The following is a 72,089-nucleotide window of genomic DNA, read 5'->3' on the forward strand; positions in this document are numbered from 1 at the left end:
ACCAGATTAATGCTGCAGTGCATTGCCATTTCATCTCTGAATCACAATGAAAATGCGCTCTTTGGAGTTTCTGTGACAATCACAGAGATTTTTACTTCGCAGCTGTGAGATAAAATGTGGCTCTCACAGGTAAAACATCTCACTTGACTAGTATATAACCTGATGTACCAGTCTAACCCAGTCCCATGCTCAAACATGGACGGACAGAAACATTGAGAATCCATGTGGGAGATAAAATAAAGCCCCTCTCCCCACATTCAGCACATTCAGGGGGTTTTTCAGAGTGATTTTTTGGCCTCAGCAGAGTATCCAACTCCTCTTGGAGAGGAAGCGCAGGAGGTCGTCAAGACCTCTTGCTTCCTTAACCCTTTCCTTTATCACTGAGCACCCGTACCCCCACCACTACACCAGTCCAGAAGAGTGTGTGGCCAACAAGATTGGACCCTCTGCTCTGCGGCTGATATATAGTTTCATTCAGACTGACAGTAATTCTGTCAGCTCCGTGTCAGATGAATGTGTCTCTGGGCCTATTAGCAGCTGCGGCTGCAGAATTACTGACTGTCGTGTCCTTCGGTTTACAGACAATATTGCAGTTGCAAGGGGGGGGGGGGCTCAATCTGCACACACACACCCATCCTCCAGAGCAGAGCAGATGTGACTGGAAGAGGTGCGGGGGGGGGGGGGTCCGCAGGTTGCAGAGGTCTGAGACATAGCACACACACACACACACACACACACACACACACAGAATATCAGCAAGAATCGCTTCATTTCTCTTCACTCCTTGTTTTTTGTTATTTTTCATTTTGTCTGTTTTTGTCACATATCTCAGAGGGACTTGGCTCAGGATTAATAGCATGACAGCAGGGTGGAGAGTGTTTTTTATTCAATTAAACCGGAAACAAATTTAATGACCAAGTGAGTTTACAGTGAAGGAGTTCAGCCATGTGAGATGTTTCCATTGACCACAATAAATACAACATCACAAAGTATGCAATTGAAAAATACGTTTAAAATGAGGATATTGATTTCTTCCATACAATATGAACATAGAGGCTGTGGGAGACAGCAACAGAAGGATCATTGGGACTATCTGCAAGTATCAAAGAATATTGATTTTCACTAAACAACAAAGAAAAAAAGAAATATATATATGTGTGTGTGTGTGTGTGTGTGTGTGTGTTGAGTATGTTTGACTTCACAAAAGAGTGAACCTCAGACTGTTGACTTGCTTTAAGATAATATCTTTTTGTCTCTTTCTTAACCCTCCTCTCTCTCTGTCTGTGTGTGTGTGTTTCCTGAAGGTGGGAGATCAAATGAAGCTGCTCCATAACTGCTGGTCTGAACTTCTGGTCCTGGATCACATTTTCAGACAAGTGCAACATAGACAGGAAGACAGTATCCTGCTGGTGACCGGCCAGGAGGTAACAACTCCCTCACACAGCTTCCCATCAGCCCAGTGCACAGCCCGCTTCGTTTACTTGCACCAGGCTGCATTCAAAGTGCGGTTAAAGAGAGGCTCTTTTTGAAATCTTTCGACTGTTGTTCCAGAACAGAGTGCCCTGTTTGTTGTGTTTGCTTGATCTAACAAATGGACCAAAATGAAGTAAATGAATGAAAAAGTTGAGAATCTTTTTTAAATCAGTGTACAGTCATTTGTAAGGCTCAGGGGTTGTTAGCAATGCTTCTGTGTTTAGACTGAAGCCTCTGATCGTCCATGTTTTGCAGCAAAACTCAAAATATCTCAAAGGTGGCTATTTTCATTCTAAAACTGCATGTTCAGTATATATAATGTTTCCCCCAGAGCTGTGGATTTTTTCAGCCTTTGAAACAGATGAAAGTAAAATTCTTTTACAGTTAGTATCTCTGCAAGGCATGGTGACCCACCACACCTATTCTGTGGAAGGATCTCTGGAATGAAGAACTGTTCAATCAAATGTTCATGAGGAGACTCTATTATGTGAGAGGTGGACTGACAGTGAAAGACATGTCATATGCTGACCTACATACTGTATCAGCATATCAGTTTTAAATTGGAGAAGCCTTCCTGGAGCTGAATGAGGTAAACTGATTCCTGAAGACAATTATTTAAAAAACATAATGTCAGTTTTAAATAGGTTAAACATGTTAAATAGGTTAATAAAAAGGGGATTTTGCTGAAGTCCTCATGAATATAATTAGGAAAACATTATGTGTGCCAATGTGGATGACAGGCACCAACAAATCTCTGTGTCCACTGATTGGTGCTCATGGAATTTGACATTTGGTTGGGAAAATGTAACACTAAAGCACATCATTATTAAGAACCTTACAGTGAGTCCACCATACAGCAGACCTGGGGGTCACGTGGTATTCCACCACTGAAAAACTGCACAGAGAGCGGAGGAACGGGAACACTAGAAAAGTGCTGTTACTACCTCGCCATACACACAGCTTACATATGACCTCACTCTGAGCTGCTTGTGTGAACTGTTCACGTACTGTAAAATACTTATAATCATCATGTAATACATTTCAGTTAACATCATATAAAATACATTTTTATAAAACAATTATTCATTTATACAAATCAGTTGTATAGAACTGATCAGTTGTATACAATGAGGGACAATGTACCTCATTGTATAGAGGATAGACAGTATTGAGGTACAGAAATGTTCTGTTGTTTTCTGTTTAGAAGACTATATTTATATGTATATTTAAATTTTAAAGTGCTTCATTTGAGAGTCTCATGAATTTAAGAGAAGACAGTTAGAAAACTAACCAGTAGCCTATGTTTTCAGGTCGAGCTGTCCTTCATCCTGTCCCAAGCTGAGACGACTCTGTCCAGTCTGGTGCAGAGGGGTCAGGAGCTGGTGGCGAGGCTGCGGGCCCTGCAGGTGGACCGCAGAGAGATTGCCTGTCTGAAATTCCTCCTGCTGTTTAATCCCAGTGAGTCAGCCTCATGTTTGTGCTTCATCACTGTGATGTATGTGCAGATGGTGCAACAATGACTTAGTCAGTGATCGTCATCTGGCAAAAATGAAATGTTATGAAAGATGCTATCAGTATAGTGGACATCTATTGAGGTTTTTCAGGCTAAAACAGCTCAAACTGGAAAAACAGTATGAATATTTCATATAGGCACACAGTACAGAGTCGCTTCCTTTCAAACATTCGTATTTTAAGTAAGAGTGAATCATCTTTGATTGACCTATCTTCAAAAAAATGTTTCTAAAGGCTTGAGCTTACATTTGCAGCCTGTAGATTGTGTGTTTTCAGAAGAATAGCAGGTTTGGATGTAAAATTCAATCAACTTCTTGGGGCTGCAGGGCCATACTGATGCTGAGCTTTGGCGGAATTTGAATAGCAACACTGACATTTTAATGAAAAAAAATGTCACAATTGCAAATTATCTGCAGTACCTATTTATCTGTAAGGTTACAAGCGTCTTCCAAACCGGCCTTTTTCCTCCAATAAATTCACTTAATTAAATTTCTAGGGTTGACAAAAGCCAATATTAACAAAGACATCCTCCTCCATTGTCCACTAATGGCATTCAAAGGAAGCGTAATGGATGGGTCTGTCATTCGATGGCAGGGCCAACATTCATGTAGTGGCTTGTGCAGATGGAGAGAGCATAGATGTGGCTTGCCCAGATTCCCAGAAGTGTTTGCTGTTTAGCGCTAGCAAAGCGGGGAACAAAGAGCTTTTCAATGGTGAGAGCACTTGTCATAGGTAGAAAATATTTGCTGTCTTTGCCTGTGGCTTCTTCGCTCGCGCGCTCCCTCATCTTCAGAGTCAGGTTTGTCGGGGGTCATTTAATTGCCCTAAAGCAGTTTGAAAAGATGATTCAGAACATTGATTCAAAACATTTAATTACTGTGTGAATGGATTTTCTAAGATGGGCTCAGCTGATGCTGAATGCCGGTCTACCAGAGAGCTTGGCTATTGTTTCACACACGCACACTCATATGTACACACACACACACACACACACGCACACACACACACACACACACACACACAGACACACACACACACATACACACAGACAGACACATACACAAACACACATACACAGAGGTACGCCCTGCATGCACTCACAACATATATATAAAATCGAGTAGCCAGGATTTATGCCATAAATGAAAGCAGCTTTATTCTCTGACATAGAGCTTAAATATTCACTTATATAATGTTAAAATACCAACATACTGAAACAAATCAAAAGAATTTCTCTGAATGAAAATGGTCAAATGTTATATTGAATATTGGCTTTGAGCAGCTTGAGTGCAAATACATTATCTGCAAAAGCCTTCAAAAACCAAAACCTTCCAAAAGGCCAAAGGTTTCCAACCAAATGCGCACTTTTAATGAAAATCTGCAAATAAAACAGGAACCCTCTTGAAAATGATCCGAAATCAAGGTCCACTTTCCAGCCTTTTTCCTTTCAGCAGCACCTCACAGTCCACACCACAGTATGGAGTTTGCTGAGTTGTCTTGGAGATGGCTCAGTTGTTAAAGCTGGACTTGGTAAAGTTGGAGAAAGCAGCAAGAGTTATCTAGATTTTAAAGTGGGCAACCAAGTCAACGGGAGATCTGCGGGAGGAGCAGTGACACATGAATTTCTGTATCCAACAACTACTAAAATAAACTACTGGTTTAGATTCCACAATCATATAAAATGGCTAAATAGCTGTCATGAACGTGCCTTTCAGCCTGAATCGGGCGCCTGGCCTGGCAGCTCCTGCTCGCTGCTGTGGGCGTGTGCTTTGTGTTACTGCTTTAGCTGCTGACAGCCTATTGGCTCAGGCGCTGTGCGCTGGAACAAAGCGCATCACTGTCATCACTAACAGAAGCCGACTACCTCATGCCTCATTCTCATGTCAGAAAACACCTAACATTATCATAATGAATGAGCATGGCTGTCGGTGCTAGCATGTTAGCATTGAGAAAGTCTGGCTGCACTTTCTTAACAGCTGCACTTAACTTTTCTGTTTCTTTGTCATACCAATTTATTAAAACGGTTGTTGTGGAAATGAGTATCTGCACAACCCTGAAAGGCATCTAAACCTAAATCTTCTCTTTGTTAAAATGCCATACTTACTGTGAAATACACAGAACTCCACTCGTTCAAGGAATTTCATAATATGCATTAAAGCAGCTTGATGGAAAGCACAATTTAGATCTATGAAACAGGACATATCTGTGATAAAGTGACACCACATCTTGTGTCCTGCTCCTTAATCTTTTCAACGATGCAGATCTTTAGCCTCTTTAAATCCAGTTTTACCCTTTTCCCCTCCAAATAAGATTTAAGTTTGGAAAAATGATCTCAAATTCTGGCATGATCACTGGAGTCCAAAATAAACTTCTGTGGGACTGAACAGTGTTAGGATGCACAGCATGAGTTTTAAGGGTTGTGATGTTTAAGGGATTTATATACTGCTACATCAACAGCCTGACGCTGCCACGTCAGCAGGTTCATATTTCCACTCACTGAGTGCATGTTTATTCTGTGTTTGTGTGTGCGTGCAGATGTGAAGCTGCTGGAGGACCAGGCTTTTGTGGAGGGCGTCCAGGAGCAGGTGAATGGGGCTCTGCTGGAGTACACCCTGTCCACCTACCCACAGTTCCAGGAGAAGTTCAGCCAGCTGGTGGTGCGGCTGCCGGAGCTGCGTTCCCTCAGCACGCAGGCAGAGGACTACCTGTGCTACAAGCATCTGAGCGGAGAGGTGCCCTGCAACAACCTGCTCATCGAGATGCTGCACGCCAAGCGAGCGTGCGTGTGAGGGACGCACGCGGGGTGCGCCGCCGTCGTGTGTTATTTCTCTCGGTGAGACTGAGTGTGTGTGTGGGAGGGCAAGTGTGAGCGAGATGAAAAAAATCCAATGGAGATAGACAGGTTCATATTGTGATCTTCATGAGGGCTTTGTTTGAGGTAGAGAGGAGAGAATGCTCGTTGAGTTTGGAATTATAAAGCTCCATCTGTATTCAGGCTAAATTTAAGATTTTGAATGCTCATGTTTCGTAACCTGCAGAGCGACATTAATGTGACCTTTATAAACTGGATTTTCTACCCTGCTTTCAAAAATCTAAAGTTAGATCTGCCTGTAGGGTTACATGATGTCCTCTCTGAATAAATATTACAAGAATCCAACATCGCTGAAAAGATTTTCTACATCTGACAGAGCTGCCCAGCAAACATTTAGACTCAGAGGAAGAGGCTCCGGCCTGCACCAGTACCGAGCAGTTACTACCTGCGTCATTTTGAAACATCCACACCTGAACATCTTTTGGATGTCACTGTAAACACTTTCCAACGTCACTTCGACAGGAATTTTATTGTGAGATGTAGTGCTGGATAGCCTGATGTTTCACTGTCACTGAGTGCTTGCTGGGTTAGCTGATGTGCACTTTTTATGGCAGATTTTGTAGCCTCGTTTCAGAAATTGAATTTTAGTACTAAAAATGAGCTATTTTTAATCCAGAGGTCAGATGCAACTTTATGATTCCAAGGTCACCAACACTGTTCCGACAGTAGATTATTATTATTATTGTTTTTTAGATGAAGACAGACTTCAGGATAACATGTCACACTGTGGTCTCGTCAGCCTAGAATAGTACTACTCGTATCTCTGCACTCATTCTTTTCTTCACCAACCTTACAAAAAACCCAAATATGAAAGCTCTATGGGGTTCAATATAGTTTTGCTTTAATCTTTTTAGATGTTGATATTTTGATATATCAAAGCCAGACTTGTTAAGAATAATGTTATTATTATACTTATTCCATAATTCATCAAACCCCCTACCATGAAAACAGAAAACGAAAGGCAGACAGACACATAAGAGAATGAGAGAATGAGAAAGAGAGAAGAAACGTACACAGCGATGCTTCGTCGGTGACAATGAGATGAGGAAGGCAGAAAGAGGAGGGGAAAAGACACATGAATGTGCAAATGAATGACAAAGACAGCATTTATAGTAGATCATGAAGCAAAAGGACGCATCTGTGAATGTTGAGGAGCCGGGGCCAACACAGAGAGGATTTATTTATGGGTCAAAGGCTAAGAAACAGTGGACCCTAAAAATGAAATTGTCATGTTCACACTTGTGTCACTTTTCAACACACTGTACTGTATGAGGACGAAGGACTGACTGATCTGAGTGTGTGAAGGCTGATACTGCAGCTGCTGTACACAGAATGACAATGCTCACATTCTCCAAAGGCATACTTTGTAACTCATGTTAATGCTCATTTTTGTCTTACTGTCAACAAATCCCATGAAAAGACCAAAACCAAATGTCTGTCAGTACTTTCTGATTTCTTTACCCATGTGGCTCTCATCCTCAAACCAAATGCTCCCTACAGAATACACCAATCTTTCAAAAAGACGAAGATTGTAAAACAGACTTTACTAAAACAGCTGGTCACTGTAGTTTTTAGCAGACATCACTGAAAAGGAGGAAACAGTGAATTTGTTGGGGACCAGTGACGGGCAGCAGGAGTGTTACTTCTTTACCCACATTTCTCTGCAGTGTTTTCTGAACCTAATAGCTTTTCAGTAGCTCAGCTCTTTTATTAATGTAGAGTAGAGCGGTAGTGTCCACACAAGCTACATTTCTCCAAGCATTTGTCAAGCTCAAACCCAGCAGAGCTTTCTGCTGCAGTCTGAAATAAAGCTGCAGAGGATCAGTGAGCGACGCCACCGCCGTGCACGGCCGTGTACGTGGAGCTGACAGAAGCACTTCTGTATGCAACAATCATACCTGGCTCATAGCTGCAGCGTCTCTGCTGCAGAGAGGCTGCAGCTTGATGGGAATATGGCAGAGGGCGATGATGGAGAGGAGCTCATCCAGAGGGAGTCTGGATTTTGATTCTTTTGCTACAGTGGTTTGAGTTGAGTAATTAAATGTTGAGTTAACTTACAGTTTGTCCTGCGAATGTGCCCAAGTCTTAACTGAGCATACCCATGCAAGCACAAGTGTGTGCACACACACACACACACACACACACACACACACACATAGATGAGCATACACACACTCTGGACATCTGCTTTTTGTTATTATGTGCAGCACATATTTTGTTTGTGTGTTTGTTTTTGTTGCCATGTTGGTTTTGGTGCAGTAAGAGCAAAGAGCACAGCTTATTGTTTGCCTGCCTGTCTGTTTGACTGACAGTTTTATTGACCACTGAGATTGCACTGACTTGGAATGAAGGTGTTTGAATGTGAACAAATAGTCGCTTGTGGATTGATTGTGCTCTGTTGCTGTAGCTTGCTACATTTCTCTGGGGTAGCTTTGGTGCAGAGAAGCTTCATTTAATGCAGAGTGACTGGTAGCTTAGCTCACTACACTTTCCAAGTAGCTTGTCCAAAACGTCTACATGCAAAATAGTTTTATTAAAAAATGGTTTATGTTGAAAACATAATAAGACAGGGTCATTTCATCCATTCAGTCTGAAATCATGTTAATATTAGTCAATTTCTGTTTGGAGTAGGGAACTTTGTTTTCTGTTTTGCCCTAGCCAATCAGTTGCAAGTGACATGTATGTCAACATAGAAGCTTCAGGAACGTTTTGTAGGAGCAGAACAATTACGAAGAAATGTGCTGATTTAAGTTTCCGTACACTGGCTTACTTCAACAACCTGTTCAGCTGCCTCAATCTCATCCACACCTGTCACCAGTTTTATGGGCTGTTTTCTGATGCGCTTGGATTGGGCTAGGAAGCTAGCTACCTGAAGGAAGATGACATCTTAAATCTTAAACCCGCCCGCAGAGCTCTGATTTGTCAATTGCTATTTGTTAATTGCTAATTGGAGAGAGAGAGAGAGAGAGAGAGAGAAGAGAGAGAGAGAGAAAAGAGAGAGAGAGAAGAGAGATTATTAAATAAATCAACATGCTAGAAGTTAAATCCACTGATCAGAATGGTAATTAAAATATTGCCACACATTAAACAAACTGGGCAACCATCTACAGCCTTATCAGCCCCATACACAGTGTCAGAAACCTGAACTATGGCTCTGAAACACTGCACTGTGTATTTGTTGTAGTAAACATGTTTTATCTGTGGCTCCACTGTGTTGAAAAGTAACACTAATGTATCTTGTCCCAAACTGGACAGATTTGTGTGACCCACCCTTTTTAAAAGCACATGACTCTCAGCGACGATGACAATGAAACTGATATTCACCGCCCCCGTCACCGGGGTGGACCGACAAACAAAGACGCAGCCAAAACCGTGTTTGTAATATCGTGCAGCTCAACTTTCTCACTGTGGACATTTCAAATCGTTCCTTGTTTGTCCATTGATGTGGCAGCGTCCGCCATTTCAAGGTGTCGTAGACAATCACTCCGCCTGCCTTAACTTAATGTCTGCCTGAAAACACACACACACACACACACACACACAAACACGCAAGCATACCTTGGTCTTCCCGTTGAGACCGCTGTGTGTTATCATTCTGTACAGTATATTTATGTTGTGAAGTGAATATCTACTGCAAGATGAAGACACATTTCAACACAAAAAAAGTTCTCCGCTTTATGTTGAGGTCAAATCGCTACTGTTGTGGAGTTGATTCTCTTGATATTGCCTTTGTTTTTGCTCTTAGTTCACTTCTTATTTTCTTGTGAGATGACAGTCTGTCCCGTCTTAAACTAAAGTGTTTTTCTCCCAAAAGTGAAAGTGACCAACACCTTTTGTTTTCTTTAAATATATTTTATTGTAATAGCATCAAACCAATAAAATTCAGTGAAGCAAAGCTCCTTTTGTGTTTCGACTATTATTGCATAGCATTTCTCAGTTGTGCACAAATGATACAGAGCTTGTATATACAAGATTCAGTCCGGCAGTCCTAGTGTGGCTGTTTTCTGTTAGCCTTGTCTAACTTATAACAATCTAGAAAAAATACTCACATCACTTATATTCCAAAACATTAGACATGGGTTTTAGAAAGTCACCAGTCCATGTCTCAAAAACAGACAGAAATCTTACTGCAATGTTTGTAATTTTATTCTCACATTTTGAGAAATAAACAGTCATGTCAAAAAAAAGTAAGTACACCCCAGGATAGTTTCTATGAAGACCACATCTACCACGTGTTATTATAATGAAACTTGCGTTATTATGGATGCATCAATATGCATTTCACTGTACTGAACACATACAATGATAGCTTACTAAACTGCACAGACTATTAAAGCATACTGTGAGTCCTTGCTGCAGCTGAGACGAGGTGTGGGGTGCTGAGATGTGTGTTAGTCATAATGGGTAAGCCCCATCAGTCAACCTCTAGTTTCTAACTTCTCAAGAGCAATCTATATGGAAGTTACAATACATTCAAAGTCACATCTTTAACGGTTCATAACTATAGATACCATGCATCAGACATCATTATGTGTGTTTATGTGTGTAATTAAATTTATGATTTATGAATGCCCCCATAACACACTACGGATGTGGTCTTCATAGAAAGTGTTGACTTCAACAATCAACAAATGTAGACATCGAGATATTTCGTCTTAAACAACGTTGATAGATAAAGGTAATATATGTAAAAGTGACCTTTTATCACCCTGTTTACAATTTGAATAAACAGAATTGCTACTTTCCTTTGTGGAAAAAGTAAGTACACCCACACATGTCATTCCTTCAGATGGAAGGATTTAAAATCAGGTGCACCAGATCATCAGGGTCAACTGTGGCTCAAGAGGTAGAGCGGTCGTCCACTTATCAAAAGGTCGGTGGTTCAATCCCCTAGCCTTGGCAGTCGACATGTCGATGGCTTGGGCAATCCCACACACAAGTGCGAGTGTGTGAATGGGTGAATGCAGGCCTGTGTTGTAAAGCGCTTTGAGTGGTTGGCAGACTAGAGAAGCACTATATAAATACAGTCTATTTACCATCAGGTGCAAATGCTTTGTTATAGATCATCGTTATAGTAAACTGGAAGATTCTGTCCTATTTAAATCTCAGACATCTAGGCTGGTTAGCTCTTTGTTTTTGATGCTAGTGCTATGAAATGTTGGAATCCAAAAAGCCCTCTGAGGACCTATAAGAAAAAGGTTGTAGAGAAGTAAAAGTCTGGGAAGGGCTTTACGAAAAAGTCTACTTTATTGGAACTACATCATTCCGATCATATACAAATGGAGAAGATTTCAAACTACTGCCAACTTGTCCAGGCCAGGCTGCCCCGGTAAATTTAGCACAAGATCTGACTGTAGGATACTCGCTGTAGTCTCTGAGAAGCCCAAAGTGTCATGGCACGAGCTACAGGGAGCCGTTGCTACTGTTGTTGTTTAAGAGTCTGCTATAAGAAAGAGACTGCACAAATTTGACCTGTATGGCAGGTGTGCATGGAGAAAACCTTTGCTGTCTGCAAAGAATTTCAAGGCGAGACTAAAGTTTGCCAATGATTATAAATGACGACGATTTCTGGAACAACGCTCTCTGGACAGATGAGTCAAAGATAGTTTGAGTTGTTTGGCCAAAACACCAATGTTTACATGAAGTTGTCTCTGCCACAGGGGGCGCTACTCCTTACTGAAGCCAGTGGTATGCTTGCTGGTATGTAAGATGAAAGTATCTCTGCTTCTGTTAAATAATGATTGCATAATCAAATTATCATTGTTTTTTGTCCAATTTCAAACCTTTATCACCTTTATCTATAGATAAAGAAGATCTAACATTAAAAGGTCAGCATACTGTAATATGTCAAGAAGAAACACGACTGTACATGCTCATATTTTAAGGAGAGATTACATGTCATGGTCGAACAAAGTCTTCAGAGGCAAACTGATTTCTTTCCCCAACATCCATGTACAAAAACATCTAAATGTAGCTCATGCTGGAGAACAAACCAAAACCACACAGACTGGACACATTTTAGACCGGAGCAGACCACTGGAATTCAGCCGCTAACAGGATTGTGATTCTTATTTGAAGATATAGAGCTACTACAAGGTGATTCCTGGCAGGTCAGGCAACCGACAGACACAGACCTCTGCACACATTCAGCATGTTCTAGCAGTTTGAGCCGTTAGCTTACAGTGCACCGTGCTGTAGGAAAGATAGGAGAAGTTAAATGGCCTCTTGCATCAATACAGAAGAGGGAGAAACCAGACATCTCTGCAGTTTCTGAAGCCAACGGTAGTTTGAGAGTAGAGTCACGAGTTACCGAACAAAAGGCAAAAGAACATGTGCCTCCTGTTTCTCTGGGATGCTAATGTTTCACACTCGCGGCATCGGACTGCTGTCTGCTGGTGTTTTCCAGCTGCTGTTGAGCTGCAGTGGTCCAGTCTTAATTAACGCTTTATGCATCAAACTTGGTGGTCCATGCTGAAAATGTTTGGTAAAAATAAGACAACATGTCCTGAACCCCAATATAGTCCCATTTTGGGGGCCACAGGCCTTTGTTCTTGTTCTTGATGCATGAGGACAGATGAATGAGAATGAAGCCCAGAATCCATATCAGTCACACATATGGGCTGACGAGCTCATTCTTAGTATGTGTAATTTTACAGAAATTAAAGGGATGGAAACTGTTGCTTTCCAAATTTCATAGCAACCACAAGTAAGAGAACTGTGTTTCTCTAAATGTGGGAAAGACAGTTAGACAAACACAGCTGATAGCTGTGCACGCATTGGTTAGTCAGAAATATTTTAAGTAAAAGAAAAAGAATAAAATCACTGAGTGATTTTAAAAGTGTTGCAAAAAAAAAAAAAAATTAAGCTAACCATGCAAATGCAGTTCTTTAGTTTTATTCACTGTTTTCGGTAGTTTAGATACCTGCTGTTGTGGTTTCTGCCCCCCCCCCCCCCCATAATGGGGGTGAACAGAATTTCATTTGTGCTGAAAACAACAGCAATCTGTCCCTCCAAATACAAGGTCCTGACTATGCAGAATAATTCAGAGCAACAGCTGTCTACAGTTTTCATGGAAGTATCTCCACTTGACTGTATAAGCTCCTAATAAACACTGTTCACAGTGAGGTCTGTGGAGGAACCACGAACTGTCTTCAGCTTCCAAAGCAAAGACGGTCATCTGTGCCTTGAAGAGGTCCGGGGATAAACAGCTTTAACGGTGAACCCCACGATCCAAAATTCATTACTTCACTAATCTATTTGTTCCAAAGCGGAGGACCTCGAGTGTAGCTGTCGGAGTCAGCTACTTTGCCATAAAAAACACAAGCCATGAAGTTGAGAGAACGTTGATCTGATCTGAGAACAGAACAGTGACAGTGTGAGAGAAGAGGGAGCTCTCGTCTTCATCCTTCCTTCATGCTTATTATTTCTTTCACTCTCTCCATCTCAACAGTGTGTGTGTGTGTGCGTGTATCATGGCTGGGCACTTCTTCACATGGCATCTGTATGTGTGTTTCTTGCAGCCGAGTATCAGGATCCACTCCATTTGCAGTTCAACAACCTGCGGCGAAATGAAGTGAGAGGCATTAGCTACGACTCGCAGCTCAAGCTGATGTTTAATGTTTTTGCATTACAGCAAGTGTGTTTGTGTACAAAGGAGAAGACAAGAAAGAAGGGAAATGAAAGGCAGAGTGAGAGAGAGCAGGTGTTGGAGTGGTTAATGGCTGATAGCATGAATAGCCACCACTGTTCATTCCTGATTAAGGGAATGAACTTGTCCTTTGTCTCGGCAGTCAACAATGAAAACCCAGCAGCACTCAAACACCCTCCATCAGGCCTTCTTCACATACGGCTAAACATTTAATGAATCTATGACATACTTCCTTTCCCCTACTGCTGGGCAATTTAGAGCCATTGAGAGTGACTTAACCCTGTGGAAATATGGGGACCATCTGTTGTGTCTGCCTGCACATTCAAATCAACAAAAGACACTGGGGCAGTTTTCACACAGTCCTAATGCTGTCCACTGTGCAGGTAAATAGAGACAATCTAGGAAAAATAAAACCCCTCGCTCTGTCTCCTCCAGTCACTTCTTTGTCGCGCATGTGAATCTTCCTTACGTCTCTTGTGTTATTGGTGGCTGTGCTCTGACCCATGCACACGTCTATCCACAAGGGTTTTAGGAAGCTCATGCTGTATACAAGTCATTCATAGATGATGTTTTCTGCTAACACTTAACATAGACTGACAGAAATATTAGTCATTTCATTCAGCCAACTGAAATGAGGAATTTCAATCAGAATAAATGCAAATACATATTTTTCTTTTTGATCTCAAGGCTGCTTGAAAATACTCCATATGTAGTGTGATTTAAACCAGACAAATTGAAAGCAGGTTCAGCTCAGCGCATTCCTGACATGGGAAACCATGAAGGAACACAGGACACACGTGGATGCTGATACTCACAGGTGGCGAAAATGCCTTTTCATTTTCATTTCATTTCTTAATACGTTGGTGATGGAATTAACCGAACTTCACTTGAGAAAGTCTGAATGAATCTAATGATGGATGCATTTGCCGTCAAAGCTCTATTTCCCATGAGCAGTGAGAGATCAGTGCAGCCCTGTCAATCCATCCTCACCACAGGGTCAGACGCCTACGACAGTATGGAGCAGCCATCATATGACCCAGGCCCAGGGTTCAGGATTCATACTTGAAGAACAGTAAAAAAAAGTCTTCAAAGCACTCAAAGCATGTGACTTGCTAGGATTTAATAAGACAGAGAGGTTGATTCCTTTCATTGCAAATCCAAGTCACACCATTAATCTTAGCCCTGTGTGTTTGATTGAAAGCCTGAAAAGCGGAGCTACCGTGTAGTCGTTACGATTCAGCTACTTTCATACATCTGTCCTGCCTCCAGATGGGTTACAGGACTGCTGCCTCGACAGTTCTCACAATCTGCAGGATGACAGGAAGTGAGGGAGAGAGAGAGACGCAGCAACCCTGACCAGATTTGAGCCGGGGAGTGTGTACTTCAGGGTCCTCAGTAACACCTGAGCTTTTTGAAGTGAACCAGAAAAACAAAAACTTAGATGTGAAAGCACCCAGTGCAGGTGGTTTTCCTCAAAACTTATAGATTCTCATAGACTTTCTGGACTGTGTCATGATCTTGGCTGACTTGTGGTGAGAGCCAGCATAAGTTACCAGTATTAGTAGTACTAGTCTTGACCCAGGCTGGGACCAGGGTATGGCACCTTACTCATTATGGCATGCAGCCGCTGACATGCTGTATTTGTAATAGCTGTCCTGTTCTTCATTTCTTCAGTAGGTCTAAAGTGATGAAGATGTTTGAAAGAACACTACTGCGGGTCCGACTCAATCACCGCCAGTTTCAGTAGACCAGAATCCTGCTGGACTATGACTCAGTCACACTGCTGTACTATTAACCTTCTGTGCTACTGTGTCTGCATTATGGGCCACTCAGTTCACACGCTTTGTTTTTGCTGTTAAAAGTGTAACAACTGCATTTTGTGCTGCTAACACTGCTTTATGCGCAACCAAGACACTCTACCCAACATCCACCTCCATTTCCTCAAGAGCAGTTTGTTGTATTTAAGTACTGCATCTTCTTCTTGTCTAAATACATTTATGTTACTATTCTATACCATGTGACTTCTTTAGTTTCTCTGTGTGGCATCAAAAGTTATCTTAATTTGAACTAATACCAACTCTTAAATGAGTCAAGAACAGTATCGAGTGATGTAGAGTTATACCTGATGGCTTGAATCCAGTCAGCTGCACCACCTGTTTTTATTGAAAAGACATACACAATAACCAATCATACTATAACAGTGTGATATATGTATTTTCCATAGTGCATTGATTGAACATCATGTTACTTACTTGGTTTCCTGATGCAGGTTTTAAAGAGAAACTCACAAAGCTCTCCTTTCTGAAGCTTTCTGAAAGACAATAACACGCCCATTTGTATTTAAAGTTTGCATTTCTCTTTCAGGACCAACACATTTGTTTTTACGCAAGGCCAAAACATGTCAGACAAAGACATGCAAGCAACACAAAGCACAATACAAAAAAGCTTTATGAAACACACAGAGCAACAAAACTGCAAACAATATGACTGACAGTAGGACATTACGAGAATTCTCAGTATGAAGTCTTTTGGTTCCCTCTGTATGCAGATCCCCTTCATTTGCCCTTTTATTTCTAAACAATTAATGTCATTTAATCATGACCTTGTGTCTGCAGGACAGATTGCTGCTGCTGATGAAGTGAAAAGGTCTCATCTGCAACCTGATCCGCAGGCTGGTCTTATCCTTACACATCATTCACTTGTTTCAGGTACAGTGCAGTGAAGCTGCAGGAGTGAGTCTCATTCACAGCATGGGCTGGACACGTCACTAACTTTGACATAGAAAATAAATACAAAGTGACATCAGCAAAGACATCATTGACCCTCGGCGACCCATAATATGGAGGATAGATACTAAAATTGTACTCTTTCTAGTACCACCCTCAGCACAAACTTCTAGAAAGGGTTAGTTAGTTTAGAGCCTTAACTAACCCTAGTAAAAAAAAAAAAAGAAGCAAGAAATAAATGAATTTTGACTCTTACTGCTTTGTACATAGTTTAAATGTTATACTTTGAAGTACGACACACTGAGTACCATTAGTCATCCTATCTATGCAGCACATTGTTTGTGTTCATAGTTATTCTGTGCTGACACAAAGTGAACAGAAAGGTAATAAACATAGCCTGATCCGATGCCATGTGTTGAGCAGTAAAGCTGTTTACAATCACTCATAGCCATTCATTTCTAACATTTTTTAGGACAGTATTGACCCAGTCTCACACCAAAATGCATAATAGATATGTTGATCTAAAACTATTGGCATCACAAAACAGCTCTAAAATTGTGATTTTTTTTTCCTTCTATTCTTTTCTTTCTTTTCTCTTCTTTGTGTTACGTGATTGTCTGAGTTGTTATGTCATGTACCTGTTTGATGATGATTTCAAGAAAGAACTAGACAATTTCGGTGCCGCAGAAATTTTGACAGTGGCACGAGGGGGCTGCTGGTGTTATCTATACCACTGTTTCTCAAGCCTGGTCCTGGAGTACCACTGCCCTGCATGTTTTAGATCAGGCATCTCAAACCGGTTCCATAAAGGGCCGCGTGGCTGCAGGTTTTCATTCCAACCCAGGAGGAGCACATCAGGCCAACCAATCAACATCAAGGGATCACTTAGTTATCAGCTGAAGACTGAGATCAGCTGATTAATTGATTCCAGCCTGGTGTGCTCCTCCTTGGTTGGAATGAAAACTTGCAGCCACGCGGCCCTTTATGGAACCGGTTTGAGATGCCTGTTTTAGATGTATCCCTGCTCCAGCACACCTGATTCAAATGAATGGCTCGTTATCAGGCCTCAGCAGAGCCCAGTAACGAGCTGAGCATTTGAATCAGGTGTGCTGGAGCACACCTTACATGGAGCAGCAGAGCAGGGCAGCTGGTGCAAGATCCCTCTTTATTTAAATTTGGTGGGGCTAACCCTTTAAAATTGAAATCAGACGTGAGAAGAGACGTTTGTCTACAAAAGGATCCAAAAATTATGTGTCTCCTATTCACCGTTTGGAGTTTATGGCAATTAAAAAAAAAAAAAATCAGGCGATTTCTCACTGCCTCTCGCACTCTAGCTGATGATATTCTGAGCATTTTTTGAGAAACTTTATGGTCTTCAGATGGTCAGGGATCAAAAACCATAAGAGATATCAAAAAGCTGACAAAATTATCTACGTCTTAAAGTTTGGATGAAGTCTCTAGGAGAAAGTATGGCGAGGCAGCGGGAACTTGAAAAAGCTATGCTTGAGCCACTCCGCTCTATAGCTCAAAGAGCTATAGCTCGTGCATTGCCTCGTGCCAGTAGCTGCGTTTCCATTGCCCCTAGAAATGCACAAATCCTAAATATCGCAATAAAAAACGGTAATGGAACCCCCAAAATTTCGAAAATCCACTGAAATATCGCAAAAACATTTTCACACTCTCATGAGGTGCTTTTTCAGACGTGTCGATATTTAGGTGTATCGCAAAAGTGTAATGGAAACACTTTTTTCGCATTTACACGTCTCCAAGGTCAGCGGACTCCCCTTTATCTATAGATAAGTCCGTATTTTGTTGTATTTTGTTGTGTATTTTGTATGTTTTCTGGATCTCAATAAGTAGCAGACAAAAACACTACAGCTGTTCCAGCTGTCATGCTGGCTGATCTGTTAAAGACAATCGGACAGCTGTGATCTCATCCTGTGCGCACTTTGCAAAATCTGTTTTCATTAATAGTGAGATGAACTTATGATGAGTGTGTGCACCTCAGCTATGTGGGAGACACACGTGCACGCCGTTAAATTTAATATTTACACATAATTACTGATAGAAAATATGTTCAAAGGACAATTCAGTAATTCACAGTCCTGTATTCTGCTGCTTCTCCGCCGGCGCGAGCTGACGCTGTCAGAGCGAGCCTCACGTAATAACAAAGTGACAAAGAATAAGCCAATAAAATCAGTGATCACTCTAAGTTAACAGATCATTTCTTTATTTCATCTTCAGCATTTGTGCATTAGAGTATGCGCAATCCGACAAGGCCAGGAGCATGCATGTGCTTTTTAATTATAAGGCTTTGTGTTAAATTTTACCGACGCACAGCACGCACACACATCTCGCGGGACGTCCGAGAACTTACGAGAATTTGGGCTGGTTCGCAAAACACTGTTCAATGGAAACACCTGCAAGTCGCATTCGAACTTTCAGAAATATTGCTTTTATTTTGTGAACAACTGTAATGGAAACACAGCTACCGATGAAGATATTTGAGCAGCATCAAAGTCCGAGCAGTTGCTGGAGTGTCTCTGTGATTAAGTGCTTCCAGCAGACTAGGTGTGTTGCTGTCCAGTGTCTAATCTTGCTAATTTAACAATATGATAGGCTAATATTATGCCTGTCAGGCTTCATTATTTCTCCTTTGATTCTGAGAAATAAAGCTGTTTTTGTGAATTTTGGATATTGGAAGGCTAAATTACCCATGATTCTCAGCCACTGTTGCTATGGAGACAAATAAAGTCAACTTTGCCTTTCCTGTTACAAAACTGTCATTTATTAAGTTTAGTTTAATTAATTTATTTGATGTTGATTGATGATGGAGACATCACAGATTTTGATATGAGACTGTCTGATAAGAAGCCTGGATGACCACTGAGGACACTGATTGTGGAATCTTACAGGTACCTGGGTGTTCACCTGAATAATAAAGTGGACGGGACTGACAATACAAATGCACGATATAAGAAAGAGAGCAGACTGAGGAAACTCAGGTCTTTCGGAGTGCAGTCTGTGGGGGCACCAGCCATCCTCTGTGGAGTGGTCTGCTGGGGCAGCGGCATCTTGTCTGCTGTTAGGAAGAGACTGAACAGATGGGTTAAGAAGGTCAGCTCTGTCTCAGGATGCCCCCTTGAAATGGTGGAGGTAGTAGGAGGAAGGAGGATGATGGCTAAGCTATCATCCCTGATCCCATGCAGGACAGTCTGACAGCACTGGGCAGCTCCTTCAGTGACAGGCTGCTTCACCCGCAGTGTGTGAAGGAGAGATACTGCAGCTCCTTCAGACTTTACAATCAGCACTGCTCCCAGCAGACCACACACACACAACTGACAAATCCACTGAGCTGCAATATCACTGTATGCTAAACTGTGCAGTATTTCCTATGTGCAACAATGTGAATTCAGCCTGTTTTTATTATCTTGAGTCTTATTTTGTTTTTTACTGATGCTTCTGACTATTCCACTATCCCCTTTGCTACTCTAGTACTGCAGAATTCCTCACTGTGGGATTAAGAAAACGATTATCTTATGTTATCTGATAAATGTGCACGTGTTTGTCTGTACAAAATATCTCCCATAGCCCCATCAAATAATACTTGAATAACGACCATGTTGCACACAGCACAGCACACAGCACATATCAATCCCAGGCTATGCAGCCTACCATTCTTGATGACCAATGATGTGGAGGTGGAGCTGAGGGGTCCAGAGGTCTCACTGGTCTCAGGGCTGGAGGGGGTTGGAGGACTGCAACCCCAGGAGGTAATTGGTGTCCTCTGGGAGGGTAGGAAGCTGGTTGGCTGAGAACAGTTCTGAAAATAAATCACAACCCAATAACAAGTGCTGCAAGTGTCACAAAAAGATAAACATGTGTAAAGAAGGAATTTATTTTCTGTACCAAACCAGACCTCATCATTGCTGTGCACTTTTTACTCACTTACAGTGAAAGATAAGGCCTTCCTCTTTTCTTTGATCCTCTTTATGGCATTCCTCACCTAAATGAGAAGCAGTGTTAACACCCACTGGTTTGTCCAAAAGGCGGGCAGCCTCACATACCGTATAAAGATACATTCAGAGATTCTGCTGCGGTGCTGACAGCGGACTGAGTGCCTCCTTACCTCACTGTTGTAAACAGCATACACGAGGAAGATATACAGGCCCTGTTGAGAGGAGCAAGACACATTAGGAAAACATGTGAAAGGTGGAAAGTGGAGGAGAATAAACTGCATTCATTCAACTTTTACCGACAGTATTTTCATCAAGTCCATTTAGCACCACTCTGCCGTCTCTGTCAAACGCTGCTTTTCTCTTAACCAACAAAGAGAGCCCACATATTGCAAAATAGCTCTTCATGCTCTCGACCTGTGTGTTTTTCTACTCCCTTTTGGCACAAGCTTCAGCTGGATTCAGCAGGCTGTGACTGAACTGAATTCAAACTGGATCTCTATTGTCTTACTTTTGCAAGGAGAATCTGTGCCAGAAGTGTAATATGGAAAAGGTGTTGAGATTCTCTGAGAACCTCCCGTATGTTCTGTGATGTATTGATGAAGTGGTGATACGACAAAAGTGTGATCCCATCAGCAGGCAGAAGTGTTTGTAGGTGTTCCCACAGCCACACTCCAAGGCAGCGTGAAAAGCCTTGACATCTCAAAGAAGACATCGTGGAGAATGGGAGATGTAATAACCTTTAATACTTCATATAGTACATAACCGTGCATGTTTTCAGAAAGTCTCTCCTGGTAGCCACTCAACTTACTCTATTGTAAGCATGAAAAGTGACAGAAATAGTTGCGTAACCAATTAAAAAAGAGAGTTTTTGAGAGAAGCTGTAGCCCTGCTCACTTTCTCACTAGGCCTAATTGTCGGCTTGTCACTTTCAGAGTTACTCAGCCCCCCAGTTCTGACAAAGGAAGTGTTTGAGATAAGGCATTCAAAGGTTGTCGGACCATTGGAAGAGTACTTCTGCTAAAATATAGCAGTGACTTTAGTTGCCATATCTGTTGAGGAAAACCCTTTTGTGGTGTGGAACTGACATCAAGAGTCACTTTGACTTTGTAGTATCAAACTCAACAAGTCTTGCAAACCTTTCACAACAACCCATCTGAGCATTTTACGATCTAGCTCCATTATCTTTAGGATAACATAATTTATCAGTGCCTTCCAGAACAAAAATAGATTCATGGAGCATTTTCTGATCTGTCACCTAACTAAAAGTGCTTTGTTAAGAAGAGAGGAAGAAGTCAACTTCCTCCCTAAGACGTTTTGTGTCACTATGACATCATGCTAATTCCACCTCTGCCTCTAAGGGAGAAGAGCGGTTATTCACAACAGGAAAACACGAACACACTTTAGGTCATTGCAAGTGTTTGACCAACATCTGATGGTGTAGTTTTTCTACAGGCTTATCAAACTCATCCAAAAATGTACACACTGAATATAAAGCTACACATAGATTACAATGTATACAATGAGGATATGAAAAAATAAGAGGGGAGTTGCTGATTGGGTAAAGCAGGAGATGAGCTGATTGGTTCTCGCTGCTGTTGTCAAGAGCCCTCACCGAGTCTGCTATTTTGGAGAAGATGCATACAGTATATGCACGAGCGACTGAGTTTACATACAAACATGTGATTAAGGCATTGATGTGAGTAAGGTGGAGCCCAGGTAGGCATAGTGTTCTGATTACGTATGGGTGATCGTGTTTCTCATCAGAATAACCATAATCACAGTCAGATATGTCAGATACATTAATTTAACTATGATTGCAACTGAGTTTTCAATGTTTCATTATTGAGAAATGCTCTCTAGGCACAGACAAACATATAATCTATGTCTAAGAAATCAGAAGTACTAGCACCACAGAAATGTAGTGGAAGTTTTGGTTTAACATCAGATGGACTGGAGGGTGCAGGGAGGGAGAGCTAGCAGGGCAAAACTCCAGTTTCGCCCTGCTACTTTACTTTTATAGACTGTTGGAGCAGCCCGGTATTTATTTATTTATTTTTTGCTAAGAAGAAGAACAGGGGCTGGCCCAGCATCACCCTCCTACCTACACAAGGAAGAACTCCTACTGTACCGTTATCTTCCCTCAGCTGGACACTGGCAGTAAATCTAAATTAACTAGCAGCTCTCTGGGGGTCACCCAGGGGCTAGCTCATTTTGATTAATTAAAGACCAGGGAATAACACAGAGGGGTGAGTGGAGTAAGAGAGAACAAGGAGAGAGAGAGATGTCCAGAATGGACGGGGCAGTTTATGGAGAAAGGTTGAAGTTAGGGAGCAGTGTCTGAGAGAGGAAGTAACTGCTGTGTTATCAGGGGAAGAGAGCTGGGGGTAGATGTGGCATGACCTGTCATTCAAAAGCCTGACTGCCCTCTCCCACACACACAAACACACACGAACATGCACCCACACGCACACACAAGCACACATGAACACACACACTCATACACTTGGCATTAAATAATGAAAACTAATGTCCTTTTCCCTAAAATTGGATATTTTACCCATTGACCTTTCCTCTAACGCCAAATCATGTCACCAAAACTTCCACTTCCATTAAATAAATGAATAAAATATAAACTGCAGATTGCAATGAAATGTGAACACTCCCTTTAAGACGAAACATTATTTCCTCCTGTGCTACCCACACAGTAGGACAAGATACCTGCAGCCATGAGAGAAGCCCATGGAATTACTACATGATACTGACTCAGAAAAAAGACATTTTACCACCACAACTAGTGAGGATCTAAAAAATCATAACAATTGTTCTGTATGTCTGTTCCATCTACCACTGTATATAGAATATGTGAGGTAATACCTGGCTGTGGCTAAAAAATAAAGCTGTTTGTGTAAAGGTAACTCAAAATGTGTCATCCTGGACTGAAGGCCTGAACTGCGAACTGCAGCCCAGCTCTCTCACACTTTGGTCATTGTGAATCCCACCGTTGACCTGAGGGTGGTGCAGACATGATACATGGAGAACTTCAGAGCTTCACCCCATCGGTCTTAACACACAGAGGGGAGATTATCAAGCTCAGACTAGTCAAACTAAACGTCCAGACATACCTGTTCTCTGATCACATCTGACTGCAGCCATTATAATGTCAGGTTAAACTTTGGCTGTACTGTTTGCTTAAACTGAGCTTGAAAAAAAATTACTGAACTCCTCAGAAACCGAATGAGTACAAATTAACATTTCTCATTTATTTCTGAGATTCTAAAACATTATATTAAAGGATTTTGAATTGTACTTGAATTGTTTTGTTTAGTTGTGCCCAGGCCTTCCTTGAACGGGGTCTTGATCTCTATGAGACTATCTATATCTATCAAAAAAGGATTCAAAAAACACTAAATTAAGCAAAATGCTACATTACCTCACATACTTCGTGTGGCAGTGACATGGCAAATTTGTTAGTATACATGCAAACATTAGCTTTCATTGGGACTTGTGTTTGTGTCTTCTTGGTGAAGGCCAATATTCACTCTCAGCTCAGTACTTAGTCTTAGCTTAACTTTTGTCTTTTGTCTCCACCAACTCCTGAGGGAAATGTCTGAGTCTCCACTTCGTTCATTATCTGACCCCTAACTTTGTGTGTGCGCTGTTTGCTGCTGAGCAGGTCGTGTGCAGTGGGTCCGTAGAGCTTTTGCACTGAAAGCAGCTGCCTGCTGTGAGAGTGGTGAGGGTGAACCAAAACAGTGAATGTAGATAAACGAGCTGAAACTCGCTATGGTGCTCCCTAAAGCCCAGGGGAGCTGAAGATTGCATGACTTGCAGTTATGTACCCTGTTGACAACTTGATATTGCATGATGGTCTTTTTTTGTGTACACCTGTTTGGTCAGGTCTATTAACCCCTAACACCATTTTTCAGTGTGAGACTTGGACATGAATATGAGACAAAGTTTGCAGAGATTCCCTGTCTCTGTTTACCTGGAAGGCATTGAGAGCGATGAAGATGTAGGCAACTACTACAGAGAGATGAACCAGCAATCCACACAGCCAGGTCAGACCCAGCACCGGCAGCAGGATCAGAACTGGACGGGTCACAGCCCTGCCAACATGCACAAAATGCTCATACATGAGTATTGAATGCATATACAGGATGTGCATGAATTACATACACATACTCAGGTGCAGGAGAGTGAGGTCTAACACACTGCTGAAACAGAACTTCACAGTGTTGTGGTGCTAATTTGATTCCTCAGTACTCCGTGTACCTTGTCTTTGTCAACCATTTTAGAAAACACGAGTATAGACTGAAGGAGCCAGCAGCTTTTTTCTCCTCAAATATTTCCTCCTTGAATCCTCATCAAGCATCACTAAACAGCTATAGATTTTACCGCCTACCACAGTCATACTCCTGTTCCTTTGCAATCATCCTTTCAATGATACTGGTGCTTATGCGGCCAATAACCATTTCATGGGGCAAGGCGGAAAAGGTTGCCTTTGTTCAACCACTATTGTTGTCACACGGCTGCACCTGGGTAGAGATTGAGTTTTCAGACTACACTGTGTCTGCAAGGACAAAGCCGGCACCCACTTCCCTCGCTTCCCTTTTATTTTTGAAAGTCGTTTTCCCTCTAATTTCCTGAATTCACGTAACACTCTAGAACTGGCACAGACATCTACTTTCAGCCAGTTTGTGAGAGAATGAAGAGACCCAGGGAGAGGGGGAATGGAGCCGTAGCATTCACATCAGGCTAAGACAAATGTGCAAAATGAAAATCTGGACGAAAGAGAGCTGCTGAATGTTGGGTTGAAGGACTTTTCACCTGAATAAGAAAAAAGAACCAAGTCTCTCCTCAGCCATAAGATATTAGTAATACCTTCTAATTCTAATGTAGTGACTCATGAAAAATTGCACATTAGTACTCAAAATAATGATAATAATAATAACACCCTTGGTCTAGGTTGACTATATATGTTGTTTGCCTCACGTCTCTGTCCATTGTGACTCTAATAAAGAGACAGAGGTGTTGAAATGCTAGCCTGTTTGCACACTGTGAATTGAGTACTCTTGTCCCTTTTGTCTTCCGGGTGTTTGCTGTCCCAAGATGAGAAGCACCTTCATTCAGCAGTGGCTTAGCGAGCACCTGTGGTTATGTTGCTTGCATACATAACCATACTGTAGCAGAATTACTAGAAATGATTGTACTATCACCCTGTAACCAATAGCAACATAAACAGAGCTGACACAATGAAAAGGCAAATTGTGTTAGCTGCTCAGCCTCTGAATGGCAATCATACAGTGTGAATGCAAAGTTGAAAGTGGTTGAAAGGGATTTTGTAATAACAGAGCAAATGTGTCTCTTTTCTACAAGTTGGCTCAATTTAAAAAGGTAAGTCTGGCGATATTCTATAGTTTCCTTGATATCAAGAAATCCCATGAAAAGACCCAAACTAACAATGAATGGATCCATCAATTTTTGTCTTTTATTGTGTGTTTCCAAAGCATTTATACATCTCAATCCCACTTACACCAAATGTGGATTAATCCCTTGCTGAATATAGTACCCACCAAATGCACAATTGACAAAAAACAGCAGTGGTCAGCTGTTTGAGGTTTTAAATTACTGAGCCTTTTCTAAAGATCAGAATATATATTTATGACGCATATTCAAAGATGTGCGGCTGAAGCAGGAATGAATGGGTTTGAGGCCGAGTGCCACTGAAAGGGTAGGGTGGTCAGAAAATCAGACTAATACATGGTCCAGTGTACATGTTGCATGCAAAGTCAAGCTAATGCACTGTTAGTCATTTCACAGGATTTGTAATAATAAACAAAACATGGCCAGATTTATCCTTTAACATGATTAGAAATCATAAAAGTAGCAGCACTTCTGTAAGATTTGGTTCAATCACAGAACTAAGAATGGGATCCTTGGCCAGTCAGACTTATGTTTTCAAGGCCCAACAAAGATGAAGGACATACACGTGTTCCAGAAAGGCCTTTACCCAGCCGTGATTAGGTTTGGTCAGTGAACAGCAGAAACTTTACAGTTGCCATACTCTCACATGTCATGTTTTAAATGTGTTTTACATATATGCACACACACGTGCACAAACAAACACACACACACACAAGCAAACACATGCACACACACATGCACACACGCAGACACACACGCACGCACACACATTGAGTTTTGTTTGGACCAGGTGTTAAGCTGATAAGCCCTTACAACTCCCACAGGAGACTCCCGAGCCTAAACTCCCAATCTCTCACACTGTCTCTATTGACTATGGCTGGCTCGACCAAAAAGGAAACGTGTGAGAGAGCATGAGAGTGTGAGAGAGGGAGAGTGAGTGCACAAGAGAAGAAGACTTCTGAAAGAAAGCACGCAAAAAGCAGGGAGAGAGAGAGAGTGACAGAGAGAGATAGACATGCCATTGTATCTCACCAGGTGAGGTCAAAGGTCTGCATCTTTGATGCTGAGCTTGGACTGAGCATCTTAGCACGGCGGCGAGCGCTGGAAACTGTCACCATGACAACCCGACACAGCACAACTGCATTGACCTGCAGGCAGAGGACAACAGCATCAACACGAGACGTGCCTCTGCAGATCCACTCTGACTCGAGCTCTCATGTAGAGGGGGGAGAGTTTACCCTCCTCCTCAGGCTGCAGGAAATCACATCACAGTAAACAGGACTCAGCTGATGGATGTTATGTCATTTTTCATTACTCCTTGACAAACAGAACATAGAGAAAAAAATGCTTCATCTAGAAGCATGCTAACCATGATCTTCTATCTTATTTGGGATTGTGGGGAGTGTTTGGGCTAACTCAAGGATTATGTCACTCATCTTAGTCTCTCTACTGAAATACAATGCGTACATCCTTAAGGCCTTACAAAGAAATGTCTTTCCTTCATATAAATCCACTCTTTTGAATTATTAGGAACTTGTATTGTTTACATCTATGTTTGGCAAGCTGGCAGTTTTTTCATCACCGCATTTTGCTAGTGGGTGTGACTGCCCGATCTGGTGTGTCCTTGTCTAAATGTCAGGGGGATGTGGACAGTGGTGAGGGTGATGGGACAGTTCACTGGAAAATTTCCCTTATTTTCGAATCCCATTGTTGACAGGTATGGAATAGACACTGAGATGGTGACATCTTACATGTACCTGGGTGTTCACCTGAATAATAAAGTGGATGGGACCGACAATACAAATGCACGATATAAGAAAGGCCAGAGCAGACCGAGGAGACTCATGTCCCACGCCATGCAGGACACTCAGCACTGGGCTGCTGTAACACTGCAAACTACCCCACTGTGGGATTAATAAAAGATTATTCTTGTCTTATCTTATCTTAGACACACGCACACACAGATGCACACGCACACAAATGGAGTATGATTACGTACCGCCAAGACAAATATAACAGGTCCCACAAAGGCCCAGATCGTGTAAGTCTTCACATTGAGCCAGCAGTGATCATCTGCCTTGTACTCGTCCACTGATACTCCCAAAGTCACACCAACTATTAGAACAGGTAGTCCTGAAAAAAACAGTTTGATAAAAGAAAATGAACCGGGTTAGTGCCGTGGCAACAGAAGAAGCAGCATGTTTAAGAACATATTAGAGGAACATTGACAGCTGCAGAGACTATTTAGTCTGCTCTGTTCTCATTGGGTCTGTTTAGTCTGAAGGGGAACATTCAGCATCTGCATGAAGAGCTGAATACCGAGTGTTTGTGTGTTTATTCACACACTGCTCATTATGTGACATAACACACAGACATGGACAGTAGCAGCTGCAGGATGCTTTCTTTAAACTGGGTTAAGGTTGCAGAATAGGATGACATAACATCACATCACATCACATCACATCCAACACATCACATCCATCACATCACATCACATCACATCACATCACATCACATCACATCACATCACATCCATCACATCACATCACATCACATCACATCACATCACATCACATCACATCACATAATGTTTGTGCAAGTGTACAACACAAATTAACATCAGGAAGTCATCATCAGATTGGACGAAGTCTAAAAGACTGAACTCCCAGTAGCAGTCTCTGTGCTTACCTGTCATCCTGTGCAGTTTTTAGTTTTTCAAGTTTGAACTTTTTAAGTCTCAGCACTTACTGAAATTTTTATTTTCTAAATCAACATCTGCACTTGGACATTGGACAACATTCAACCACAGTTAGTTTTCTTAAGCACAATTTGTCTCTAACAGAGATTTGATTTTTTTTTTCCAAATTCCTGAAGTGTCCCTCACCACTGAATTGAATTTGTTATGATGTCATGCCAATGTGATGGTGATATGTTAGTCCAAAGCCAGTATTACCAGTGTTGTTCATATCTTTTCTTTACACGTTTGGTTTCACTCTGGTCTTTGCGTCACTGCCTTTCAGTCTAAACTGTGCTTACTGGCTTTGGACTAACATATCACCATCACATTGGCATGACATCATAACAAATTCAATTCAGTTTAATTCAGTTTTATTAATATGGCGCCAAATCACAACCGAAGCTGTCTCAGGACACTTTCTATATAGAGCAGGTACAGACCAACTCTTCTTTAACAAAAAACCCATTAAGTTAATTTAAACACAAGATACTTGTGCTCAAAAAGAGGATTCATTCTCAGTGAAGAACCTTGGAGCCCTAATCTGCCTCTATACCTGCCAAAGAGCAAAAAATCCCATCTATTATGACCATCTGCCACCTGGCTAACAGCACCTTAATGACAGGTTGCCATTGCAAATAAGAAATTGTTGTTGCAGTGTTGCCAAGTAAAATAACGGTTAGATAGAGATTTGGGACAGATACAGGAAATCTTTCCTGCCACATGCCATTACACTGTACAATAACTGCTGAAGATAATAATAATAATACAATACTTCTTACCACTACTGTTTGCTTTTGATATTTTATTATTCTGTATATAATTTTTTACTGCTCGCTATTTCGATATTTTATTATATATAGTTTGTTCACTTAATTTTCACTACCATTTGCATTTGATATTCCTTTTGTGCAATACTTTTTACTACTGTTTACTATTTGGCTATTTTATTATTTTGTTATGTATATAATCTTTTTACTGCTCGCTATGTTTATATTTTATTATGTATAGTTTGTTCTTTATAGTCTTATTTTCACTTATTTCACTGTGTGTAATGCTGCTGATGCTGATAAATACAGTCTATCTATCTATCTATCTATCTATCTATCTATAAAAAGAAAATCCCAGTACCAATATTTGATTTAATTCTGACCTAGTTTCAGTTTCTTGGCTTATGTACCAACATGATGGGCAGGATGTTGTGACGCCTTCACCTAATGCATCACCCATTGAAACTGTTTAGAAAGGGAAGGCACGCTAAAAAAATGGCCAGTGATTGGATGATCTGTCTCTCATGTCCTAACAACCAATCAGATGAATGGACTACATGAGTGAAACTCTTCCCAAATCTGGATGAGAGAAGAGGGAAACCACTTTTTCCACTGAGAAAAGCCTTCAGTGCTGTTCTTCACCCTTCTTTCACTGAAGAAATACTCTCCAGTTCTGACACAGCTGATGCTATAGTAGCAGAACTGTGGCGCTGTTGGACATCTAAACCGAGTCGTTTAGATGTTTAGCTGTTTCTCAGAGGGTGCTGATTGGTCCAAATGACTGCGGTCTGGCCTCAAGCACATAACTTGAAGGCAAGATGGATTCCAAAGTTGCATGATCTTGTGAGCTCACAAATCCAGCTGCCTCACAAAGAGGCCCGAAGGTAGCAACATGTAATAAAAGGTTATCAGACATGTCAAAAATATGACTAAATACTTCAAGAAGATAAATCGTGCACAGCCCGTGTTTTAAATGATTAGTAATTCATAAGTAATTATTTATATAATAGCTATATATTAAAAAAAAATTTGGTCATATTTTCCATTTTTGGAAAGACTGAGATTTACATGATGTGAACCAAATCATCTATTAGTATTATTGAGCCACAGCAGCCGCATGAGCCTGCCTGCCCGTGCCCCCCTGCACATGTGTGTCCCCACATGAACTCTCCTTATCATCTGCCCGAGGCCAGCAACATGCCCCATTCCTCCAGCAGCTGAACCTGAAAAGTAAATTCCTCTCTCAGTAGACTTTACAAGTCATCAGGGATGGCTAAACACACATTAACTGTAAACGAGAACACTTGGTGAGATTATTGCTTCGTCCTTCAAGTAAATTGTGTTGCAACAGTTTAGAGGCAGAATCATATAACACTTTTCTCCTCTTTTTGTTCTACATTCTACTCCAAAGTCCTCCTCTGTGCTTATTGTTGTTCTTAATCCTGATCTGACAAACAGCTACCTTGCGAAGATTATGACTTGCTTTTATGTTTTTATCTAAATTCTGCATAAACAGTAAGAGCAGCTAAGTTGGTGTGTTAGCGTTAGTGTATGATGTTAAACCAAACAAACAGTGTGACAGCAACATTTGTTACCCTGCATAAAGACACAGTCATAAAAATGAGATGCAGTTTTATTCCGCTGTCTATAACATGCCTCTTCAATAGATTTAATGATTTTAGCTGCTTTGATGACGTCATCATGCCTGACAATGTAAAAGCATGGCTTAAGATGGAAAATGTGCTTTTTTCCTTTGATTTCACCACTCTGTTAACTGCTATATTGTGATAATGACATACATTTTAATATACTGTAAGATGATAGGAAGAAAAAGCTATATTTCATTAAGTAAAATCTAAACCAGCAATCCTTACTACAAGCAACCAGATCAAACATCAAACTCCAACTGGAAAGGTCACTGAAGGGAGACGGGACTTTACCCCAGCCAATCATGTAGTAGAGCTTCATCCTGCGGTCCTCACTGATGTTGACGGACACAACTTTGCTCCAGAGCAGCAGGCCCTCCACCAGCATCCACGAGAAGGAGGCCATGAAGAAGAGGTGGAGTAGTGCAGTCACCACAAAGCACGCTGCCTGCAGGATTAAAAACACTGACATTGGGCTGGGCCATAGTGTTAACTGCGTTCCTTGGTTAAAAGGGATTTTCCTATTCTTTGAGTGCGTACTTCATCAGTGGAAAAAAAAGTCCTGAGAAATCTGAACCACACACACGTGAGACCAACGGTAGGTTTAATGACGATCTTGATATTTAGACTGAAATGAAAAAATCTGAGATGTGGTGTGGAACTTGCAGTAATACTGAGGACTACACTCGTTAAGACTGGTGAAGATAAGCAGTTGGTGGCACCAATTCTCCAGTCAGAAAACCATTACAGCATTGCAGAAGAAGAGGGTGCAGCAAGGCGATGTGATTAAAAGAGCACCAGACTGTGATAGCCACCGTCGGTCTAATGGTGTGGGTCAAAAAATCTCACATTCCTCCTTTTGAAACATATCCATATTATATCTACGTTTTGGAGATAACTTGGGCAAGTATTAGTTAAATGACCTGTCCTGGCCTGAAGGTGGCGCTAGAGGATATGTCATAGAGTCACCAGATTAGCATTAGACAACATGCTCAAATTAGAGTCTTCAAAGTCCTCTGGGTGGCTGTCGCCGTCTGTCCACTGGCTGGTTGGGAACTGATGCAGAGAAAATAGCGACACAGTGGGACCTTCAGAAAACCAGAAAATCTATTTTCTCAGTCAGCTTCTTACTGTGTGTGTGTGTGTGATGGATTCGCACACAAACACACCTTCCTGCAGAAGTGGAATAGTTCTGGTTATTTAACATGTATGTTTTCATGTATTTCATCTAAATGTCTCAAATGATAGCTAAGACTTTATGTGTTCAACTTTTAATAAATAAAAACTACTGTGTGGATGATTTTTTTTCCCCAACTTATTTTGATTTTTGTTTATTTAGACACTGATATTTAATGTTAAAGAAGAAAACTTCAACCTGCTGTTAAGTGCTGGGCAGGTAGTGAACAGCAGGTTGGTGGGCTGAGCAGTGAGACTGAGCTAAAACACTACAGTACAGAGTCGTGAGAATGCCTGAACCTGAATCAAAGTTGCCATTCGATATGCAATAGTGATGCTGCTGATTTGTGACACCAGTGGGTGTCGTAGTCGTGTATGAAAGTAGTGTATCATAACCCTCAAGTTATGTCTTGTGACTGTATTGTGCTGTGTCCTCTGAGGTTATGGTGGCCAGAGGAATTTAAGCATCTTTTTTATGTTGTGGAGAATGTAGAAATAAATAAATAATGTATTTGGTGAAAATTCTACCTCCTGTAACACAGTTCAGATTCCCACATATGTAATATATGAATATGTGGAGTCTCACCTCATTGGCAGAAGCCCAGTCACTGCACATCAACAGCAGCTCAGCCATGCCCAGAGCAACAATCAGGTTCTTATGGACAGTGGTACGGTCTGATTTAGGGACACTACATACATGCACAAACATACACACACACACACACACACACACACACACACACACACACATACCCGTGCATTCAAATGTACACAGCATGAAATATTTGAGTGAAGATCTCACAGTAGTTCTCAGGATTTTAAAAAATGTTTCACTATGGTGCTGTTGACATATCTACAGAGCACAATGTTCTGGGTTTTTTTTCATTTATTGATGTGAATCTGGCAGGGTTTTATGAAATGCTTTTCACCCAGTGCGCTTTACAGAGTGCACTCTGTGACGTTTGTGACTCACCCCACAGCGATGAAGAGGATGAAGGTGAAGAGGAGGCCACACAGAGACACTCCACAGCCGATGAACGTCAGCACCTGCAGAGCTTTTTCGTTCTCCGGGCTCCTCTGACACACACACACACACACACACAGAGCATAAGCTGTAAATAGCAGCACATACTGTAGATTAAAGCCTACACAAAATACACAGCGATAATTGGAGAGAGGAATGTTACCTGGGCTTCGTACACTTGGAGAAGCAACGCAAAATTGGTGGTGTGGTTACAGTAGCACTCTGTGTATCCATATTGTTTGGACACCGCCTCACAACCTTTGGTATTCCACCACCCACCAGCCTCCGGACTAGTCAGATACAAACGACACATACTTACATATCTACATACACACAGGAATGGCAGGAATGAAAATATTCTCCGCTCTAAAAGTTTTGCAGCGTTTATCACATTTTTTTTTTAATGAAACATGTAAGATAACTGTTGCGTTGCAGAGGAATGTGAGATCTCCAAATTGCCCACACTTTGAGTTCACTGGTACTTACGTGAGCTCAAAATCCCAGAAGGCACACACTGGATCATACACAGTTCCAGTGGGATTCTGTAAGAAATACAGAATATATAATGAATCATCATATTTAAACATTTAAACAGGAAAACATGGTGAAGATGTACTGTAAATGGAGTTTCAAAAAGGGCAGAGAGAGGGTAGAGAGATCGTGCTAACCTGTACTCTGTGCTGGAGCTGAAAGCGAACTGCTGTGCTCACCAGCTGGTCGTCTCCCAGCACTGTGGTGGATATGACAGAAGAGCCCAGGACGGTGCCCAAATACCTGGTCATCAACACAAATTCATACATTATGACTGAGGATGCAAAGAGCAACTGGAAATGGAAGAATATACAGAATATGTTTTCATCTTTATGTGGACACTTTATGTTTCAGTTGAAGTGGGGAGGTGGCTTTACAGGTAGCATGTTAGCTGTAACAGTTTCACAACCGAGAAGCTCGCTTTCTACAGCGCAACCTGAATTCACCACCCACCACCAGTCAGGTGCTAATAATCAGCTGCTAATAAAAAAAGCATCAACATCAATAACATTAAATATTTTAATTTGTTACTGAAATCACTTTGATTATTCAGCTTTAAGCCTGTGTTGTGGGTTGATAACTTTATTCTAAATTAAATGCCACAAAAACAGACACCATGAATGGCAGAGGATCTTTTTCCTATTGTTTGTTGTGCAGTTATTTAGAAGCTAGCTAAAAGTTAATTGAGCATTCAATCAGTAAAAATACCATCAATTTGGATTTAACAAAGGGAAAAACTGTTAGCTCATCAGCAGGACTCACTGGCACAGCTAAATGAAATGGACTCATCGGTGCCTGTAAGTTATTACAACCCATATTTATCCAATATAAATATAACCTATTAACCTATTATAACCAGAGGTGGTGACCTCTAGTGGCTGTAATAGTAATTTTGGGAGTAAATGAGGAAGTCAGGTGACCTAGTAGAAAGTGCAGGGAGGTCAACATATTGAGAAGATGGGATGAATAAATGGGCCAGGCCAAACACTTTGTCTCAGGATACCACTGCTTGAGACCTTTTCAATCCCATCCATGACCTTCCCCTAAATGGAACCAAGTGGTTTTGTTCCCTAAATATATCATAGCAGTTTTGGTGCATAAATCCAAGCAAACTGCGATTTTTCCATGTTGACCACGTGGCAATGAAGGTCTGGCACTCCCCATTTTGGGAGTCATTGGCATTCATTCATTCATTTAGGTATGAGGACATGTTGGCTTTATCTGTGATGACAATCGGTGTTAGGTGGATTAAAGTCAATGCAGTCATGTGGCATGTGCAAACCTGGGGGGACAAAAGGGTAGTAACTGTTATTTTGGATATATATATATATATATATATATATATATGGAATATTTATTCAGCTGCCTTTGAGCCAACAAGTCTTCAGCCGATTGTACCACAATATCTGGCGTAAAAACATGCTAAACTGTGGCAGGTTGATGATAAAAAAATAAAAAAAACATTCATCTCCAGCACCACTTATGCTTGTATGTTACCTCTGCCTGCCATCAGTAACGGTAGGAACCATGGTGATGTTCTCCTCAGGATTGAAAAGAGGCCGCAGAGAGCTGTACCACGTGTTGATCAACGTGAGCTTATGGAAGCCTGCACAGTCAACACAGCAGCAAGATGAGGCTTCAGCTTGCATCAGACAGCCAAATAAAACAGTTCTAAGAGAAATGTAGTTCATTTAGGATAGCGTATTGTTCAAAATGAATAGTTGTTGCAAAACCCAACAATGCGCCTCCATCTGCACTTCACTGCAAGACCTTGGGAGTATAAGTAGGTGAATACATGCTACACATTCTCAAGTCCGTCGTTACTGCACTGCAGGACTTAGGTTAATAAAATGCGTCGTCTCTCTTAGCAAACACTCAGAATTGTGATAAATGAGTCTGAATAAGTGATTTCTGTAAATTCAAGTGGAGGAGGAGGATTTATTCTTGCAGCATTTTCCTACCGTTGTTATGGAGATCCTGTATCCTCTGATGTGGGACTGAAATACAGTCTAGTGTGTTGTGTTTCTCTGTCTCAGGCCCACAGAAGCTCGATCCTTTGGATCCTTCCTGCAGCTTCTGCTGCTGCACCTCCAGTTCTGAAAAAGACAGATCAACAAAGGGAATCTGAAGAAAGTGTATATTTTCTTAGCTTTTCTTAGCTTAGTCTTCTCCTGTTATATGCATGTGACACCCCTGGTTGTCTGGCTACTCACCAGACATTTTTAATCAAATCAAAAGTAATGGTTTGATTTTCTATCAAGATTGATTAACTTCTGCTGGAACTGTGTTACCATGGCAACTTTGGCATATTTTTGCTGGATTGCAAGAATGCTGTACCTTATTTTACCGAGAATCTACTTGAGATTTTTCTTGCAGCATATTCAAGTACAATTGACAGTACAGTTGCGGCGTCAGAAGTTCCATGAACAAATCTTCACAATGGAAGTGGTGAGTGCTGCGTGGGCTTCATTATTAAGTTTTTCTCGGATTCTGCCCCCCCACTGAAATCACTAGTACCCGGTGACTTTGCTAAAAATAGGTCCAACGGGGCAACAAGCACAAGCAATCAGACAATTACAAAGTTGAAAACACATCAACAATTTTGCCATATTAGGGTCCACTTTATGTGGAGGTCAGGTTGACAGAGAGCACACCTGCAATGTACGCTGCAATGGATGTTTACAGCAGACAGTCTTAATTTTACCATTCTCCTTCATTTTCTCTTCCAAATAAGTTTCTCTTACCTGTGGGTGCCCCACCGGACATTAATTTGTTCAGAGATCTGCAATTGTTGAGTGTTGGCCAGAGCTACATAAATGAAAGCCATGGTGTACTAAACCAACCTCCTCACAAAACTCTGGGTAAACAAGTTTTGTATGTTTTAATTTGTCAATTTTGTGTGTGTGTGTGTGTGTGTGTGTGTGTGTGTGTGTGTTTGTGTGTGTGTGTGAGAGAAAGAGAGAGAGACTCACTGATGTTGGGGCTGTGAATGGTCAGGTGACCGGTTTCTGCCATCAAGTGTGGGCTCAGGTTGGTCACCATGCGATCAATACTCTTGACTACATCCATTGGGCCGTTCACCACCTAAAACACATGGAGCACTGGCATCTCAGCAGCAGCAACACTCATCCGCTCTGCCATGCTGAGTGCAGTCGTCAAAGCTAAAGAGGTACATTTCAAAATGACCATTCAGATGCCACACAATAAGAAAATGCTTTCAGCGCTGTTAACTGTTTGCTGGAGTCTACTCAGTTTGGCTGAAGAGGGCACACACAGTTCAATAGACTGGCCTATAACGCAGGCCACAATCATGGATTTTGCCATTGTCTGTTTTGAAATCCCTCATTCTGAATTCAATACGCCCATCTAAGAGCTGAGCCTTGGAGACAGAGCTTTGAGCAGAGCGAGGGAGGTTTGTGGATGAGTACAGCCACAGTTTTTCAGAGTGCTGCTCAGCCATTGAGTCTGGGCTGAGGTGGCCTTGGAGCGCTGAGAGGACTGGGGGGAAGGGAGGCAAGCGCTGAGAGAAACACAACACTTGTCATAAAGCAACCTCATCAAGTTGCACATCAATAGTGTAGAGGCAGAAGTGACAAAAAAGGAGGCTTGGTAATAGAGTTTGGAGAGAACGCAATGTACTAACTGTGAACCGGGCTAGAGCACTATTCCCTCACTGAAATCTGTTTTTCAAGACATATGGAGGCTGCTACAGCATTTGTCAGCTCTGTTCAACTCTTCTTGAGGTAACTTCATCATTCCGGTGCTGGTGATGAGCTCTTATGATGGTATATCTATAGAAACATACTGCCACCTAGTGCTAGAGAGCTGAAATAGCATCTATCATTTTCATTCTCTTCAAGCCATGGAGTGAGCCCTCAGGTCCTCTATGGAAGCATCTGTATTTGTTACAGTATGGTACCTATTATAGAGATCTCTCAAATTTCATGAATTGTTTTCTTAAACAACGGAAAAACTATTCAAAAAAAATAAATTACGTCTGGACATATCTGCTGTGCGTATAAAGTGTTTGGTTGCATTAGTGCATTTTGGATGTGAGGTGAACTGTGGTGCTGAGCTGCATGTTGGCAAAGAGAAATCTGTGAACTTAGTATAAAGATATTCAGCGTGGAGAAATGTGTGTTACTAATTGGAAAACAGCTGCATAATGTTTTCTGTGCTCTGGAAGGTTTTTCTAAAGTCTGACAAAATAATCCTGATGATGTTTGGCTTTTTAGCAGAAAACCTAGACGAGGGCATTTACCTGCATGGCAACAAGGGGTCTAACAAAACATGGCACTGAGTTGCATCATGGGAAATGTGGGAACCAGTTTTTTTTTTGGGCTCTGCCCAATATTTAAGACTAAAAGTTGGAATATCATGGCCTCTGCTGCTTCAGTTTTGACCACTGCAAGTCTGTCCCTTGTGAGTGCAGCATTAAATTGCAGGAGTACCACTTTCATAAAACCCTATTGTCAAGTACCAGTGTTTTATCTCCCAATGTATATTTAGAAAGCTCAGGAAAAAACAAAGCTGTCAAAAAGGGCCAGTGAGTCCCAGGAAAAAAAAAAAAATCCAAAATATGAACTTACAGAGTTGTGACTCGGTGTTCTGAGACTTTGAGTCTTTTGTCTCATTTGGCAGCTGCATGATAACTTGTAGTATCTCCACAATTTCAAAATATGTTTCATTTTCAACAGTCTAAACTAATCCTTTAATGGAACAACTGGGTCAAGGCTAGAAAAAATACATTCTGCTATATGCCTTTAGAGTAGCCTAATCAAAATGTGATATTCCTTTATTATCCTGCAGACTGAATTGATTTCTTTTCTAAATCTATGATATTTAATGCCAGATGTAAATACAACACACACACTGCACAGGTTTACACACTCCCCTGTACGTGTGTCGACAGTGAGGGCTGAAGACAAAGTGAGAATATGCAGTGCTGCTGTGTATGTGCTACCTCTTTGATGGCCTTCCACTTCAGGGAGTTGTCTTCACTGATGATGCTGTCAGCCACACTGATGAAGTGCTGGCTGAGCTCCTGGATGCTGTCCTGGCTGTGGTGGGTGGCATTGGCAAGCAGCTGCGTGGGGACATCAGCAGCCAGAGACAGCAGCTGGATGAGGGACACCATGTCTGTTGGCTGCAGTCCCTCCTGTTGGGTGTCCTCCAGGGCCTGAACAGAGACGTCCAGCAGGGCGGACGCCTGCGCCAGGCTGCTCAGCCCTGACGACTGTTGCCCCAGCACTACCTGGGAGTGGAGACAGAGACACTGAGTTCAACAGAGCTACAGCACCTCTTTCATTTTATCATCCAGAACAGTGTTTTTCTATTTACTATGATCACTGGGTGATGCCAGTATTTCATGGTATTGCATCGGAAGCCAAACTGAGTGTGTCTCGTATGTCATGGATATTATGTAGTATATTTCATTTGTTGTATAATTTTGCAGTAATGTTGCGAAGCTTTTAACTGACTAGGACGATTGTACTGAAATGATCTAAATGAAGTTTAAAGGTTTTTTTTTCAATTTGGATGATAATAAATTCAGATAATACCCCTGTAAATTAACATATTTTGAATGATCTGGCATGAAAATGAGCTGTTTATATAATATAAAACATTCAGCTTTTGACTAAAATATTAGTATCAGCATCAGCCTATAGCAACCTGTATCAAACAGCCATGGAAATATGTGTCAGAGTTACAACTGAAGCCTTTATCAAAACAGAATGACTGAATCAAATAAAAAAAGAGAAAGACAAGTAGCATGTTCCACCCTAAATACGCCTTAAAACGCTCTCGCTGGCTAAACTGAAGACAGCTAGGCACAAAGTTTCATGCAGTGAAATCTTTAAAGAAGTGGGCAAAGACGGGAAAGTGATGTTTCTGAAGGTATATGGGTCGTCTACCTGGGTGTTGTTGGAAAGCTTCATCAGGTGGTTCATAAAAGCAGTGGGCTGAGAGTTCTGAAAATCACTCATCTGCTTGATCTTCAGGTATCGCTCTGTGCCAAAAACAACACAGCATCAGTGGAGATGATATAATGGCTGGATGCTCTGGTGATCCAAGAACTCGTTCTTTAGCTGGCTATCCCTGAGCCCGCTGACGCGTCCTGAATAACACACTGAACGTCCAGCAGAAAGTGATCTCTGACCTCCTTGTCAACAGGGATTTTCCCTCACTTAAGGCTTTATAATTTAGTTGCAGCAGGCAAATATTTTATACATTTCTCAGTTTCATCAGTCACTCTAGTAATCACTGACAGTAACCATTCAAGGGTTACTATCAGTGAGCAGTCAAGGTCACAGGTCAAAATTATATCTACAAAATGAAATGACATATTCACTTCACATCATGCATGTCTGCATTTTCAGATGCCCACAGATGATCTTATACATGATGAAGTATGCATATCTTATTGTTATTCAGTAACAGCCATTAGCTGTCCTTTCCCTTCTTAAGGCAGGGCTAAAATCACAGCTATAGCTAACGTTGATCACCAAAGTCGTATGCATAGATAGTATCCAATAAAATTCATGATATTTATTTTATGAACTGCTACGTAAACCTCTGCATGTGAATTAACTTTCTTACGTTGTTGTGTTTGTGTCTTCCCTATAAAGACATATGTGCTCTACTGTCTTATCTTTGATTGATGTTCAATTCTAACGTCTTTTTAAAACCATATTGACTTTGTCTTATGTCTTTTTTTTTTAATCCAAAACAAAGTTTGGAATATGAATCTGAATAGCATCTGCATGTAGCCCTTTCAGGATTTTCATAGAACCCAAACAACCTTCACTACTGCTTGTTAATCTCATTGCTTTGACCGAACAGTAATAAGTTAAGTGGACAATGTTCAAAAAGACTTATGAAAAAAAAAAAAAAAACAACAGAAGGATCAGCAGGGAGTTTTCAGGATACTTGGGTGTTGTAGAGACCTTGCATTATTATGCATTCTACAATTGAAACTTTAAAATGAGCCGGCGACTTACTGGCTATTTCCAGTAAGATATCCAGTTATATATTATGGGCATATATTAGGCTTGAAATTAGATATATGCCAACACTAATGTGGAGAATGAAAAGATTCAGTAGCAGCACATGCCATTCCTGGCAGTGTGGAGAAGGCTTTAAAACAGCATTTAGACCTCCTTCCAAAGAGAAAAATACCGAAAACACTGAACAGCTAACAGATTTAATAAAATATGACACATCTACGGTAAATAAGAGATAAGAGAAGATTTTGCAGACTTTCTTTTTTTGAGTGTGGTCAATTATTTCTGTGGGACTAAGGTTGTATTTGTATATGTATTTGGACTCATGACCTCGGTATTTCTAAAATCCTGGCTATGGCCATGAATAAAAATCCAAGAAAGGGCCTTTTTCTGACACAGATCAACTTGAATGTTTTCGCTACATTGGTGGATTTACATTTTCAAGTGAATGCTTTGAATCTCATATATACACAACAAGCTTTGTCTAATCAATTGCAACACTTCATGTACACCATAATGTATTAGGCCTGGAAATGTATTTAATGTCACAAAAACTGATGAGCCATGATCTCGTGGACAGTGTGTGAAGCTCACCTCTGCTGCTCCTGCAGATGAACGGCAGTGGATAAGAACAGTCTGTCAGGCCGAACATTGGGAGCTGATCTGACCGGCCCTGCAGCGTCCTGCAGCCCTGCAGCTCCATCTGCTGGTGCGCTGCTACACACACATTCAAACACACAGTGACACACAAGAAGACAAAAGTTAGCTTGTGAATGTCTGAATGACTTCACAGGTGAAAGATATGAACAACGGATGAGGTAAATATGAGAGCTTATTTAAAATAATGACATTCAGGAACATCAAAGAGCCATCGAGGGTTGACAGCAAATTAAAGATTCTTAGAACACGACGCTCTTAAATACTCAATTCTGATCGGTCGGACGGTTGGAAAATTCAGCAGCGTTTACTTCTTGATACAGCTTTGTGTGGGGCTTCTATGGAGCTCTGTTCCTCCCCTGGCTGCCCCCACACTGCTGGAGCTGTGGGAATCCCCTCCATCCACCCCCCCCTTCTCTGTCTCCCTTTCACTCAGCCTTTACTCCACCCAGTCATCTTAATGTCCTTCTGGAGGTGTCTGCATGTCAGACTGTTCAGTTTCATGCTGTCCGAGTTTACAGACCACTTTAGGGGGGAATTATTCCTGAATTATTCCTGAACTCCAAAGACACAGGCAACTCAGAGAAACCACAGGATAAGAAAGGCCAGTCTTACTGATCTGGTATCAGCTCACAAGGATGTGAGCTGGAACACAAAAAGGAGAAAAACAGGCAACAAACACAAAGTAAATGGAAGCTGTGACATATGTTCTGGATGAAAATCAATGTTTTCATGACTTTTTGCAAAACAGTGGTTTATGTAAAAATATACAGTAAATACAGTAATTCACTTTAATTGTATTTATATCGTGCCAGATCACATGACAGGTTGTCCCAGGACACTTCACTGCATATAGACCAAACAGGAACCATACTCTTAATCATATCATATCATTTCGGTTCGCAGTAAAAGCAGGGAGAGCCAGGGCTTATTTTGATTCCTTTGGTGTTCAAGACTATGAAAGCATTTACTGTGAAGTATTCAGTAGTCAATCAGGGCCACTTCTCCGCCTTGACAAAGATCTTTCAGAGCCATAGTCGATCTGTTTACACAGGCTGAGTAGGGCTCCTTTTGACATGCTCTGACTTATGTTGTTTCAAACCAAATGCAAATGAAACTTGTTCCCATGTATCTTGGTGTGAATATCTATTAATGCTGTATAAGTTTAAAAGACAGCATCGGTGCTTCCTCTTTATTATGCGCTCAGGAGGATTTAACAGGTTCCCACTGTCTTGACTAGAGGGACACACGTCGACCTTCACCTGCTTCCAACTCAGATCAAATCAGATCAGTTTTACTACAAACATCAGTTTCAGAATTTCAAAAATATACTGATTTGTCAAGCTTTGGCCTATAAAGTTTCGGCCTGCAGCGGCTTAACTTGTGCTTTCTTTCAAAGATTAGTCCAATGTGAAAAGGGCTGAGAAGGCCTTCCCATCTTTTGCCTCACAATCACGACAAAAAATAAAATGATTGTCATAGTGATAACTAGAGTTGTCAAATCATCCAGTTTCATAATATTAAAAGCCACTGTACAGTGTTTTGCCATCGGGTAAGCCTTTACACTTATGGATCTGTTACTCAAACTGGACTTCCTGGATTGTATTTCATTCACCTACAGAGCCTTTAGTTGTGACCTCCAGACTCAGGCACAGAAAGATTGGATATCAAGGAGACATTGGGTGAACCCTTTGGAAAAAATCCGTCTTGGTCAATCATTATGAGATGATGACTTGAAAACAGGACATATACAACATGTGATCTTACCTGGGCAAAACAGAAGGACCTGCACCTCCTTGACCACTGGGTGGCGGCTTAGGCGGTCAAGGTTCCAACTGAAAAGCACTTCCTGGGTCATGGGTGCACATGCGTTGAGGGACAGGACATGGCTTTTTTCCAGAGACATATTCCAAACATTCAGGTCAGTGATATTTCCAAAAAAGGGCTCCGTGAAATTTCCTCCAAATGAATCTTGGTCCTGACCTAGAATTAGGATCCCATCCCCGTAGATATCCCTGGACGTGTCTGTGCCTGAGCCCATGTCCTTCCTGTCCCCATCAACATAGATAGCCCAGCGGCCGCTGCTCCGGTGCCACGTGACACATATGTGATGCCATGCTCCGTCGTTGGGAAAGGATGCTTTATATGGCAGGTGCTTCCCATGGATGATGATTGCCAGGAGGATGCGTCCTTGCATGTCCACTTGGCCTCTCAGCTGGAACTCATTGGTGAAGACAGGTGCAGCATAGGAGAAGATGGTAGACACCTCATTCCATTCTGGGCTCCACTGAACGCGAACACACACACTAACAGCTGACAGGGCGGGGAAGGACATGTTGACACGAGCAAAGCCATCGCGGGATTCTTTTGGGAAGTTTAGAGCGGAGAACTGTAAATCTAAACAGGAGCAGAAGAAGTCATCGATCAAATTGTACATTTTGGTTTTTCATGTCTTTACTTATATGTGAACTTTTGAGGTCCTCCGATTTCACTCACATTGCTTGGATAGGGCCAAAGGCTTGGAGGCTGCTTTTCTGGGATTCCCAACCCAGATAGGTGAGCGAATTCCAGTCTGCCGAAGCAGCTCCGTGGCTCCTTCCCGGTCCTCTGACTGGTTCAGGGTGGCAAGGGAACTGAACTGGCCTCTGCAGAAGCTGTCAGCCCTGGAGAAGGCCAGGGAGTCATTGACCAGCTGGAAGGCCCAGTGAGAAGTTAGATGGACCAGTCGGGATTGTTCTGGGGAGTGAGACACAGAAAACAATCACAACAAATACAGGAATGATAAAGGGTGGTGAGGGGTCAATCGAATATGTATTTAATCTTTTTTTTTTTTTGATTGATTGATTGAGTAGAGGGACAAGAGAAGACAGTACTATGAATTGAAACTGCTGGCCACTAAATGGCCACCAAAAGTGATTAACAGTCTCACCATGTGAGTTCTCCACTCTGTCTGGCCCAGCATGTGTTGGCTCACTCTCACACACCACCTGAAGAAAAAAGACTTTTTTTCTTTAGGATAAGTATTTCATAAGCAGTTGCTGTGGAGCATTTCCCTGCACATGTAATATAAACAGCAGTCGAAGTCAGTGGCATTTAAAAGTACATGTGTAATGTGCTGTGGAATTCCACACATTAAAATACTGCACAGTTGATGAACGGAGTAACATTTTCACAACAATGAAATCTTAATACACGTTAAAAAGAAAACACAGAAAACTATGTGCATGGCTCTTGTCATAGAATGTAGAAGGAAAAGCTTTTTACCACAAATGAGAAGAGTATGAGTCCAGTATGCAGGGCTCCAGTCATCTCTAAGCCAGTGTGGTCTCCAACTGAAATAAACCACTGAGCTTACTAAGAAAAGATTTCTGCTGGATCCAGATGTTCTGCAGTCTGTATCTCTGGTAAGTCACAAAGCAAAGATCTATTTATTAAGCCAATAATATATCAAATGTAGCTTTGAATATTGCATAGCAAGGCAAGCCAGAAGCATCACTCTTCAACCGGTGGTTTTCAGACACTGTATGTCCCAATTCATTGCTGCTCTCTCAGTTGTAGACGCCCCAATTTTCCAAAGCAGCAAAAAGTCTCGTTTAGAAATCTGGAAACAAACTCCATGTGTGGTATGATCAAACCCAGATCCTGCCCAGACTCCTCATCCAGTGCCTTGGCTTCAATATCCAGCATGTCCAAGAGTTTCTGGTCTCCTGACTGGGAGAGAGCCAGCGATCCCAGTGCATCTGTCCAAGAGTCCCAGTCTGTCTCCTGCCTCCCTTCAGACCCCCCACCCCTCCCTCCCTCCCTCCTTAGTACCCTGAAGCCATCTGCCTTTGTCATGCAAATGAAGTCATTTTTTAAAAGAACCCTACTTACGCAAGCAGTGTCAAGCGTTTGGCAGAGAGAGTTCATCAAGAGCAGCAGGGTGGCAGACATTTTTATCACATAGCCCTTCTTTGTGCCTTCTGTAGGATTCTCTAAAGTTAACTGGGACATCTGTTTTATTGCTCTACTTCATAGTCAATAAAAGATTAGTACTACTCATGCAATCAGTGTACAGTAAATTGTCAGCTTGTCTGTTTTGGATGGCTTTCATGTGGTGGTTTTGGGAAACGTATTTGAAAAGCTCTTGTTAGACCTTTGACATCAAATACATTTGTATTCACAATACAGAGACTAAAAATTTTTCATGGATATTAGCAGATAACAGATCGATGGCTAAGTCATTTTTAGATGACAGATAAAAAAACACTTCGTCACTTGGGCAGAAGCTATGATGGGTAAAGCAAGCAGCAAACACCACTGTGTCTGTTAAAGTTCCCATGAAGTTGAAATTGGTGTTTAAGTGTTTATCACAAATGTCTTGCTCTACACATCACCTATACACAAATATCTGACCCCACAATGTCAAAAAATCATTTTGTAGCTATTACTAATGGTATTTTTTATAGTCTGTCATTTCTGAATTTTTGTGACGCGGCCACAGATGCATGAAGAGAATGTGTTTAAGGGGCCCGGCTAGGACAAAAACTTCATAGCTTTATTCACTGATTTTGGCGAAACTGGACCATATTTAATGTAGAAAATATTTCCTCTCTGATGTCCTCAACTCTGGAGAAATTATTGTTACTTGTTGCTGAAGTAAGTGTTGACTGCTGCTAACTAGCAAGAGCAGGACCAAGCTCAGCCTCCGAGACAGACGGAAGCCAGTTTGATGGTCGGGAAATACATTACAGTACCAAGGTGATTTATGCTTACCTTTGGAGACAGCTGGATTCGCAAGGTCATGGGATCACATGAGATCACGCGACATGAGAATCTGTCTCACAAGGCTTTCACCTTATGCATTTGTGGTTGAACCACAGTGGTTCTGACCAATCAGAGTCGAATGAGGAAGCACCAGTAGCTATGATTGTGGTTTCGGTGTGACGACAGCACATCTGTTCGTTCAGAAACAACAATGGCGGCTCCAAAAGAGGGAAGTGCAGATGCTGCTGGAGGATCTATGGGGAGTGTTTCTTCTCTGAAACAAAGCACAACATTGTTGGCTTTTATCAAAGATGTCTTCTCCCGAATGGCTCTCCTACTTTGTCATAGATTAACTGATCTGTTGAATTCATAGATAAATTGATGTGGTTGAAGTTGGCCCATGATAAACAGTGATAGACTGATGGTTTATCCGATCCCATCCAAGTGCCTGTAGTTTTCCATGGACAACATTGCTGACGTTGCAGAGAAAACCCAAGCGCTTACTTGTTTGTGTTTGTACACAAGAGATGATTATGGGTTATGGTTAGGGCACATTCAACACTACTGGAAAGTCTCTTTCTAGTTGCCTGTTTTTAGAGGAAACACATTAATATACAGAAGCAAATAGCACTCTGCAAGGCATTGTTTATGACCTGATCATCATTCTGACTTCTTTTCAGCGATGTACATTGTTATCACAACTTGGATAATCCCTTAACCTGATCATCTTGCCTTGTGTGGCTCTACACACACCTGTCTGTCTAGACTCCCACACAGAGACTGATGTACTTGAGAGTAAGGCTGTAGTAGTAAAGCCTTAACATCCCTTAAGTCCAGAATCCAGTGATCCAGACAAAGAGTGATTGAGACAAAGCCAGCCATTAGTATTCCACCTAGGTATCCACTCTCAGTGTGAAAAACTGGACAAGAGCCCAGAGGAACAAAGGCTCCTGCACACTGAGACTCCTGGACATCGCTCTCCCTCGTGCCCTCCTCTCCTGTCGCCTATTCATCTAACTGAACAACAACCTCCTCCTTCAATCACACTGGGGCTTAGACATTGCTGAGAAAAGCCAAGCATTTACTTGTCAGTGTTTGCACTGCAGAGAAAAGGGAAGGGAACAGCAGATCTTGAAAGGTTTCTGCAAAGTACTTTCAGGGATTTATGCTCTCTAAGAGTAAATGATAAATAAATGTTCGACGATTTGGTTTTTGAGCTCAGTGTAACTCAAAAAACAGGTAACGCCTAAACTACAAAAGAACATGTTTTCTTTTACCACTTGTGGTAACTGGCCATATGGATTGTTTTGGATTTATTTTCAAGGTTTTGAGATCATTGTCTGAAATTTTAAGATCAGCTTTTTGATTTAGAAATTGAAACTGTGCAGTGGACTGACAGTGTCAACATACTCACCACTTCTGATGGCGCTTGTTGTCGTTGGACGCAATGCTCAGTTAGGCTTGATTTGGTTCTTGACAGCCAGAATATAAACTGAGGCTTTTTTTTTTTTTAATTTATCCAAAAACGCCTTGCACTCACTTCTCATTATGCTGGCATATAAGTGCTTTCTCCTCTGTCACCTCTATGGTTGAGGTTAAAGCTATTTGGTGGAAATTGTAGAATAACTGTGGTCATGGTTAAAAGCAACCAACCTTGGCTGTTGGTAGAAGATGGGATTCGAGCAGCACAGAAACTTTGCATGTCCAAAACACCACCATGACAATACTTGACACTACATGATACTACTTCCTGCTAAGAGCCAGAATACTGAGGGCTTACTCTACCACTATAACCAGACAGACAGAGAAAAATGAATACAGATAGATAACAATGGTCTACATTTTTGATACCGTTAAAAATTAGTTCATTTCTGCAAACTGACACAGCACATTAGTCTGACCCTGTTATAAAGCATCCACTGTCAGAGAATGGTACTCAGTGATTTTCCCTGGACAGTATCCGACTCAGCTTCACTGCAAACATTTCAATGAGGAGAGACTGACTGTATCCTTAAAGAATAATGCAATTAATTTGTCGACTTGATTGCACAATCAGAAGATTGAAGAAGGTGAAGGGTGTTTGGTGATTAGACCCCATCAGGACATCATATTTTCAGGGGCTAGTGAGGCTGTTAGCTATACAGGAACCTCCCCATGATGGACTCACTGCTGGTGGTGGTAGTGAAGGGGTGAAGATCTGGATGGATAAGATGTGGACTTCTGATGGGCTCACTGGCAGGATAAAATGGTATGACTGTGAATGTCTGTGAAGACGACTGGAGGTGAATGGAGAGGAAGAGGATTGCCCCAGTCTGTCACTGAAGCGACAGTTGACAGCATCAGAGAGAGAAAGAGTTTTTAAATTAACAATGAGATGATTGGCTCAGTGAGGTCGTGGTAAATTCAGATTGGTTTAACTGAACAGACACAGAAAAAGGAGGACTAAATGATAAACAGAGTAAGCATGAAGACAGTCAGTCTTCCTAATTGAACTTGTGCTAAGCTTTGTTACAGCGTGAAACCAGATGCCACGCTGCTGTGTCACTGCAGTCAAACCCATTAAAGCTTAATGTAAAAAACTTAACCACCACATAAACAAGTTGCCACCTGGTCTTTACACACTGGCAAGACAAAATCTAGCTGTAGACAAGGTGCTAACACAATATATAGAGGATGCCTTTAAATCTCACAGGACATGCAGAGATATGCACAGTATATTGTCCATTGCTGTGTTTCCTTTCCTATTGTTCTGTCCGGTGGCTCAGCACGTAAGAAACCTCTGCCACATACAAATTACTGATGCTAGGACTTGATAAATAAAGTTATTCTTAAACACGATGTAGGGCACAGAAGTCTTTATTATACTTTTTAATGCTAAAAAAAGTTTTTTTAAGGAGAAATGACGATGTCAAAGGCCTATGTTAAAAAACAAATCTTAAACCTCTGTTTGAGCACCTCAGACTCTTCCTTTGTTGTATTCTAGCAACAGTCAAAATGGCTGATGATCAATGTGGAGCATTTAGCAGCTAAAGAGCTGGACGAAGATACCAACCTAAAAAGTTGTGATATGTCATGATAATACCTGTTAAACTACTTTACAGATAGACTTAGATTCCTTGACAACCCAGAAACTGAATCTTCCTTTAACCCTGACACTACTTGTGGTGAAGCGAAGTCCTTGTAAACCAGACAGCTGCTATAAACAGGGAGGTGCTGGAGTGGGTCAACTACAATCCAGTAAACTGGGTCATAAAAACAGTGACAGTCAACAGAAATGCAGAGTAAGAGATGCTAAGTGCATCCCAGAGCAACACAGTCACACAACATGGTTCAAACAGCCCTGACCTACTTCACTACATCCAGTTTGGAAGACTTCGGTTGCGAAAATAAATAAGGAAAACTCTACGTTTACCCAGAGTGTGCTTGGATGGATTAATGACTATTATCTTATCATATGTACAGACACAACAGCCTCATATCTGGAGTGAACGTAATGTATTTCCGTGTGTGTTTGTGCATGCAGACGCCACCATATCAGCCCTGAGCTCAGTGTGCAAACAGTCGTTCAAAGCTCTTTAACTGGCACAACAGTAGACTCTGCACGCTTCAGTTCAGTAGATGTGCAACTGACTGAGCATTCAGGAGCGGTCCATCCACGTTTTCTTGGCTAGTTCAACACAGCCAGTCACATCTTTAACCCATGCGTTTTGACCTCATTGAAGAGTTGCAGTCTTTGACGAAGCTCCTGTGTGATAAATAGTGCTCTGGTATTTCCCTGTTATTTGACGCCTTTGGTCGGAGCTCTCTTAATCAACGGACTTGGCCACAGCGAGCAGAAGCTCACAAAAGAGGCCGGGCTAATTGACCTCCCCCTTTTCCTCGCTTTTCCCTCCACTGTAACTTTGCTGCCACTGCCACCCAGCGTATTTCCATGACAACCTGGGGATTGTAAGAGCGGTATGGAAACGTCAAACACTCGGTGGGCTCGCATCGTCACACACAAAAGGCCAGTGACCTACATGTGGAGCGAGAATGAGGGCTTTTCCCAGAAGAACAGGCCCAGTAGAGCTTAGACGATAGGACAGAAACACAGTGACAATTCCCCCTCTCTTTTTTTGTCCCATCCAGCTGCTCAGTTGCAGAACAGACGTGACATTAAGTTGACTCCTCTATAAACCTGTTTCATGGGAAATGTACTGAATCTTGATCTCACGGTGCAGGAACATCATATGAAAATGGAGCAGCTGTAGAGGGGAAAACACATTTTTCTAAATACTTCTGGGAGTGAGCTCTGCATATGCTTCATGGAGTAGAAATGGGTTAAATATAGCTGCTAAATTCTCAACAAGCTCGCATCAAAACTTATACCACTGTGTACAGTAAATAGCTGACTCTTTCAATCCTCTGCTCTTACAGCTTTTACTAAAGGCTCAGAGGACACATGTCTGTAAATCTGGGAGCAGAAAATGACTGAATTCTCCCTTGTAAACAAACATTCCTGGCTGGTCAGCAATTGGGGGCCATGTTTGTCTGGCCTCATCTGGCCACAGCAGATAGCCTTTATGGCTGCGCCTCGGCCATCAATCAGGCCTGCTACTGAGGACCTGGTCGACAGCAGCAGGGGTCACGTCGTCGCCACGGAGACCGCCTTTGAAAGCAGCCATATAAACGATACGGGGTGTTGGCATGAAACAAAGAGAAAGAGAAAGGCAGGGAAGAGAGAGGGACGGACCAAGTCAGTGTCAGTTGTGTTGTCTTTGGACAGAACTGGGCTCCAGTTTGGGTGGGACGCGACCGAGCTGAGTCAACCCCTCACTCTGCAGTGCAACACAATGACGGTCACACTGATACATGGATGTGCCAGCAGAAGCAGAATCAGAATCGGCTCTATTGGCAGGGTAGGTGTGTACATACAAGGAATTTGACTACACCAAGCGTACTTGCATAGGAAAAAGACATACAGCTCAGCGAGCACAAAAACTCCCAACAGACTAAACAATAAATTAAATTGCGCAGAAGTATTAAATAAACAATATATACAAAGAATGATGAGACAATAAACAATATGCACAATAGAATAGATGGGATATGATTAATGTTGGCCAGTAACACATTACTTAGTAACACATCACAACAGTCACAATCACAATCACACAGATCACAATTTGAAATCCTACATTGTAGGATTGTAGCAAAGTCATACTTTGCCTTCGTTGACTTTTTGGAGTTTGTCTCATATGCTGTCTGACCAGGAATTAGATGGTTCAGTTTATCTAAAGTTCAGATCTGTGCACTGAGAACACAGACGTGTTTGCTTTGCACAGGCGTGGAGGTGTGGCGGGTCGCTAACTTCTGCAAAAAGAGGAGAAATACTCTCTGCAGTAATACACTGGTTCTTTTACTCACAACATGTGTATTCTTGCTAGATATCCACTGGTAAGCCTGCATTCAAGGATCACCTAGGTTTTGTGCTGGAACTGTTGGAATCCACCGATTTATTGAAGGCTGGGAGGGATGGGAGAGTTGCTAAGCTAGCTGCAGATGGTCAGTAAATACCTCTAAATGGTAGGCTGCTCATTAAACCACAGTTCCTCATTTTCTGTTTCTACATGTATTACACACAGAAGATGTGGCATCTGTGTGAAGGAGGCTTTGATATGCATTTATCTACATATGATAGAGCTTTGCTGAGTACAGAAGGTAATGTAATGAATAATGTAACTAAATAGGCCTACTTTTAGAGATAAGCCATTTTCAGTTAGTCATTTGTAACTAGCTTCTCAAGTAACTTTGCCAACGCTGGATGTGATGAGGAGAATTTTGGATTGGGTGTAACTGTCTACTAGAAATTACTTTTATACACAACTAATTAGCAATAGCAAAAACATTTTTAAGGAAAAATAATGCCGACTGGCTAGCTTTTTGTATTCATATAATGAGGAAATGTTGTTAATGAACAGATCAGGCACACCACAAAAAAATGTTGAATGTGAATGTAAAATGTTGTATTCCTGCCAAAATAGACAATCATGCAATACATTATCCACTCACAGTGTTAATCTCAATCTTTCCCTCACCTGAACCTGACCACAGTCTGGATGCAAACCCTGGATTCTGGTGTCACAGTTCTGCACTTGGTGTGGTCGTCATTAAACCGACATCCTCCCTGTGACTCCAGTGCAGTGATAAAATGTAGTGTTCCAGTTCCACAAAGAAACGTTGACTCTGAACATAGTCCAGGCAGCGATTATGTTTGTCAGCATAAGACAATTATGAATGCAAATTAGTTGTATATAAACAGAATATAAACAGGGTTGTTTTAGCACATTTGTGTCCTCCCAGTTACACTCAGCTTTAACAGCTTATCTACACAGATATCTAAGTATAGTAGAGTACAGTACTGAGGCTCTAAGAGAACAATGTCAGCAATATAACCTGAAATCCATCAACTTCTTCATTAAAACTCGTCAAAAATAAGACTTTCACAGTCTTTCGTGTTTATGGGTAAAATACTGGAGAAACACAGAGAAGCTTGCACTTACTTGCCTCTGTTTTTGTGACCTTCTGTTTATAGGAGATGCTCTCTCTATATCTGTGTATATTATATGAGCTAGTGTAAGTCTCTTTTATAGAGAATCCTAAAAGGAAATGACTGGCAAGAGAAGCCCCATGAAGAGAGAAACCTGGAAATGACAAAAGCAGCTGTAAAGGGAATATGGGCGAATGTAACACATGTACCTATTGGCCCTATGATTCTACACTGAATGAATGTGATGGGGCTTTTTCAATCACAAATATGATGACAGGTATGTTTTCAGAATATTTTGTGATCAAATTGTCATTTTTTTGTGGATACTTATTGTTTTATTCTTCATGGTTTGTTTCACCTGCACATCTCACTTCCCTGGATTCAAATGTGTATGTTTTCAGAGAAAAGGTTTTCAGAGTGAACTTATAAAGTACTTTACTGATTTCGAGGTACTTGTTCTTGATTTGAATATTTCAATGTTATGCTACTCCTCTGCACTTTGACAACTACAGCTACAACTAACATCGCAGATTAAGATGCAAGCATAAAATGATCATATGAAATATGACACTTTTTGATTCAACTACCCAAATAGTATGTGAAATAGTAAAAAAAAACAACAACTAGGATAGTAAAATGCTGCTTACTGAGTGCTGCATCACTAACAATCATCAAATGATGTGTATTCTATGTACATAGAAGCCTTCCTGCATGATGGATATTGCTTAGTGCTTAAATACCTGAAAAATATTCCATTCCATTTTACTTGAAATGGGCTATTTTTACATTGCGGTATTTATATATTTTCAGGTTTGCTTAGGTCTTCCACCATCACTGAGCTCACAAACTTATATTCTTCTCAAACGACCCGTATCTCAAACTGCTCCTGATGCTGATGTATATGATGAATGTTTATAACAAAACAATGACATCTTCATGATGTGCTAAAATTCTATGGTGCCACCACGAGAGAGGCCTATAGTTTACTGGTAGTTGTAGATGTTCTTTTTGCCTCTTTTTCAAACCAAGTGCAGTGTGGAAAAGATACAGGACTCAGTCCTCAGATGACTGTCAGTGTGGGAATACTTCACTTCACTTCACTGACACCATGTGGCAAAATGCTGCACAGCTTTGCCATATGTCCTGTAGGTCACATTGTACCACAGTTCTGCTTCATTTCACTCTGATCATTTTGAACACCTCACATTTCACAAACACAAATAACATCTGTATTATTTCCCAGTATTTATGAATCACTGCTATCGCTGCATGTGTCTTTGTATTGGGTGGAGCATATTTGGCTCCATTATACCTAAAACTGTTGAAGTGAACTATAAAGAGATAGAGAAAAGAAACAAAGTAAAGAAAGAATCTAAACACATATACAAATCTATATGAACATGTATGCAAAAAAACAAAAAAACCTGTACATGTGCATTGATACACATGCACTAAACTATTGCATAAATGTCATCCACTGGCTCCATTATTTGACTTTATGTAGCACAGCCACTCAGCTCATCTTGTTTTGAAATACTCAGTATTGTCTTTTATTCATGATTTCTCCATGATTGTAATTTGCTCTATTAAATCTTAAATCTGTGTTTTCCCATTTTCCTCCAGCCTCTTGCAACTACTTTTAAAAAAATTTCTAACGTTCCAAAAATCATTTTATTAAATCATCAGAGAGATCAATGAAATCATTCATTTCTATATAGATAGAGGTAGATTTCTTTGTTTCAGTTCCACAGGTTGTATTTTATTGCTGTCTTTGATTTTCATGATACTGTACCATGACTGAGTTCAGCTTCATGTACTTATTATCTGGAATGTCAGCTTTAACTTTTTGTCACTCTTTTTTTTTTTTTTAAGACCACCTCCAGATAATTGGAATTGAGTTCATGTGGTTTGTCACAAACGTAACAAGCTAAGAAATACTCCAAGCAGATGACTGGATACCAAAGAGAGAGAAATCACTTTAAAACAGAAAAAGGTGTGTGTGTGTGTGTGTTTGTGTGTGTGTGTGTGTGTGTGTGCACGTGTTGCAGAAAGAGATCACACCATTTCACAATGTGTTTCCATTCCATTTAATTATTTCAAATTTCACCTGCAGGTCTCTCATCAACTACTAGGTGGTGCTCTGGTGTAAGACTTGACAGCACTTAATATGTATACATGCTCTGTCTGTGCATATGTGTGTGTGTGTGTGTGTGTGTGTGTGTGTGTGTGTGCGCTCGCATGCTCGCGCGCCCAGGAGAAGCTGTCAAAACATCCGTCCCAGTTGTCCGTGCACATCTCTGCTGATCAGAGAGCAGACTGGTTTCCTGGTCCCGTTTTACCTGCAGTCACCTGCAGCCGGCCTCCGTAGGGATGACTGAGGAGGAGGCAATTACAGGAGCAAGCAACGGGAAACAGATGTGCAATTATGAGAACAGAGGTTTGCACTTAGCCCGCTCATTGCCCCAGCGTCATCACTGCAATCCACAATGCAATCCACAGCAGCCAAATCCACGAACAGCTAATTAAGTCCTCATCACAAATACAGAGCTACAAGCGCTGATCAACACAAACACAGATCAGAGTCAAATCCTCTGCTCGTCACAATGTGCTTTAGCAGTGCAAACATCACCTTTCATTACACTGCTGCATTTCCAGGGACCCATAAACTGAAACCAAAATATGCCTTTCCCAGGCTGCCATGGTAGACATCCAGCACTGAGGACTGAAGGCCTGGAATGAGTTTGTACCTTTAGACTCTAGAGTCTTAGAGTCTAGCCGGCAAGTACCATTTCTACTGATTCTCAGAGTCTTTAAGTTTCAGCATTTCACGCCTCCAGCTGTAGCAATTCAGGCATTTTGTTAAAATGGCCTCTTAAGTAGCTTTACACCCTCATGGCACATTCATCATATGAATATAAATACAGTATATAAATAACTGATCATGCATCTGAATGTAGCCAGCAGATTCTGCTAACCACTGATCCACTGTGCCATGCTCTGCACTCAACGCAGTAAAAACAATCATGATCACACCACTTCAGGTGCTGAAGCAGAGGGTGATCACTGCTGGTCACACAAACGGACACTGGAGGCGGAGGAGACAGTTGTGTCTCATTTCCACACCGAATGCATCGTTTATAAAACTGATCAGAGATGGATTGACTGCAATAACATGACCAGTGTCTGCACCAAAGGTACACTGACAGTGTGCTGATTTACCTGGTGCAGGTGAGGTACCTCCCCTCAGGAATGACACAGCTTTGTTGATGCCTAACCAGGCTTTCTTCAACTCATTGCTAGCTGGGATAGACCCCACAAGGTTGACACAGATTTTGAATTGAGTATAAAGGCAAAGAATGGATGAACATTAGTTGACTGACTGTTGTTTACACCTGTTGTGAGTGGGCAGTGTCATAGCCTCCTCTTGACTCTACCCCACTGCCCCCACCATCTCTCTCCAATAGCTCTCTTTCTTCTGCGTGTCTTTGCTGTCACCATGAAAGTAATCACTGCAACGATGCACACCTTCACACAGTCACTCATCAAAGGCATTTATCTACAAAAATTGTCAGACACAATTCCTGATTAACGCCATTAGAAAGGGGGTTTGATGACGTCACAAGCGGGCTGTTTGGTGTATTCTGAGGCCTTTACCACATATGAGCACACTGAATGTTTCAGCATCTGTGCTGTTTCCATCATAGCATTAACTGGTTGTTCGCCCCATCACCATAGGCTCAACGTTTAAGTATCTGACATATTTCCAAAAGAAACATCTGTCTAAAAGGTAAAAATGACAAAAGATTGAATTGACACCTGTTTAAACTCTAACCACTATGTAAATGTCATGTTGTGCTCATGCTTGTGCACGTGTTCCAGGCGGTAACAGAACTACTGGTAAACTCTTCCACGTACGGCAGCATTTTAAGACTTCACAACAACGGTGTGACCGCCGGTCCTGTTGGCTATTTATACGCTGACACACCTGCACTTTCCCCTCTCCTTTTGACTTATGCATGCCCCCACTGACTGATAAAAACATGGAGGCCATGCGGAATGAGGTGTGCCTCTGCTGATGAGGGAGAGACTGAAGGACCCACATGCATTTCCTGTGTCTCTCCGGGCTTCTGAGGAGATCTGCTGCTTACTCAGGAGTGAAAGCCTCAAATTAAAGTGTTTGTGCTGACAAAGGACAAATGGGATTTTTCCTTCGCGCAAACGGTGCAGGATTGTGTTGGCTTGCTCAAAGTGTCAGGGAAAAAATGTCTCCTGGTCGACACCTCTAATGAAACATGCGCATGAAATTAAGGCCTGCATATTGCTGCCAATGTTTAGGTTGTACATGTATAAAGAGGTACGTAGAGGAAGAGGGGGAAAAGGAGAGATATGGCAAGATGCAAGAAGAGAGCGAGATGCCGCTCCTCTCTCCTGTGTATAGATATGTCTTTTGTACCCTTGAAGTAGGAGTAAATTGAATATTCATGAGTGAGCGTGAATAAGTGCTCTGTCAGCCAGTAGTGTCACTGATAGATGAGGGGTGGACCTGCATGGAGCTCCAACGGCCAGCCACGGTCCTCCATAGAGAGCCATGCAGGCGGGGGGCATCAGGCACAGAGAAGGCTTGCCCTGGAAACAGACAGGATAGAGGGGTTAACTTGAAGCCATGCCTTTAGGAGGCCATGCCACAGCAAGGTAAGACTGATGTTGACTTTCAGGCTCTACTGACTGACTGAGCTGGGAAAAAAAGAGCCACAAAAGCTGATGGACAAGAGAGATTCTCCTCTTTTACACATGGCTGGACAGAAGTCTGGGGGTCTCTCCTCTGATTCCTGTTTTCCAGCCAGTGAGTCCACGGTCCAGACACCTCCTCTAATTTCCTCTGACAAGTTCTCACAGTTGCTTCTCAATCCCCAGCGTCTACCTCCTCCTCTTCCTCCCCCTCCGCAAGAGAAGGAGGCCAACACATGCACAGAGAAACGGATAATTTCACCGCTGATATTTTGATATGATAATTTTATTCATGATGCCACTCCTCGGCCGCTGTGCAGCTCGTCTGTACAAGTGTAAATGAGGAGTGTTCCAAATGTAAAATGTTCTGCTGAGGGGGATCAACCAGGCTCTGTGGCCAAAACAAGGCAATATAAAAAGTGAGTTGTGTTCCAGTACACAGACTGGCCCGGCCTGCACTGACTCCAGTCAGCATGCCTGGCTCCACCAACATACACCAGATGGCCTCATCCTCAGGCAGAGAGAGGCAGAGTGAGAGAGAAAAACACAAAGAGGGGGTGAGAGAGAGAAACCACTGGTGCTTGACGTGTCCCAGAGGTGCCGGGCTCAGTCAAAGTTATATTCAACACTGGGCCCGGATGCTACTGGAGCTCATCTAATGTAAAGACTAACTAACCGGAAAAGCCTAAATCCCACAAATCTGACATAGGAGGCAACCTTATTTAATTTTCCCCCCCTTCCTGCCATCTCATTACATATGAGGACTTGCCATCTGAAATCAACCAAATAAAACTATGCCTTAAAATGGCTTTTGGTAAATTTCACCACAAACTGGCACAATTTAACCCATCCTTATACAGCAGTCTTTTGAGAATGTAGATGGGTTGAAAAAAAGTCTTTTCTAAAATTATAAAAGGGCACTCCAAAGTAGGCTTTAGTAGACTATTTCACTTCCTTACTGTGGGGAGCCTCGGGAGAGACAGAGAGAGAGAGAGAGAAAGCGAGAAGAGAGAGAGAGAGCGAGAGAGAGAGAGAGAGAGAGAGAGACCCTTCCTGCCTGGCAAACTCCCACATCTTTCAAACTCCATACCCCAGGTTCACAATGCAGACGCCCAAGATGAAAAAACCTCGATGACATCGAGGTTTATTATATTCGACTTTTCCTTCAGAACCACAGAAGCCTTTATACAGCTGTTCTCATTGGCTTTGTAGGACTCCTTGTGACAAATAAATTGGTGGAGGGCCCCTTTAACTTCAAAACAGGCACAACAATACTGGGACTTTTGTGTAATTATAAAATAGACTGTACACTGGCAGCCTCTGAAGTGCATTTTACACTCGAGAAGGGGGCAAGGGGATGGGAAATAACAGGGTTTATAAGAGATGTGGTCTTAAGTAAAAGAAAGCAATACCACTAGAAGATTCCAATCATCTCAACTATGGTCTCATTTGTTAAGAGCAATTTTAGACTCATTCATCGAAAAGGCCCAGCAGATGTACTTTCAACCTGCCTCTCAGCCTCTTCCAACCTCTCCCCAGTAGTTGGCGCCACAGAGCACTGTGCACCAAACAGAGAAGGCTGGTCCGTAAAGATTGCTCCTCCTCTTTTTGAGAGACAAGAGGGGGATCAAAGCATAAAAAATAAGTAAATGGCTGAATAAACCACATCCAAGTCTCAGGATCAGTTCTGAAATATTTTTTCTCTTTTTGGATTTTTTTCATGCTAATTTGTTATTGGCCAAATGCGTAACATAATGCTCCAACAGAGGACGTCCTCCCTATACAATCAACAACAGGAATACAATACTGACATTGAGCTGTCCAGTTAAAACTTTCAAACTTCATCTTCAGATCATATTATGTAAATGTGACAAACTACCAGTAGATAGATTCAAACAGTAGCATATTATAAAAAAAAAAATCCCAACATACCAATAGCTTAACACATCACATCACAAAAAGTGACATTTGATTTAGGCTTTCTCAACTGTCCAAATTTGCTGTTTTTCAGATTTACATTTTACGTGCTTCTTTTATTGAGCAGGTGCTAGCTTCTTGTGTTTTCTAACTCCACAGCTAGCTCACTGTGGCAGCCCTGAGGCACTGTGAAGCTAATAGTGAGAATGGATTTGGACCGGCGGGTGCTGCGGCTGCCACCGGAGAGCAGACGGAGCGTATGGCAGGACTACGGTGGTGCACTGTGGGCCAACGTGCTGCTGCACACCACCCATCCAGGACTGGATCCCAGTGGGAGGTGGAATGCTTCACGGACAAAATACAGGACGTTCACCTTAGTTTTAAATGTAACATTTAAAAACAACTTTTTGATGGCACAGACCGCTGCAGCAGAAGAGTTTGACTGAACATCGGCCAGCTTCTCGCACTGTAGTGAAGGAGAGAAGAGGCAAGGTGATGCTGAAGGAAGCACACGCAGCCACTTTGGTCATAAGACTACAGCTGTTCATGCAGAAAGTCAACAGTGCCATCCAGGCTGGGTGGTTAAAGGAAACTAAGGACACTAATGGCATGGGATGTCTTCTTTCAGCTAAAAACAGTACCTGTGCATTCACTCAGTTGCCACTTTATGAGCTGGGCTACACTTAGCTAAATCTTATGCAGGACAATACAACAGCTGTGCAATAATTCCAAGCTACTGACTGCATTGTTTTCACTATAGTGAGACTATAATGTACTGTCCACCCTATTTATCTCAGTGAGGGTGGACTTAAGTACTAGAAACACCTCGAAGTGTAATGCAATACAATCCAGCTTTATTCATAACATTCTTGAAAGCAGGCTTTATTGAATTCCTCTTGCGTTAAACTGTATTAGCTCATAAACCGTCAACTAAATGCATGCTATTATTGTAATGTATGCTCTAGCTTGTTGCAATCTACATTATAGGCCTGTTTATCTCCACCCTTGATAAATACTTCTTCTGCGTAAGGCCGGTATGATTAATCTGGAAACAGCAGGATTGAATAACATTTGCTTGTTTTTAAGAAATCTTGTAAGTCCTTGTTTTACTGCTTAGTTCCTGGTTGAACATAAGGGAGATAAGTTGCTTACTACTGTAAAATAACATGATGCTGTTGGTTGGTTTTCCTTCTATCCTCCCCAACCTTTGAGTTGCCAGCTGCTACTGACCCAAGACTAGTTTCTTGCCACAGGGCATCACTCTGATTCTGACTGAAATCATATAGTGTCAATAACCATGTAACACTAAAATATCCACTTATCTCCAAATAATATACTTACATTCTAAAACCCTTTTTTAATTAATATCATCATATCAAATAATCAAATATAAATCCTGCACATGGTATAAACTATATATAGACATGATGTATGCAAGCATACACTGTACATAAGCACCTGCCTAATTTCTATAGAGACATTGTATGTTGTTGGTCTTTGTTATATATTCATATATGCAGCATACCACCTTCTCTCACGTACTGGTATGTATTAGTGATGTGTCTTTCATGAACGTGTCCATGAGCTGGCTGTTTTAGGAGAATGATGGGAGCCAGCTCCCGTTTGATAGCTTATTTCTTTCTTTTTTGTGAATTAATACAAGGCAGAATAACAGGATGATTCTATAATATATCTGTTAAATATGACCCAGAAAGGTCTCACTTTGGCAGTAACATAAAGACTCAAGCATAGTGAGACGTCTGTATGTTGCACCAGTCGTCAACGTACAAAACAAAGTTCAATAAATACCAGTCACAGGTGAAAAGATGTTGATTTGGCAGAATCATAAAGGCCAGAAGTGCTACCAAAATAAGAGCCTGTTACTGCTCAGCTGAGCCAAATGACCTGGCTGTCTAAAAAGAGAATTTCCATCACTAGTATAAGTAGACTAGTTCTCAGTGTTTGGGGTTATGTATTACAAAAGTAAAATGTTACACTAATAAACTGCTTTTCCTTCTAGCGTTCTTTTATAACATGTATCTCTGTGTGTGTTGCTGTCTCTGTCCAGAGAGCACCACACTATGCTCCACCCAGGATACAGAGCCTTTTTAATGGGCATCAACCTTACATCCATACATGTATTTTTGAAAAAATTTTGACCAGGTGATGCAAAGGCTATAATTGCAATAGCATTTTTATTGCAAGCCATAACATATAAACAAATATTATATAGTGGTGATAGTGGTACTTTGTGTGTTTATTTTGGTGAAAGTGAAACAAAAGTAATGTAATCAGTAACTCATTATTCTAAGTAACACTTAACTACACTAACACTAACTTATTTTAAATGAAAGTAACTGCTACTTTACAGTAATCGAGTAAATGCACCTAGTTACATTCCCCTGCTGCTTGTTTTTAGCTGTGTCTGTTTCTATCACAATTTCTGGAACTGTCTATTAGTTATCTGAGAGCAACGAAATGTGTATGTGTACGACACTTGGCCAAACAAGCTGGTTCTGTGTCTGATTACAACAGTGTATCCCAATTAGCTGCTGAACAGGGTTTTAACAGAAACGTTAACATTTAATTTACTGTACACGGAGCACAATAGATCCCAGTGCGAGTGTGGTCTTCACATAAGTAAACTATAAGGTGGGTGGTGGCACCTTGAAGAAACTGGCACTTGCAGATATCCTATCTATACATATGAAGTGTTCAAAAGTGCCAAAAGAATACGAGTGTACTTGAAGATGTGAAAAGCAAGTGTCATTTTCCATCTCCAAATGGCCGTCCAGAGCCATAATACATTTGGCCCAGTGGCCCCGCCTTGCCTCCCACTGCTCTGTTTTCATTCCTCTCTTTTGGTGATAATGTATTGTCTACAGGGTGTGTAATGATCCTCGAGAGCGGCCGTATACCACTAACAGGCACTTCTGTCAAACACATCACCATCGCTGTGCTCATTGATTTGTGTTGCCTTTAAAATGGGCTGTTTCCTCCGTGCCGGGCGCAGCCGTAATTGCATCTTGCTTAAATGATTCAAATAAGGCGGTCTGTTGCTCTTACCCCGGCTCCCCCTCCCTCCGCTGTCACTGTCATCCTCACTTATTTCATTACGGATTCAGCAGACTTGATAAAACAGCGGGGGTTCCCCATTCCACAGCGCTTAGCCAGCCCGCCCGAGACAAAGAAGTGGTCAAGCGGGGCAACAAATCACACCAAATGGAGCGTTTGCTCTTTGTGCAGCCTAGTTATGGAAAACTGATAGCAGCATCCAGAATACTGAATAGGTGTAATAAATGCTGAAGAAGGGGGATTCTTTTCCTAATTGGGTGAGGGGGGGCGATGGAAGCCCCGGCATTCCCCTTTTTGTATCTGAAAATGAGTTCTATGAAATAGTCTAAAAGCATGTACACAGTTAAAAGGGGCAGTGCGACCCCCCTCCTCCTCCTTCTCCTCAAAGCCATCCCTTCCTGTCTCTGGGCTGACAGATAAACATGTTCTCTGCCGGCTAATTGCACTACCTGTTTCCACCCAGTCTCAAGTGACAGGCTAGCTGTGTCTACGTGAAGCCTCAGATCTCCTGGTCTACATGGTGGAGTAAAACACTCAAATACACAACAGCCAAAGTGAGGCTGAGGAACTTCTGAGGGAGGAAGTGGAGGATTATGTACCTTGAAAGGCACTGTGCAACTTTCCAAATGAGCGGTGAAGTTTGCAGCTAAAAGAGACAGCTGTCAGACAGGCATTGATGGATTAACTAACATGACAAGTGCGCCGGGAAATATGACAGCATGTGTCTCATGATATCAATGTCAACAAGAGGGAAAAAGTAAGACAGATGATTTAAAAAGTAACCCAAGAAATTCATATCTCAGCTTAGCAAGTCTCCTCCTTTTCACAATGAAATAAAGATGTTCAAAATCAATATGCAGCCACAGACATCAATATACATGTGCTGCTGGTCCCGAAAGTATTCCATGGAAGTACCTTTGTCTGAATGGACTGCAAGTGGTCATAAAAGATGCAGGCCCTCAGCTGGACACTGACTCCCTCCAGTCAGATGAATAATAGTACAAAGGGCTGCTAAATCATTGAGACAGCTGCTCTGCTCTGTCCAGACTGCTCTGGTCCAGCACAACACTGCTAACAGATCCGTGCAGAGGACATAAGAGGCATCGAGGCCCGCGATCCTCCAGATGAAGCCTTGCCTTGCTTTCTGAGGGAGCAGTCAGAACTCAGGAGGTTTTTCAAACCCAAGCATCTGTGGGGAAAAAAGACTGATTAGTTCTAAGCATCAAAACTGAATCTGCATGGAGAAAAGTGGGACGCTGTTTCGATAAATATGAAACAGTGGAATCCTTAGAAGTTGAAGGCGTGGCCTCTGATCTGTCCTTTTAGATATAAGAGGGTACACTAGTGGACAAATCGACAAACCTCTTTTTCAGACCCATGATAATAATCTTGAAGGCAGAATGGGGGGTCTGATTCTCTAGTGCTGTGAAGGAAGTGACCCAAATATGGAGCAAGGTCATAGTAAACCGATTACATTTAGATGTTAGCAAAGAGAGCTGGCTGCAGCCGGGAAAGAGCGGGAGAGAAAGCATGTTGTTTAAGTAAAACCCTCCAGAACATTATGATTTATTTAAGTGAGGAGAAAATATGAATTATGTATTGGCTATACGGAGCATGAATCTCTTTTGTACTAATTGTCAGGAAGGCTTGCATCCAGTGTGTGAGGGGTGGAGGGGCTGGAGGACCCAGAGATCACAGGGGCGCTGCGGCTCAAAGCCGCCGGTCCTACAGCCACAGCCATTGACTTGCAAATGAGCTCAAGGAGGCTAATTAATGGGGGGGCTAATGAAAGCAGTGGTTGGGCTTGAGTGAAGAAATAATCTGGGACCCCCATTTCACTTTCCCCCTCTTTTCCTGACTTTGTCTCTCTCTCTCTTCCAGTCCCTGGCTTGATCGTCCTCTCTTCCCACAAGATGGCTCGTGCCATTGAAGTTGATTGCAGAACGCATCAATATGTGAACAAAGTTGTTGGTGGTGGGGTGCACTGGTGGTGCTGATGAGGGGTGTTAGAAGAATTAGCATTCATTTGAAGCTAGCCCCCCACCCCCACCCCCCCTCTTTTTTCCAGCTCTGTTATTTATTCTGTAGCTTTTGGCACATTTTCTGGTTCTCTGCTCCCAGGAGGAGACATGGAGGGAGATGGAGCAGGGTGTTTAAGATGTGTGACGGGCTGTAATGGTAACTTTTGCACTTCTTCTTTCTTGTTTGCACTGGAGAGTTGGACAGCGGTGAATAGAGAAGTCACCCTCTCCTCCTTGTTGCAGTGGTTGGAGGGTGGAGGCACGTGCTTGGATCAGATATTGTACCCTGCACTTGTCTCTCCTTTCTTTGAAGCAGTGCAACTCCTCTCAGTGCCACTGGAACTCCCTGTGACTATTAACACTACTACTACTACTGTGGCCACTTCATATGAACATCAATCCTGAAAAACTGTCTCTCACTTAGAGTGTAAAAACTTATCATTGTCAGATTCGCCTCTGTTCAGATGCTGGTCCACAATGGCTTTTGGTTTCAGAGCCTCAAAAATCTGAACAGCCCTACTGTATGTTTGGAGCTCCGGTTCAAGTTGGCGTTCCTCCAACTAAACAGAACTTGGTTTCACAGGTTACTGTTGATTATGACATGTCAGCTGCCTTTATCACAGTAAATGTATGAATGTTAACATGGTTTATTTAGCTATCAGTGATTGAAGGGCATTAATGTCTTATTTTAAAGTACACCAGTTCCTCTATTGGAACTAAAAACTGCCACGTACATTGATGTATAATGCCACCTTCACTAGAGCCTTGTGAGGATGGTGATTCACTGCTGACCTTTTGGAAGAGTATATGTCAGAATGGAAGCTCTCTGTGAACCACAGACTAAAGCCACTCTCAGAATCCACTAGCAAGAGGTCAAAGGTCAACAGCCTGGAGTGACTGGGCGACTGGAAATATCAAGGAGGAAAGTTACATTTGACCCCAGAGAGCGGAGACAGGTGTTACCATGTCGACTCACATCCACCCTTGGTTAACGCCTGAGTCAGCTCCATTAGTTGAAAGCCAGAGCTGTCCACTTGACTCAAAGATCTGTAACTTGACTTTCTATTCGAGACCTCACTTGGACTTAAATCTTTTGGTTATGGTTAAGGGTCTAGAATATGAAAAACAAAGTTTAGCAGCTGTTCCCCCTGCTTCCTCTGCTGTGCAATGATTCCACCACCATTACTGCTATCATTGCTATTTCTGACACTACAGCAGTAGCTCTTAAACTCCTTCAATCTCTGTTGCTAAACCTCTGCTACTATCACTACCTCAGATAGAACTACTGCAACCATTACTACTACTGCTACTTTAAAGATGTGAACATGACTACGTGTGAACTTATTCATTCTGTGTGAACACTTTTTTGAGAAAATGCATCTTTTTTAGTTTATACTGTAGCTTTAGGCACATTTTCTGGTTGTCCACTCCCAGGAGGAGACACGGAGGGAGATGGAGCAGGGTGTTTAAGCTGCATGACGGGCTGTAATGGTAGTGTCTTCAGTTCTTCTCTCTTGTTTGCACTGGAGAGAGTTAGGCAGCTGCGAATAGAGAAGTCACCCCCCCACCTCTCCTCCTTGTTGCGGTGGTTGGAGGGCGGAGGCGCGTGCTTGGTTCAGATGCTCTGCCCTGCAGTTGAGTCTTGTTTCTTTGAAGCAGTGTGACTCCTCTCAGCCACCCCAGCAGCCCCCGGCACTGCCACCGTCTGCAGGGTCCTGCTGCATAGAACCATGCGGCTGTTTGAAGATATGGAGTGAAAGCTTTCTCTGCTCGACCCCTGCTACTGCCACAGGCACACACACATTCATAGATGTATGCACACGAATGCTCTCAGACACACTAACTGCTACTCATACAATCAAAATCAGTCTCAGCTTCTTCTTGTTACCCTTTGATATGTGCGCATGCTCTGACTCCCACCCAGACATTAGACCTCAGGAACAAGCAGCATCAGTGGTGATACAGTAGAAGCACTTAACATCTCAGTTAGATTCTTTTAGCAGCTAATGATGCTAGGTAAGGAGTAACAAATCTGAAAATCATGCTAAAGTTTAATTCTGCTCACACTACTGCCACAAGTAGACCGTGTCACATGCAATCTGGTCTAATTGGAAAGATTTTTGTAAATGTTTAGTTATGTGAGTTGCGTGACTGAAAAAGTAAGCCTGCTCTACAGTCACATCGGATGGTTTTATGGACCACTACTTCACTGTTTTGGTTCAGTCTCACGACTCTCGTCAGTGATGTTTCCAGCAGGAAGCAGCTATTTTTTTAATGAGAAAGCTCTGATGAACCCCTCACTGTACACTACTTGCTCTGGACAAAAGAGAAGATGGAGAAAGTTAGCAACTAACTGGTGATCGTAGTGGAGCATTTACTACTTTGAACGCCAGCTATTCTTTTCTGGAGTGGAGTAGTAGTACTATTCTTTTCTTTTGGAGGAGACCAAACTAGAGTTAAAAGAAGAGCAAATATTGAACTTACATTTGTCAGGTGGAGAACAACACAACTCCAAATGAATGCTAATGTCGCTCTGTAACTGCTGGATGTGTAAAAAGAATGAGGAATGATGAAGGATGGCTCACCATCTCCTTTATTAAGGACACTATCCAGAATCATTTTTATAATAAAAATTTTTAAATTATTTAAGATTCAAGATTCAAGATTTCTTTACTGTCATTGAGCATGACATGTCAGTGAAATTTGCATTGCAACCCCCATGTTAGAAACAAGATAATAAGAAAGATAAGATAGATTCTAAAATAAAATTAAGACACTAGAATAAAATAAACCAACATGCAGTAAAAATATTCGTAAATGCACTTAAAAATATGCCAGAAATGAAAATATACTAAGGCAATAAAAATATACTAAACAATAAACAATAAAATATACCAGTGAAATGAACCGACAGCAGCTGAAATATACTAAAATGTATATAAACAGTAAACAATAAAATATACCAATGAACTGTACCAATATACTAAAATTTATATAATTTAGTTAAGTGTGTGTGTACTTAAATGTTAAGTACACAGAAGGTGCAGGTGGAGGTGTAAAAGTGCAGTGTGCAGTGGCTCATAGTCCTCACAGTCTCTCACTCCAGCAGTTTTGATATTGTCTCCATATGAGCAAATAAAACAGTTTTTCATCCTGGCAGCACTTAACCTGACCATCCAGGCTGCAGTGCAAAGATTATATCACCATTCTGCAATAGTGTAAAAGTACTCAATTAGCAGCAAAATGGAAATAAATGATTTTCATTTGCTGTAAATAACGCAGAAATGCTCCTTTAACTTTGGCTACTCACAGCTATAAAATTTCACAGATGTAGCTTGCACATCTCAACATGAAGAAATACAGTCTCCCTGCTGTACCACATATTGGCTGTCACACGTCATCTAGTAGTTACACTTATTTATCTTAGCTGGAAAGTCACTTACGAAGCTGTTGCAAAAAGTAATTCATCCACAGCACACAGGTCTCTAGATTGTCTCTGACAGTGCCAATGTCTGACAGACAGTTGAGCTAAACTATTCTCTTAATTTTTGTATAAGAACAGAAAATAATACTGAAAATCGAAAAAAAATTAAGCAACATTTTCTCTGCTGGATTACAATTTCCTCTGGAATCGTTTAGTGTCCTGTATAATATCTATGAAGAGAGATGTGTCAGTGTGGAACTGCAGTGGCAGTGAGGTTTGAATACAATTTCACAGCCAATCATTGCCATGAATCACATTAGGAGTACCTGCAGAGTAGTCGGTTACAGTAAGCATAGGACAAAGGGGGATTTGACTTTTTATAGCTGATAACAATAAATAATAATCAATTAAATAATTATCGATGATGCTGGGTTTATAGATCAGATATAGATTAGCAATTAACTTGCTAATTACAGTGATATTATTACCAACTTGACTGATGGCCAAAACTACAGAAAGAAGACCCTGGCTGTAATTAACTGGATTTATCCTTAAAACTGTGTTCTCCACTACATAAAAAGTAGTATTATAACAGCTAGTTGCTCCTCTCTCTGACTTTTAGTGTGGCCTCTCTGGTGGTTCTTCTCTTCACAGCGTCTTCTGGTGCGAGGGTTACTGGATCGTTGCGTTCATAGAGACCCCTGCCCTTCCTCCCTGCAGCTCCTCCTCCCTCTCCCCAGGTATGTGAACCTCTTCTACCCTCTGCCTCCCAACCCCTCTTGCCCCATCTTCCCCATCCGGGAGCAAGGACTGAGATGGATGGCGGGGCAGAGCATAGCCCCCCAGACGGGCTGATTTATGGCGCCTCCTTTCCATCTAGGCAGAGCGGCGGCCCCTAGGGGCCCCGTCTGGAGAGCGCTGGGGACAGCCGCTGCCTCAGACCTGACGGCCCCAAGCTCCCAGTCCACCATGATGCCAAGTACCAAACGGCCACTCCAGAATGGTTGCCATCCGTCATATGGGCAGCCGGGGATCTGCCTTAAAGAGCCGAAACACAGAGAGCAGGAACAATGAGACCCACTCCCTTCCTCCCTCGCCTCTTCCCACAGACATTGATCTCCACTGCAACAATTTATTATATCACCTCTGCTATGGCTATTGTCGGGGGGAGTGGTGTTGGTGGGAGACACCTCCGTGCTTTTATTTAACGGTGGGTGCAAGCACTATAAATATAGCAACATCACAGGCAACAGAGAGCAGCCTTTTCTGTGCTGTACTGACAGCATTGAAATACTGTCTACTTCATTTAATAGACCTGTGAGCCCACGCAGCATTGAGACAGCATGCTGCTCTGACTGCATGTATACAATGATAATTTGTAGTGATGTCATAGTGAAAAATATTTCAGTGAAGTATACCATACAGTCCCCCAACCTACCAACCACTATAAATTAAATTTAATATATTTTCAGGAAAGCATTTATGCTGTTATCCTTTGAATGACCTAGTCTCATATATTATAGTTGAATGTATGCTAGGACCTAATGACTATATTGTAAAAAACTGAAAAGACAATTGCAGTTAAGAACATCACATCTTATTGCATGTATGTGAAGGTGAATTAGTAGATCAGTAGAGTCATCTCAAATTTCCCCGGCTGGGGATGAATAGAGTCTTATCTTATCTTTCTGGTCACTTGATAAATAAACACAATATTCATTCACCTTTTAGCTCTCTTTTTGGTCTCCACTGACTCCTGAGAAATATATCTTGCTCTTCATGTTCCACTGTTCCACTTTCCTCATTTGCTAGAATCTTGTTTGTGTGCTGTTTGGTGCTGGGCAGGACCTAGCATACAGTGGCTTTATTAATTAGTCTTTCCTGCTGAAAACAGGGTTGATTAGAGCAGAGTTTATGGGACAGAAATCTGAACAAAGTTTAGGGGGAAAGGCAGAGTTGGGGAATAATTTTCTCTGGGTTTGAAACTATGACCATCATTGTTAATATGAAAATTACTGATTGGTGCAGAGACATAATACACAACAATACATTTTTCGTTGGTTAAAAGCAAGGCCTACCAACATGGCTACTACTTCTGAGTTTTGCTGCTGCCCTGCTAGATAACAAAAGTTATTCATTCAAGATCGAGTTATGGTTAGAAAGGTTGGTGTTGGTGGTGTTAGGGGATTTTACCATACCATCATTACTGTGTTTTAGTATATTGAAAATAATGTGCTTCACTGTGTACTCATAGAACTAGAGTTACATCCAGTAAGGCACACCAATTTTTCTGTTGTTGCGGCAAGGACTAACACAAAGGTCCTCATCTAGTTCCACCATCGGACAAAGTGAAGAGCCAGTGGATTAACCCGGTGGAAATATCCCCACAACAACAACTGGACTATATACTTAGGTTAAATGTGTGCTCTAATGTTTTACATCAGACTGCTTTGATGGCTTTGATGCAAAGCAGGATTTGCTTCAAACCTGAAGCTCAAGGTTTTGCCATTTTTACGTTGCTTTACTGTTTATTTTGCTGATTAGCTTGTTGAGGCTTGTAGCATCTATTGTTGACTCACATGCTGGAGCAATGTTGGCGTATCTACATATACATACATTTGTGTTTTTAAATCATTTTTTTTATTTCTTATGTTTCTTATGAGTGGAGTATTTCTTTTATTTTTGTAATTCGATATAAAAGTGTAACCGTAAAAAACAAAAAATACTGTGATATAAAATTTAGGTCATATTGCTCACCCCAAGCTTGCATTAGGCTAATGTTATTCATTAGCATTTCTGAAGTTAAAATAGGATCATATTTTTACTCTCAGGGGTGCCAGCAAATTGTGCAAACATATGTTTAGCAGATCAACAAACTTAACAAATTTTTCCTTCTTCCCTTACTTTACTGGTTAGCTAGCCGCTGATCTGATGTCTTTTCAGATTTAAACATACCAAGCACTTTCAGTTTGGTTTCAAAGTCAGGCATCAATGCAGATTCAGTACTAGATCTCACTGTTGATTGTGTCATATTCTATCTGGACTGTGCTCTGGCCCAGCATGCAGGACATCTGCACTGCAGAGAATGGCCAAGACTCTACAGCCTACAAGTTCACCTGCCAGGCGCCTGGAGCTACAAAGTGGTGGGACAGCAGCCAGGCAGTTTGTCAGGGTGGGGGATGAGTGGGCCTAACATAGCCTGGTACAGCCACACTCTGAATTGCACATACAAGTAGCATTAGATACTGTCAGTGTTTCCACCTCTGACATGGGTGTCTGTTTGATCACATATTCACTGGATAATTGACTCAGGGTTTCTCCTTAAGCTGAAAATCAAAAAAGAAAAAAAAAAAGAAAACTTTTCAGCCATGTTTCATCCATATCTATTAGTTGGCTATGTGGGGGCAGCAAAGCTAGATCAACACATTTTCTAACCAGCTGGTTGATGGCTTTGTCTGCCTGCTGTTTGGGAGCCAGGAAGGTACTGTACAGTGAGTTTATGGGATTTTCAGTCGAACACACGTACCTGCTGCTACTTAATGAGAGCAAAGTTTGCAGGTCAGACAACCAAAAAACTTAGCTAAAAGAGACTAAAAAGCTCTCTGGAGCTGAAGAATTGGGGAAATTTTCTATTCCGTCCAGAAAATGTGAATTGATGCATGTTTCTTTTATGCAAATATTAGGAGCCTGATGCATCAAGATCAACACATCCTCATACTTAAAAAACTGGACGGGGTGATGGGATGCCAATGACTCCCAAAGGAACCTTTCCACAAAACTCTCAAGTGGTTAACGTTGTGAAATGGTCACAGTTTGCTTAGGCTTAGACAACAAAAATACTGGGTTTAGGTTTAGGAAAAGAGCATTTGTTAAAATGAGGATATTATTGTTGCATAATTTAAGTTAGAGTAGGTGAACACTGACTTTCGGTGTCACACAGGACACAAACAGCGGTCTGTGGGTGAAAGTCCTGTGTTTGTTTCACCCATCTATCCACCCCAAATTCATCTATATACGGACATTCTTGCTAGTAATGCTATGTCACCTGACTCCCTCCTTTGCTCTCGTCATAATTACTATAGCCAGAAGAGGTCACCACTTGAAATAAATAAATATGGGTCATAATAACCTACTTACACAGACGACCTATGTTTTTCTCGTGAGGATGGGCTGATCAAGATATACAGTTAGATGCTGGCAATGTCGAATCCAGGCTTTTAGACCATTGCAGAAGAAGAGGACATAATGAGATAATGTAATGAAAAGCACCAGTTAAAGCTGTGGCAATGGAAGAGAATATGGAAGGCATGAATGTAACATGACATATCTGTTTGTTACGTGTATTAATCTGAGGAATTTTCTAGCTTCCTTATCACTGCACACAGATCTGATGTTTTCATCATTCATTATTTTGCATTTGTGCACCATAAGTTTCAGGGGCCATTTAAATAACATGCCTCATGTACAATATGACTTACTCGTATTAGGTCTTT

General features: G+C 41.6%; 2 protein-coding genes across 2 annotated transcripts in view; one reads left to right on the forward strand and one right to left on the reverse strand.

The window, feature by feature from the left end:
• Positions 1 to 5,774, forward strand: part of LOC121606299 (steroidogenic factor 1-like) — a 16,869-nt gene extending 11,095 nt beyond the window's left edge. Inside the window, exons 5-7 of the mRNA XM_041936526.1 lie at positions 1,305 to 1,424; positions 2,784 to 2,931; positions 5,521 to 5,774. Coding sequence (XP_041792460.1) covers positions 1,305 to 1,424; positions 2,784 to 2,931; positions 5,521 to 5,774 — 522 coding nt within the window. The remainder of the gene's footprint in view (positions 1 to 1,304; positions 1,425 to 2,783; positions 2,932 to 5,520) is intronic.
• Positions 5,775 to 14,741: 8,967 nt separating this feature from the next.
• Positions 14,742 to 44,465, reverse strand: adgrd2 (adhesion G protein-coupled receptor D2). The gene is made up of 25 exons (XM_041936357.1): positions 44,421 to 44,465; positions 44,086 to 44,143; positions 43,653 to 43,892; positions 42,924 to 43,553; positions 41,094 to 41,216; positions 39,411 to 39,505; positions 38,459 to 38,749; positions 36,468 to 36,579; positions 35,457 to 35,591; positions 34,993 to 35,101; positions 33,633 to 33,738; positions 33,451 to 33,506; positions 33,128 to 33,254; positions 32,914 to 33,017; positions 32,527 to 32,629; positions 31,059 to 31,212; positions 27,614 to 27,747; positions 26,647 to 26,762; positions 24,176 to 24,296; positions 20,361 to 20,402; positions 20,184 to 20,237; positions 19,907 to 20,054; positions 15,758 to 15,816; positions 15,628 to 15,658; positions 14,742 to 14,812 (listed from the first exon to the last, which is right to left on the reverse strand). The coding sequence occupies exons 1-25, from the start codon at positions 44,463 to 44,465 to the stop codon at positions 14,742 to 14,744; spliced, it is 3,264 nt and encodes a 1,087-aa protein (XP_041792291.1).
• Positions 44,466 to 72,089: the final 27,624 nt, after the last annotated feature.

This window comes from Chelmon rostratus, chromosome 5 (assembly GCF_017976325.1).
Source record: "Chelmon rostratus isolate fCheRos1 chromosome 5, fCheRos1.pri, whole genome shotgun sequence".
Classification (NCBI taxonomy): domain Eukaryota; kingdom Metazoa; phylum Chordata; class Actinopteri; order Chaetodontiformes; family Chaetodontidae; genus Chelmon; species Chelmon rostratus.

What these genes read in the sequence shown, in the direction of transcription:
- adgrd2 (XM_041936357.1), bottom strand. Translation starts at nt 44,465, where the DNA reads ATGACTGGAGCCCTGCATACTGGACTCATACTCTTCTCATTTGTG. An exon ending in AGCTTTCCAACAACACCCAG is followed by an intron (nt 38,750 to 39,410) that starts GTAGACGACCCA and finishes CTCCACTCCCAG; the next exon opens with GTAGTGCTGGGGCAACAGTC. An exon ending in CAGACCTTTGACCTCACCTG is followed by an intron (nt 24,297 to 26,646) that starts GTGAGATACAAT and finishes GCATGTTGGCAG; the next exon opens with GGCTGTGACCCGTCCAGTTC.